Source organism: Xyrauchen texanus, chromosome 20 (genome assembly GCF_025860055.1).
Source record: "Xyrauchen texanus isolate HMW12.3.18 chromosome 20, RBS_HiC_50CHRs, whole genome shotgun sequence".
In the NCBI taxonomy this organism is placed as follows: domain Eukaryota; kingdom Metazoa; phylum Chordata; class Actinopteri; order Cypriniformes; family Catostomidae; genus Xyrauchen; species Xyrauchen texanus.
In genome coordinates this window covers 22014376-22086464 of record NC_068295.1, presented here as the reverse complement: position 1 = coordinate 22086464, position 72089 = coordinate 22014376, and the positions used below count along the sequence as shown (strand labels likewise).

General features: G+C 37.5%; 4 protein-coding genes across 10 annotated transcripts in view; 3 read left to right on the top strand and 1 right to left on the bottom strand.

Annotated features, from left to right (window-relative positions):
- LOC127660447 (collagen alpha-1(XVII) chain-like) overlaps positions 1-19627 on the top strand; it is a 28204-nt gene extending 8577 nt beyond the window's left edge. For 3 of the 4 annotated variants that reach the window (XM_052150674.1, XM_052150671.1, XM_052150672.1), the window contains 41 exons: positions 1-145; positions 2676-2930; positions 3252-3296; positions 3441-3467; positions 3585-3611; positions 3692-3754; positions 3965-4069; positions 4191-4244; positions 5408-5425; positions 5542-5595; positions 5829-5864; positions 5976-6011; positions 6129-6191; positions 6681-6716; positions 6836-6907; positions 7022-7048; positions 7151-7186; positions 7304-7339; positions 7455-7535; positions 8185-8220; positions 8345-8428; positions 8506-8583; positions 8824-8874; positions 10937-10999; positions 11678-11728; positions 11909-11935; positions 12073-12117; positions 12610-12687; positions 12786-12833; positions 13052-13177; positions 13262-13369; positions 14859-14966; positions 15069-15194; positions 15340-15435; positions 15973-16110; positions 16197-16328; positions 17771-17959; positions 18473-18634; positions 18739-18819; positions 19161-19241; positions 19479-19627. The exon at positions 1-145 is cut by the window's left edge and continues 8 nt beyond it. In XM_052150674.1, the coding sequence (XP_052006634.1) occupies positions 1-145; positions 2676-2930; positions 3252-3296; positions 3441-3467; positions 3585-3611; positions 3692-3754; positions 3965-4069; positions 4191-4244; positions 5408-5425; positions 5542-5595; positions 5829-5864; positions 5976-6011; positions 6129-6191; positions 6681-6716; positions 6836-6907; positions 7022-7048; positions 7151-7186; positions 7304-7339; positions 7455-7535; positions 8185-8220; positions 8345-8428; positions 8506-8583; positions 8824-8874; positions 10937-10999; positions 11678-11728; positions 11909-11935; positions 12073-12117; positions 12610-12687; positions 12786-12833; positions 13052-13177; positions 13262-13369; positions 14859-14966; positions 15069-15194; positions 15340-15435; positions 15973-16110; positions 16197-16328; positions 17771-17959; positions 18473-18634; positions 18739-18819; positions 19161-19241; positions 19479-19522 (3168 nt within the window). In that variant the 3' untranslated portion in view covers positions 19523-19627. The remainder of the gene's footprint in view (positions 146-2675; positions 2931-3251; positions 3297-3440; positions 3468-3584; positions 3612-3691; positions 3755-3964; positions 4070-4190; positions 4245-5407; positions 5426-5541; positions 5596-5828; positions 5865-5975; positions 6012-6128; positions 6192-6680; positions 6717-6835; positions 6908-7021; positions 7049-7150; positions 7187-7303; positions 7340-7454; positions 7536-8184; positions 8221-8344; positions 8429-8505; positions 8584-8823; positions 8875-10936; positions 11000-11677; positions 11729-11908; positions 11936-12072; positions 12118-12609; positions 12688-12785; positions 12834-13051; positions 13178-13261; positions 13370-14858; positions 14967-15068; positions 15195-15339; positions 15436-15972; positions 16111-16196; positions 16329-17770; positions 17960-18472; positions 18635-18738; positions 18820-19160; positions 19242-19478) is intronic. The other variant, XM_052150673.1, reaches the window with a different exon arrangement.
- A 3468-nt stretch (positions 19628-23095) lies between these two features.
- slka (STE20-like kinase a) lies at positions 23096-62819 on the bottom strand. 4 transcript variants are annotated; one of them, XM_052150678.1, is made up of 20 exons: positions 62139-62819; positions 61923-62039; positions 53852-54016; positions 49116-49164; positions 44038-44187; positions 41519-41591; positions 41198-41392; positions 40851-40932; positions 40582-40713; positions 39231-40406; positions 39021-39151; positions 38722-38845; positions 37833-38012; positions 34892-34984; positions 31771-31900; positions 31017-31141; positions 30523-30711; positions 30264-30389; positions 29963-30076; positions 23096-23245 (listed from the first exon to the last, which is right to left on the bottom strand). In XM_052150678.1, the coding sequence occupies exons 3-20, from the start codon at positions 53936-53938 to the stop codon at positions 23099-23101; spliced, it is 3303 nt and encodes a 1100-aa protein (XP_052006638.1). In that variant the 5' UTR covers positions 53939-54016; positions 61923-62039; positions 62139-62819; the 3' UTR covers positions 23096-23098. The 4 variants fall into 4 exon arrangements, with proteins under 4 accessions (XP_052006638.1, XP_052006635.1, XP_052006636.1 ...); XM_052150675.1 differs by having other exon boundaries at positions 61923-62819; XM_052150676.1 differs by lacking the exon at positions 34892-34984 and adding an exon at positions 33894-33965 and having other exon boundaries at positions 61923-62819.
- A 2371-nt stretch (positions 62820-65190) lies between these two features.
- On the top strand, positions 65191-65922 carry si:ch211-223p8.8 (dual specificity protein phosphatase 13A family protein). Its single transcript, XM_052151659.1, is given in 4 exon segments — positions 65191-65339; positions 65441-65485; positions 65487-65598; positions 65713-65922. Coding segments are annotated over 4 exon segments (516 nt in total).
- Positions 65923-69871: 3949 nt separating this feature from the next.
- Positions 69872-72089, top strand: part of LOC127661095 (dual specificity protein phosphatase 13-like) — a 5497-nt gene continuing 3279 nt past the window's right edge. The window contains exons 1-2 of the mRNA XM_052151658.1: positions 69872-70171; positions 70475-70692. Of these exons, the coding sequence (XP_052007618.1) occupies positions 70047-70171; positions 70475-70692 (343 nt within the window). The 5' untranslated portion in view covers positions 69872-70046. The remainder of the gene's footprint in view (positions 70172-70474; positions 70693-72089) is intronic.

The following is a 72089-nucleotide window of genomic DNA, read 5'->3' as shown; positions in this document are numbered from 1 at the left end:
AAAGTGGAGGATGATGATGACCGTAAGTGTGGAGGGTTTTTTGGGGGCTGTGGGCCTCGGTGCTGTTCCTGGTGGAAGTGGCTGCTGGGGTTTTTGCTCAGCCTCCTGTTGCTACTCGGCCTTCTCTTTGGACTCATTGCTCTATGTAAGTCTTGTCATTCCCATTAAAGACATAATAAACTCACTGACTTAAGCTATTGAAGCTAAAATAATTTGTTATAAGACATTTGATGCTTACATGGTTAACCAAGGTTCAGAGATATATTCTGGAAGTTAGCCCAGATAAATCTAAACATGTTCCAGCATTGCCTCCTTACAAGTACGGGTGTGCTCCCCATTTGGCCAATACAGACAAGCCCTTTAAAAAAAAAAAAAAAAAAAAAAGTATTTAATTCTTAGAATTTAGAATCATTATTCTCCACATAACATCATCATAATAATATGTATCTCTAAATAAAAACATTTCTGAGAGAAAAAATCTTTAAGAGATAATGTCTAAATATTGATGTCCAGTGTAAGTGTTTACATTAGGAATTACATTTTGAATCTCTCTTATTCTTCTGCTGTAAGTGCAACAAAGAGATTTATTGTCCACTGTACTGTAGTTTCTCACTAGTTTCTCATGCTTTTTCAATCATTCACTGTTTTTGAATGCTGCTATCTAGATGTTATCAACAGTCATTTATTCTGAAACAAATTTGACGTGGGCTAATTAACAATAAAACTTAAGTAAAATGCCTACAACTGATACTGGCCTTTGTTTATATTTATCTCACAATTTTAACCCATTTTCTAATAGCATGTAACATGTGATTTAAAAGGATAGTTCACCCAAAAATGAAAATTCTCTCATCATTTACTCAGCATCATGCCATCCCAGATGTGTGTGACTTCCTTTCTTCAGCAGAACAATCTTTTTTTCTCCCCAATTTGGAATGCCCAATTCCCAAGTCCTCGTGGTGGCACAGTGACTCAGTCCGGGTGGCGGAGGTCGAATACCAGTTGCCTCCGCGTCTGAAACAGTCAATCCGTGCATCTTATCACGTGACTTGTTGAGTACGTTACCACGGAGACATAGCGCGTGGAGCCTTTATGCTATTCTCCGTGGCATCCACACACAACTCACCACGTACCCCACCAAGAGCGAGAACCACATTATAGTGAACATAAGCAGGTTACCCCATGACTCTCCCCTCCATAGCAACCGGGCCAATTTGGTTGCTTAGGAGACCTGGCTGGAGTCACTCAACACACCCTGGTTCAAACTCGCCACTCCAGGGGTGATAGTCAGCGTCTTTACTCACTGAGCTACCCAGGCACCCAGTAGAACACGTTTAAAGAAAAACAGAAAAATATCTCTGCTCAGTAGGTGCTTATAATGGATGTGGATGGTAACACGATTTTTGATGTTCCAAAAATCCCAGACAATCAGCATTAACGTCATCCATACGACTCCAGTGGTTAAGCCCCTGGTCAGAGTACTCAGGTCCAAATAAATATGACATGCAAAAACTTGTATCTCCTCTTCTCCTCTTAAATGGAAATCTTTGTTTAAATTTTCTTCAATTTGTTTACATTGTTCGGTCTGAACAGAGTTTCTCCAACTCAGTTGTAAACAGCACTACTCTTCCAGGTGTGTCGCATATGCATCACTTCTCGCGTGAACATGCCAAAACCAATATGTCACACGAGAGACCATGTGACCTCAGCCCTCTCGTGTACGCACATACCGCTGTGTTACGGAAGCGTTTATTTATAGTTAAAAAGTACTTAAATATTGAACTTTTTCGCACCAAAAGCTATCATATCACTATATGAGACATTCATTTAACCACTGACGTCATATGGATAATGTTAAAGCTGATTGTCTCTGCTCATATCCATTATAAGGACCTACTGAGCTGAGATATTTTTCTGTTTTTCTTTAAACGTGTTCTACTGAAGAAAGGAAGTCATACACATCTGGGATGGCATGAGAGTGAGTAAATTATGAGATAATTTTCATTTTGGGGTGAACTATCCCTTTAAATGAATGAACTCAAAAAACTGCTACAGCAACAAATTAAACTAGTCCATTCTCACGAGTGAGAAGGATTGTTTTGATAAGGTTTAATTTGTTGAGTGTTTCATTTGTGTTCTTCAATTAAAATAGCTGCTTACCCTGCTGAAAAGACCAGCAATGCTGGTCACCAGTTTATGTTGTGTTTTGACTGTTGGTCCCCCAGCATGGGATTCTGGTGTGCTGGTGTTTAAACTAGCTTAACCAGCTTCCTCAGAAAGACCATGCTGGTTAACCAGCTTCCCCTGCTAGGTTTTGCTGGTGAAAAGCATGGCTATGGTGGTCCACATAGGAATTGCATACTGGTTAAGCTGGTCTTTTTAGCAGAGTCAAGAAATTGAAATTGAAATATCTTATTGCTGCAAATAAAAAGCACAAAATAAGCTCTAGGGCTGTTGAAGGAACATTCAGGGCTAAAGCTCAATGGCCAGGCCCTATTGACGCTCTTGCATTAATGTATGTTTTGTCAATAGAGGATCAATACAAGTGTACAATTAAACCCAGGATTAGGATTTAAATGTCTAGGTTATGAGCCCTATTACAAATAAATATATGTGATTATGTGGATAGTCTGACCAATAAGATACTAACACCAACTCATCTATTTTTCTTGAAGCTGAAGAGGTAAAGAAACTAAAGGCTCGTGTAAGCACTCTCGAGGGAATTTCCTCATCCATGTCGGCCCACACAAGTCGTCTGTATGCTTCTGTGGATGACATTCACAACTATAACAGTGGTGCAAGTAAACTGGCATATGAAAATTCACTGGGGAATGAAAATTTGGGGTCTGCAGTCATTTCAGATAATTCTGCACTACAGAGAAATATACAGCACATCCTGAGAGCAGAGCTGCAGTCTGAAGCCATGAAAGGTACAAATTCAGCAAATTCACAATACTTCTGGTAAAGTCTCACAATAATAAATTATATGTGATTTCATTGGATACAATATATCAAACCAATTGACAAAAGTGTCCAAGTATTTCTATTAAAAAACATCTTTTTGAGAAATGGTTTGCTTGACAATTGTATTTGTGCAATATTTATTTAAAATTAATTGCACTTGGTTTTATATTTAGTTTTCTAATGTAAAGACTATTTTTAACTTATATTTTTATGTTTGGATTAATTGTCTGTGTACTTTTTGTGGCCAATGTTAATATTTAACTAAAATTAAAAAATTGTGTATTTAGCCTTCCTTGCTTCTTCAGTCAAAAATGGATTGCCAGGAGCCAAAGGTAAAAGCAGACATTTAATACTTGTTGAATATGTACAGTAGAAAGCTTCATTTACACCTACAGAAAATAGACATTAACCTATCACTTACCTATAATTTACCATCACCACTGATAATATACGAGTTCTCTTTTCACCACTTTCAGGTGAAGCTGGATCTACAGGGCCCAAAGGTTTGTAAAATTAAAAAAATGTCTAGCTGTGAATTCAATGGACTACAGGAGCAGTTTATATTCCTATGCTTACAGTCATACACCTAGAAATGTAAATTATTTAAACCTGTTTTTCAGGAGACAGTGGTTTTCCTGGATTGCCAGGTAAGAATAAAACGTGATCGATTTGTAAGTAAAGTCTTAATAGTTACCCAAATGTCATTATTTTTTATGTGTAACTCTAGGCCCACCAGGAATGCCAGGACATCCAGGAAGAGAAGGATCAAAAGGGGAAAAAGGAAGTGCAGGTGCTTAAAACATTCATCCAGAATCCAATCATCCATTCTGTTTTTCCACATTACACATCTGTACATGCAACCTTTACACCTTGTTATTACTTGAAAAGTTTAGAAAGATACAGTTGTTGTTGATAATGCTGATTTAACATGATTTCCTAAACTGAACAGACAAATAAATACTTTTAAAGCACATCCAGTCTATATAACTCTATTTTACAGGTGAACATGGTGCAGAAGGACCACCAGGGTTTAGGGGGAGAGATGGACCACCTGGGCCCCGTGGAGACCCAGGATCCCCAGGAGCTGGAGAAAAGGGTGAAAGAGGTGAGATTCTGAATTAATTGAGAATTTGGCTTTTGATCTAATCTAAATGATAAAAGATCTAAATTAAACAACAAATTTTGATTTAACCAGCTATTTTGAAGATATCTTTTATCTTCTTCAGGTACCCCTGGTTTTTCTGGTTCTCCTGGTCCGGTTGGTCCACCTGGGGCTAAAGGTTAGTACAGAATACACTCACCTGAAATTATTCTTTTTGTCATGAAGGCTAACACATATTATATTTAGTGGCCTGTATGGAATGGGAGATATAGTAATCTTTGTGCAAACTATTGTAAATTATTTGTAGTTAAAATGAAAATATACACATAAAGCTAAATAAATAAATATGTCATATAAAATTACAGATCATTTTTTATAAAAAAAAAATGTCTTCTTCACATCCATTTGATATAGGCTTTATCCAATTCCCGGAGATATCACTAAACCTAAGCTTTTGAGTTTAATAAGTCGACCGATAGTGGATTTTGCCGATACCGATAACTAAGGTGGTGGAAGAGGCTGCTAACCGATTATTCAACTTATACAACAACAACAACAAAAAAAATAGTATTTTACCTACTGTGATGGTACTGACATAAGAGGCTACAAGAGTCCAAAATAAATAAAATCCTAGATAGAGTTTTTAAATCAACCAAAATCCCAATAATAATTATGAGATTTCACGCATAATGTGAGATTTTTATCAACAAACAAGCCCGAAACACACCAGGGACTCTTATTATGCAATGGCAGAGACTTGGCTCTGTTAAAATGCTCTATATGATGTACTTTCAAAATCAAGCCTTTATAGCATATACTGTATATTCACCAGATGAAGGATTTGTATATATATTTCATACAGATGAGGTATAATGGGGTATAAGGTTTAATATTATTGTCAATATATGAAGGTTGTATGTGCTGATGGGGCACGTTTCCATACAATCACATTTTTCTTTCTATACCTTGCTTTCAATTTAGAACACTTGTTTATCTAATCAAAATAACAATATATTGTCAATGATGAAAGATTTAGATACAGAAAATCACTACGTGATTGTTTTTATTTCACCTATTGAAGCTGCGATTATAACATAGAACCAAGCTTTTCTAAATGTAGAATCGTCCAGCGCCGGCTCCAGAGAGAGATAGACAAGAGAGAAAAAACTAAAATATCGGCACAGATTTTTCCAGATAACTGATAGTTCCAAAAACCTGTTGGCAAAGATTAATCGGTAAAACGATATATCGGTCTACCTATAATTTACATAAATAATCAGCAGTATAGAAATTGAAGCATGTGTTTAATCTTTGTTCTTGTTCTGTCTGTTTGTTCAACAGGTGCTAGTGGTTTACATGGTAATCAACCATTTTCCCAAAAAATATTTTTAGTGGCATCATATAATTATTTAGTGACATAAAATAATACGGTTAATAACTCTTGCAAACTCTTACCCATTTCCTCCTTTGTAAAGGTGAACAAGGCCCTCAAGGCTTCAGAGGTGAACCTGGCACTGTTGGACCTAAAGGTTTGTAGCTGTGGATCAGTGAATATGATTTTGATTCACCTGAATTCATGCAGATGTACAGTACTACCATTTAAATCCAACAGATTTTTTCATTCATGGTGTATTTTCTCCAACACATTTTTCAACACATCAGTTCAATCATTTTCTATATATACATATATATATATATATATATATATATATATATATATATATATATATATATATATATATATATATTTGTTTCTTGGCAGGTGATAGAGGACTTCCTGGTCAACCTGGAATTAAAGGTCTGTACCTAATTATTGTATATGTCAACCTGATATGCATTATGCAACTTAACCAGACACTACTGTGGTTTGTGTGAATTCATGTAAAATTCTCTATGTAATGTATCTCAGGTGATCATGGTGACAAAGGAAACAATGGGTTGTCAGGTGTGTATATTTAGACTTACCGTGACAAAGAACACAACTTTTTCTTACCGTGACAAATAAACTTTTTGGCTGTTCACAAATGTCTGATTCAGTTTAAACCACTGTGCCCAACTTCAGGTGTTCCTGGGGCTGCAGGTCAACAGGGGCCAGCTGGTGAGAAAGGAGCTAAAGGATCAACAGGTGATTGATTTATCTTATGATCAGAGCCGGATTTAAATCCTATGTACTGTAGACCTACAAGTGCCAACGGCAAGTATGTCAGAGCAAGTCCCCGACACACCAGGCCATGTCTCTGAGAAATATTCTTAAACTGTGAAGTTATATCACATGACAAGCTGGTCATCAACACCAGACTAAACTTCCAGAAACATTCTGATGTATGCACTGGACCCTGTGACAGAGCTTGCTTTTTTAGAAAGATAGCCTGGGGTCAGTGCAAGCCCCAGACTTTGGATCAAACCCATTTCAAAAGGATTTGAAGAAAAATGTGATTAAAGATTACATTAAATTGTTTGTGACGTTTGTTTAGGTAAAGTAATTTTTTCCTATATATTCCAAAGGCTGGTTTGCTTAATTAGCTGTGGGTGCCACAAACTGGACCTCTTTAATGCAAATCTTGGGTTGGTGTAAAAGATGTTCCCAGATAGTAATTTTGTAATTTCATACTAGGCCCTCAAGGAACTGATGGTGAAAAGGGCCAAAGAGGTGAGTGGCATTATCATAAATACATTTTTCACTGAAAATGTTTTCAACCATTTCTGTATTTTTCTGTATCTGCTACTACATTTGTTATCTGAAACAGTATTATTTTTGTTCATCCCCAGGTGAACCAGGGTCAATTGGCTTACCAGGAATCAGAGGACCACCTGGGCCACCCAGTGATGCTGGCCTACCAGGTATAAGGTCTAATGTTATGGACTGTAAAAAAACATGATCCTCATTTTAGGAAAACTTTAGATGCATTGTGTCTGTTTTTTTTTTTTTTTTTTTCTTCTGCTCCTTCTGATCAGGAATTCCAGGGATTCAGGGACCTCCAGGTAACATGTCACTTGAAGTATATTCTTTTTTGAGTTATTTAAATGTTTAAGTTATATATATGGAGCTACAATGGAGATCATACTTTGATTTCCTTTTTATAGGTATTCCTGGTAATCCTGGTCCACCTGGGTCTAAAGGTGTTGTGTTATATTTATTAGCTATATATTTTGTCCTGTTGTTGGATTTTTAAATCATATGTGTAATTACATGTATGTCTAACATGTTTAAATAAATTGTCCTGGAAATGTTCACAGGTGAGACTGGTGCACCTGGAAGAGTGATCAATGCAGGTAAATGAATCATTTACCAGTCCTCTGCAGTAAATCTGAAATTGTGATATCGTAAAAAGTGATATCATAGGTTGATAGTTTTAATATAAAGGAAAATATGTTTTGATTCTGCAAGCAGGCACAAGTTCAGTGGCAATACCTGGAGCACCCGGAAGCCCTGGTCCTCCTGGCCCACCTGGATCTCCTGGACTCTCCGGTATGTTCATGACCTTCATACATGACACTAAAATACCAACAAAAAAGTTAAAACTCCAGTAAAAGAAAAAAAAAAACCCATTAACAAATAAAACTTCTAGATTACTAGTGTAACCCCCATTCCCTGATGGAGGGAACGAGATGTTGTGTCGATTGTAGTGACACAAGGGGCTTCTTCGGGAGCCTCGGATACCTCTGAATATGAAAAGGACAAGTGCCAAATTGGCGAACAGAATTTGCATGTCCCGCCCCCGGACATACGGGTATAAAAGGCGGGACGGGACATGCAAATTCTGTTCGCCAATTTGGCATTGGCTTTTTTCATATTCAGAGGTATATGAGGCTCCCGAAAGAAGCCCCTTGTGTCACTACAATCGACACAACGTTGAGTGAGTGACAGAAGGGGAATCACAGTACCAGGAACATTTAACAAAATTTAAAGGAATATAACATATCTTTAATAAGTGAAAACTTTTTTTTATTTAACCTTTCACATTTAACATAAATTTTTGACAAATAACATATATTTTCAATTAAATTTGTTTAGATATTTTACAGTGCAATAAATTATAAACTCTTACTGGTAGATTTTTCAAACTCTTTATTTGTATATTCTTTTGATTCATGGAATTTCTGGTTTGTCACTCTAGGTCCTGTTGGCCCTGCTGGACATCCTGGTCAACCTGGTAAACATCTTGCATCTATTGCATCTGCTGTTGCTATTTTACTCATGCACAATAAGATTATACACAAAATGGCATTCCATCCATCAACCCATCCATCCATCCATTGACATTTATGTTTGTGCAGGTCCTAAAGGTGATAAAGGAAATCAAGGAGAACCGGGTATTGTAGTGAAAACTAGTGAGACCTTGAGTTCATCACAAGCAGAAAGTGAGTGTTTATTAAAAAGATATCCTCATGTAGTTTAGAGTAACATGTTAATACAAAATATACATTTGTATTTTTAGGACAGTATGGTTCTGCTAATGCTGCTGTTTCTGGAACACCCGGTCCTCCTGGTCCCCCAGGGCCTCCTGGACGTCCAGGTATAATAACATTAGCAATGACAAAGATTTAAAGATGATCATTTTGAGTGTGTCTGATTTTTGTCACATTTAAGTTGTCCTTATTCCTTTTCAATGGAATAGTGTCTAGCTTCTGAAATGCTGAGGTTATGGGTGTTTGTGACTATATACATGAGGAATTTAATTTTGAAATGACTTGTAGACTCAAACCAAATGAAATTCTAATGTATTCAATCTATTTTCCCTGCTGTCTCCCTGTAGGAGATTCTAGACCAGGTCCACCAGGACCACCTGGTGAACCAGGCCCCTCAGGTAGGTTGAACTAAAGGAGTACTCTATTCAAAGATTAAGCCTTTGATTTTATTTATTTCATTTCTCATTATTTTGTATTTGTTACATTGTCAATTAAAAGAACATACTGTATCAAACAATGCTCAGTCACTACATTCCCACCACATCCCACCCCACCACCTCTCCCTCCCAAAATTTGCTCATACCAAACTATAAATATATAAAGACAAAAAAGCTAAATCACAACTTTGAATAAAAGAAAGCATTCAAGATTCAGAAAACAAATAAATTAATAAATAAAAAAGGTTTTTTTTTTCAATTTCATTGTTTTTTGTCTGATTATTACTTATTACACCACTAACTCATACACAGATCACCTAGCTCTGTTATTAAATTAGTGTGAAATCCTCACTGATTGTTTGCAACATTGAGCAGGAATACTACAGGTGAAACTCGAAAAATTTGAATATCGTGCAAAAGTTCATTAATTTCAGTAATTCAACTTAAAAGGTGAAACTAATATATTATATAGACTCATTACAAGCAAAGTAAGATATTTCAAGCCTTTATTTGATATAATTTTGATGAATATGGCTTCCAGCTTATGAAAACCCCAAATTCAGAATCTTAGAAAATTAGAATATTGAGAAAAGGTTCAGTATTGTAGGCTCAAAGTGTCACACTCTAATCAGCTAAACACCTGCAAAGGGTTCCTGAGCCTTTAAATGGTCTCTCAGTCTGGTTCAGTTGAATTCACAATCATGGGGAAGACTGCTGACCTGACAGTTGTGCAGAAAACCATCATTGACACCCTCCACAAGGAGGGAAAGCCTCAAAAGGTAATTGCAAAAGAAGTTGGATGTTCTCAAAGTGCTGTATCAAAGCACATTAATAGAAAGTTAAGTGGAAGGGAAAAGTGTGGAAGAAAAAGGTGCACAAGCAGCAGGGATGACCGTAGCCTGGAGAGGATTGTCAGGAAAAGGCCATTCAAATGTGTGGGGAGCTTCACAAGGAGTGGACTGAGGCTGGAGTTACTGCATCAAGAGCCACTACACACAGACGGGTCCTGGACATGGGCTTCAAATGTCAAACGTCTTACCTGGGCTAAAGAAAAAAGAACTGGTCTGTTGCTCAGTGGTCCAAAGTCCTCTTTTCTGATGAGAGCAAATTTTGCATCTCATTTGGAAACCAAGGTCCCAGAGTCTGGAGGAAGAATGGAGAGGCACACAATCCAAAATGCTTGAAGTCCAGTGTGAAGTTTCCACAGTCTGTGTTGGTTTGGGGAGCCATGTCATCGGCTGGTGTTGGTCCACTGTGCTTTATTAAGTCCAGAGTCAACGCAGCCATCTACCGGGACATTTTAGAGCACTTCATGCTTCCTTCAGCAGACAAGCGATGCTGACTTCATTTTCCAGCAGGACTTGGCACCTGCCCACACTGCCAAAAGTACCAAAACCTGGTTCAATGACCATGGTATTACTGTGCTTGATTGGCCAGCAAACTCGCCTGACCTGAACCCCATAGAGAATCTATGGGGCATTGCCAAGAGAAAGATGAGAGACATGAGACCAAACAATGCAGAAGAGCTGAAGGCCGCTATTGAAGCATCTTGGTCTTCCATAACACCTCAGCAGTGCCACAGGCTGATAGCATCCATGCCACGCGCATTGAGGCAGTAATTAATGCAAAGGGGCCCAAACCAAGTACTGAGTACATATGCATGATTATACTTTTCAGAGGGCCGACATTTCTGTATTTAAAATCCTTTTTTTATTGATTTCATGTAATATTCTAATTTTCTGAGATTCTGAATTTGGGGTTTTCATAAGCTGTAAGCCATAATCATCAAAATTATATCAAATAAAGGCTTGAAATATCTTACTTTGCTTGTAATGAGTCTATATAATATATTAGTTTCACCTTTTAAGTTGAATTACTGAAATTAATGAACATTTGCACAATATTCTAATTTTTCGAGTTTCACCTGTATATAAAAAGAATTTAGAAAGATTTGGCGCAGCAGCATAGTCTTGCACACACACATTTACATACTGTTCCCAACTCTTTTGCGACTGTCTCATAGGATATGGCAGACCAGGTCCTAAAGGAGACAAGGGAGATTCAGGAAGTTTTGTGCCTAATTCAGGTTGGTATCAGCATTAGACAATATCCAGTTTTATAAAACTGACTCTAAATTGGATGAGCTGCATTGGAAATCATTGTAAAATGACTATAAAAGCACACTTGTGACAGCATATTCTATATAACACTAACGCAACAAGTTTCTATGTTACTGGGCAATCGCAAACAGCCTACAGTCAAACTCATTAGCGTAGATTTGGTTTGAACATTGGGGGGGTACAAGTGTGTTAGCCTTGGGATAGGGATTCATAGGGAAGCATGCCCCGGGACTACCCCAACCCCACAAAGAAAAACAACTTAGCGTTTCGATGGACTCCTTAATCATCTCCACTGACACCACATATGACTTGTGATATATTCCATATTTTGTGTTTGGAAAAGACTTGCAGATGGAAATTACACATTGCCAGACACTGACTGTCATTTGAGACAAAAAGTTCTTACAGGGAGCACTTGATTGCTCTGAAAACCAAATCCTCCATCCATCCACATTTAAATCTCAGAATGTTTTATATCTCATTTGGGATAATTTTATACTGGATTTTAATTTTTAATTAAAAGCTGATAATTGCAGTTGGCCTCTTGTAACATATGGCCTCTTTTGACATATTGCTTTACTATACTGTTATAATTGTGTAGTGGTTTCCTAAGTCTCACAGCTTTACAAATGCTGCCTACACAGGAACATTTTTTGCGGGTCCACCAGGACCTGCAGGGCCAAAAGGAGCGATAGGTGAGTCATCAGGTTTTCACCCATTAAAAACCCGAGTTTTGTTCTAAAAAATAATGAGTTATTCCCAAGACTTTGCTTCCAATTCATCACCAGTACTTACACTATGAAAATATTATATCATAAGCAGTTTACTTAACTGTTATCAGATATCTAATGATATTCTGAATATGTAAACTTCAGGTGCCCAGGGTCCAAGGGGATACCAAGGTGAGGCTTTGTTTTTTAACCATAACTTTAAATAGGCTATAAGAATTAATATGAAAAGTGAACACATCTTAAAATTGATAGATCACAACATGTCTTATAACAGTGCTTCATTTTTCATGTGTGATTTTACTCCTTAGGGGAACCAGGTCAGCCTGGTCTTCCAGGGAGTCCCAGTAGAGTTAGTAAGTCAAAAGCAATTTTCTTTTTCTGTTGATATTTTCATTAATATTGCTAAAAATAAATAAAAGACATGACAACTGGTTTGGTCAATAATGAGCCCATTACCATCACATTTTGATCTGTGTACTCTTTTAAAAACCAGCATTGGTGCATGGTCACCATTATGTGTTGTGTTTTGGATGCTGATCCCCAGAATGGGATGCTGATGTCTGCATTAGGCAAGATCAACCATGTTTTCCAGAAAGACCATGCTGGTTGACCACCATTTTGGCTGGTGAACAGCATTGCTGTAGTGGTCCAAAAGTTAGACAAGCACCAAACCAACATTAAACAGCATAAACCAGCATGGAAAGTATAGAAATTTGTGCTGCCTTAAGCTAGTCTTTTCAATAGGGTGTAGCTAGCTTTTGGCACTTAGCCCCAGAATACATAGCCTGCTATTAACTTAAAACCAATTGATACAGAATTATTAACAATTATTTAACTCTTTTTAGTCTCTGAATATGGTGTGGCTCAAGGATCGCCTGGCCCCCCGGGGCCACCTGGACCACCTGGACGAGAGGGCCGTAAAGGTAAAAACCTTGAATAATGAAGATGAAACATTGAATTCAGGTATACTAGGATCCAAGCTGCAAATTCAATTTCCTGTTTCAATGTAATAATTTCTCAGGGGATCCTGGCACACCAGGTTCACCAGGATTCCAAGGAGACTCAAGAGGTGAATCTTAATAAGAGCTGTAAAAAGTTTTTTTCTTTAACACAGTCTTACTTCACTTGTCTAGTAAAGAACTTTAAGTTTTTTTGTAACATTGGCCTCCAAGTGTGCCATATACATATTTAGATTCAGGGAGTGTTCTCTGAGCTGTAACTCTCATACTTCACTTCTCATTGCCCTCTCCATAATAATAAATATACTCCATCCTGCAACTGGATCAGTTGCAGTTGGGCCTCAAGGCCGACCTGGTCCTCCAGGCCCTCCTGGCATTCCCGGTACTCCAGGGCATTCCAGCGGATCACATTCTGCGGCAGATTATCGTCGTTACATCATGGAGTATATGCAGAGTGAGTATGATTGGATGAAAACTTAAATAAACACTCTTGCTCCTGAAGGTAATTTCTTATGAATGTGTGACTTTCTCTCCAAAGGTGATAGCATGAGACAGCAGTTGTCTTCTATGCAGGGGCCACCTGGTCCACCTGGGGCTTCAGTGTCTGTGGAGGATGTGGCATCTCGGGTCATTGCTTACATTCAGCGTAAGTGTTTAGGACTTAAGGATTTCACATCATAAAGAGTTGAATCATATTAAGGTGTCTTTGTAGAATTAAGGCTTCTCTGAGCCTGCTCAGAAAATTCTGTATATGGACGCAATGCTATATATATTATTTATTTGATAGGGACAAGTGGGAACAATCAACATGCACCACACTACAACATTTATAGCCAAGGCTAATTTGCAATGTCCGCCCCCGTATATAAAAGCTGTGCTAAATGTGCCAGCTCTGAGCCACCTCAGCTCTTAGTGTCAAATGTTGGGTCAATCACACTGTTGGCTGGAAATATAAAGCAATAAACATTTAACAGTTAAGAGTGACTTTATTGTCAAGTTCAACTAAGGTAGTTAAATTGATTAATAAAAACTGCGTACCATCCATTGACAATAATTCAGGAGGAACTTCAATAGCGCTTCTAATAAGAGGAAGTGCTATTTACTCTGATTAGAAGGCACACAGGCTGAGTTCAGAATTGCATACTTCCATACTACTCTTACTATGTCTGCCATAGACAGATATGACAGAAGTAGTACGAGTAGTATGGGTGGTATATCTCAAAATATCTGATCTGTGTGATGTGTAAATGTAGCGTAATAACCAAATTGATAATATTTCCTCAATATTTAACTTTTTGAATAAAGCGGTTTTCAATTGTATATTTATTCATTAATTTATTTTTCAATTGTGGTAGTGTCATGGGGGAAAAAAATGTCTAAAAGCTAGCTGTAGTCTAAAAAAGTTTGTGAAACACCAGTCTACTGCTTTTCCTGCAATGCCAGTATGTACAAGTTTGTATTTCCAACTGAATTTGAACCACTTAAATGTTAGAGGCGAATTTGCAAAGCAAAATATAATGGACTAAACATTAAATGTTGAATATTAAGGATAAAATAAAAATAAAAATATTTTGAAACTAATCTTTGGAAGGTGAAAATGTATTATTGAAAACACTTTGCACAATATTTCATAATTAAAAATTCAATTGAAATTTTCACAGCTAAAATAAACAACCATGGAGCTCCAAATTATGGAAGCATTGTTAATGTACTGTGTTTATTTTTTAATGAGTGCAATTCAATGTGCTTTTTTGTATCAAAGACATTTGTCATTAATGTACTTCCATATCTTCTATTTTTTATTTAAATATACAGTAGAGCATAAGTTCAATGTTTTATATGATACATCATTTATGTTCCTATTTTGATCATTTCTTTACCGTTTGGACATCATCAAATTAAAGTTTGTTCAAAATTAAAGTTTGTTCTATTGTGTATAAGAAGGCTATACATTAAGGTGTCATTGTATATTGAATGAAAGTGTTATTGTATTCATCATATACTGTACATGGAGGTAACAATCAAGAGCTATATTTCCATATTCCATTGCATGTAATCTATTGTGCCACCTACTGTATAACGTATGCTTGTGCCTTTTGCTGCATTTGTGGTAATATTCTAAATGTTTGTTGTAGGCTCTGGATTCAGTGGCGGCAGTATAAGTCAAGGGGCTCAAGGTCCACCAGGTCTTCCTGGCCCTCCTGGAAGTATAACTGTTGACTCCATCATTTCCCTTTTACAGAGTGAGTGAACTATGTCAGGCACACTTAGAAATAAATGGTCTCTCTTAAATCTTTGGACATTGTTGATTAAGAGCTTGAACACAATGTCTTTCTTGTGCTCAGGAGATGATGTGAGGCGTTATGTGGTTGGTCCTCCAGGACAACCTGGTACACCTGGCACACCTGGCAGTAGTGCTGGTAACTTCAACACACAGGAAGTGGCAAACTATGTCATCAGATTAATGAATGGTGTGTATATTTAAATGAATCTAATGTTAAGCAAACCTTAACTTTGTGACGTATTGCTACTATTTATATAGTTGACAGAGAACACTACTTATCAAAGTGTGTTCGATTCCTTCAGTCTAATGGCATTGGTGTATTTGTTTTTTAGACCAGGGGATGACAGGTAGAACTGGACCACCAGGCGCTCCCGGCCCTCCTGGCCAGCCAGGTTCCTCCTACAGTGACATATCCACTCTAATTCAGAGTATGTGATTTTATTTAATATGTCATTTTTTTTGTTTTCAATGTTAAAAAAAAGTGAAATCCAAGTTAAATACTTAATACTAGTCTACGGACAACAAAACAAATGAAAAAATGTTTATATTAAGTCATGTACAATGGATGCCTAATGGTAAGGCTTTGGACCAGAGAGATCAAAAGCAGAAATGTGAAGCATGTATTTTGGTTGAAGCACTTTGATGAAGATCAATTCTATTTTGAAATATTTTATTTTGATCTGTAAAATTGTTCTAAAACATTATTTTGAGGTGGGACTACTTTTCCTTATGATTATGCATTATCAGCATAATTCTCTGTGTCCTTGTTCGAATACCAAGCAAAAATAACTAGGTTTACTTTTTTAGCTGATCATGACAGGACTGGAAAATGTTAATGTAACTTGCACAGAGAGTTTACATGCTAATATACTGGATAAATGAATCATTTGTGTTTAGGATTGTTCAGTTTTATAACACAAGAGAAGGGGTTCCTTTCCTTACATTTCAATTGTATATGCTTAAAGGGTCAGGGCTTAGTGGAAGCATTGGACGTCCAGGGCCTCCTGGTCCTCCAGGGATACAGGGACCCCCTGGTCCCCCTGGAAGCAGTTCCTCTGTGGTGTCAGGTTACAGACTTGAGGACATCCAGCGCTACCTGCAGAGTGAGTCCTCAGATGAGACAAGACATTATTTTACTGTCTGTTCTACATGAAACAAAAAAATCATTTTGTGATTTTGCCATATTCAGAAAGTGATTTTAGGGGACCTCCTGGCCCACCAGGACCCCAGGGTCCTCCAGGAGACACTAGGGGTCTCGTATTAAATGCTGGATCTTCCCAACGAGAACTGATCCGGGCTGAGCTGCAGGAATACTTCAACAGTGAGTTGGTCACTAAATACATATTTTAAACTGACACCTGGCACTTAATTGGACAAATTCACTTAGAAATGTGGACATTTTAAAGATATAACTATGGATGTGCAAAACTAGATATTTTCAGTATCGACTAGTTGGTGACATGCCTTAAAGACTAGCCGACCTAAAGGATCACTGTATAATCAGGCAAGTTTCTGTAACATCCAACCCTAATCATGCACATTTCTTAGAAAGCATTTTCATAAGACACGTTCTTGTGCCATAAGTAGCTAGATGGAGCGCAACTGAATGGTACAGAATGTTGGGGCCTGGACATACGTTTAAAAGAATTTGACTATTTGGAACTTGCCTTAAAGAAATAGTTATAATAAAAAATATTTAATTTACTCATTCTCATGCCATCCCAAATGTGTATGACTTTCTTCCGCTGGACAAAGATTCTTTGAAGAATATTTCAGCTCTGTAGGTCCATACAATGCAAGTCAACAGGGTCCAAAACTTTGAAGCGCCACAAAACACATAAAGGCAGCATAAAGGTAATCCATAAGACTCCCGTGGTTCTATACATATCTTCAGAAGCAATACGATATGTGTGGATGAGAAACGATTAAGTCATTTTTTTTATATATAAATCTCCACTTTCAAACAGCGCTCTTAAGCTCTCTTCTCAGAGTTCTTCTTTTGTTTTTGGTGATTTGCATTATTCATACATATCACCACTTTCTGGGCTGGGAGGATAATTTGCAGTAAAAATGTATTTGTTTCTCACCTACACCTATCATATTTCTTTTGAAGATATGGATTTAACCACTGGAGTATTATGGATAACGTTTATGCTGCCTTTATGTGGTTTTTGGAGCTTCAAAGTTTTGGCCACCCTTCACTGGCATTGTATGGATCTACAGGGCTGAAATATTCTTCAAAAAAATCTTTTTTCATGTTCTGCACAAGAAAAAAAGTCATACGTATCTGAGAAGGCAGGGAAAGTGAAAGATGAGAGAATTTTCATTTTTGGGTGAACAATCCCTTTAAAAATGTAATGTTAATGCTGGGACAATGTGCGAAGTGATGCAATGGCAAATGACGTTCATCTGAATGGCTGTAGTGGCAATACATTAAAGGGGATGTAAAATTTTATTATGCATCTTTTCATAAATGATATTACAGTGCAAACTGTCTAACAGTAACAACAGCATAAACATATCACGACTAAAAATATATGTTTACAAAAACCTAGATAAACTACTGGTAGTTGCCCTCACTAATCAACTAGTTGACCATTATGACCCATTCATAGATATAACAAAATTCAGCCACACTTCACCCTGTATTATCAAAACTGAACACATTATTTATTCCATATTATTATTTAAGATTTTCCTGATTCATTTCTGTAACACATGATGGTTGATTGCAGCATGAATTAACAATCAACAATTTTTCAGGTGACGCTATGCGACGTTACGCCCATGGAGGTCCCCCTGGGCCTCCTGGACCCACTGGTCAGAAAGGTGAACGTGGTGAACCGGGACACAGTCTTCAGAGTATCAGAGGCAGATACCACTATGGCACTGAGATTACTGATCCAGTGGACTACTCCAGTGTTGCACTAAAAGTGACTGACTACATTAAGAGTGAGGACAGTTCACTTTTATTCATGCACTAGTTACGAATATTCATTGTAAAGTTGCTAAAACAATAAACTCAATATTTGCTTACTAAGCAACAAAAGTTTTAGGTAAGCTCAGGTTTTAGGCGTTTGCTCTGTGTAAATGCCGCATCAGCACCGCCTTGCTAAGTGTAAAGGAGCAATATAAAAAGAATGCACGAAAGACAAGACCAATCACAATTCAGTATGCAAATATCACAATGATGTATTCGCTGTTGGTTACATTTTAACTCTGCACATTGTCAATTTAATGAAGATTTTCAAACTTTAATCTTAATTATAAAAAAAAGTTTACAAAAGCCATAATTAGATAGTACACCAAAGACAGCTCAGGCTGAATTAAATGCAGAAGTTTAATACTTAAGGTTTGTGGTTTAGAACAGTCCCTAACCAGAATGTTTGAGGAATATCAATACAGTAAAAACTGGCAAGAGTACTACAAGAAACAAAATCATTTTACTCTTTTTTTTCCCCTTAGACCAGGGTCTACTTGAGGACCTGACAGAGGGGTACTGGAGAGGACAAGCAGGGAGAATCCAAGGACCTCCTGGGCCTCCTGGTCCTCAAGGCCCACCCGGGTACAGCCGTGTCATCGGTGCCTATGGGAATGTGACTGATGACCTCATGGACTTCTTTAGAAGTCAGTGTCCTCAGACATGCTTGTCATATTTATACTGATAAGATACTTGCCACATGCCATGCAGCACAGGTCATTATTCTAAAACATTATTTTATTCTTTTCAGCACATGGGACCATTCGAGGGCCACCTGGCAGGCCAGGACCCAAAGGAGACAAAGGATACCCAGGACCTAAAGGAGACAAAGGTACCAGTGACAAACTTTCTATTATAATAATAATACCAGTTATGGTTCATAGAGCTCTAGTGGATTAAATCAATTTGGAAATCAGCAGAAGTGATTGCACAATTGCTACCTAAACATTGGTTTGCTTGAGCTGCCCAATTTAGCAACATTGGCTCAACCAATGGCATGAGTTTCAAGTGAAGATCTGTTTGTCCAGCCAATGGAAGATGGGAGGAAAACCTGTTTTAATTTTTTTTTTTTTATTATTTCATTTGGTAATGCTAATGGTGCAGAAATTGCACATATCGCCTTTAAACATGAAAGGAAAGAGCTGTGAATTTAAAGCTGAATTGTTTGTTTAGGGGAAACAGGAAGTTCAGGAACACCCGGTCTGCTGGGACAGAGAGGACCCGAGGGACCAAGGGGAGAGAAGGGCGAAAAAGGTAAAGAACTTTAATATCTGTTGTAGTATACTTGGCTCCCCATCACATAACCTACGCTAAAAGGTTATGCCATAGTGTTTGGTTATTTTGAGGCTAAAATAATTATTATTTTCAAATGATAGAAAATCAAATGTTATCTAAAAACAGAGCAACTGATGATGCTGTATTACTATTCCAAAAAGGACCACTCAATCCAACAGTCACACTGATACTCTGTCTCTCCATATTGCACTTTAGGAGATATCCAGACTCATAGAGGGAGAAGGAACACTGGTGTGTAAGGGTTTAAACAGCCGCAGCAGCACACTTTTGTGGATATACTGACAATGGCATGCAGACAGTTTACACATCTTTAAGAGGATAAATACACAAACTTGCCTCTATGAAGTAATACAGGCCAGAGGCTTGGTCCATTTCCTATTATATCACATTATACAGTTTTTTAATCACACAAATGCATGCAATATTTAACGCAAACACCAAAAAATGACCAGTTCTTTACTAGTGTGGATTTAAGGCAACAGTCTTGCAGTCTTCATTTTGTATCTGACATCTGATATAATAGCACTTGAAATGTAACTTTTTTTCCCAGCAATGGGCTTTATAATTGCCTTAATTTTTTTATGATGGTTTGAGGGTTTTTGTATGAATTTGACTGTTATACAAATCTTGTCTATTGCGATATTTTGAATCACAAACACTGAAAAATTGGAATGTAACCCTGATGACACATCAGTCTCAACAAAGTAAAGTTTTAAAGGAATAGTTCACCCAAAAATGAAAATTTTTGGATAATTTACTCACCCTCGGGCCATCTAAGATCTAAGAGTTTCTTTCTTCATCAAAACAGAATTAAAGACTTTTAGGATTTCATTTCAGGCCTCCTCCTTTAAACAATGCAAGTGAATGTACTCCATATTTTGACGGTCCCAAATGCATATTTAGGGTGCATTAAAATAATCCACATGACTCCAATCAATAAATAAAGTTCTTCTGAACCCAAACGATTGATTATTTTTAGAAACAAAATATTACTTATATACTTTTTAACTTCAAATGTTCGCTTCTATACATCTCTGTGATGCGCTCTCATGAGAGCGCGATGCGTAAGCTCATTGGTAAAGTCACGCGTCACATGGAGGAGGAGGCAGGAAGCGCGTCATGGCCTAGGGCGAGTAAATTATCCACAAATTTTCATTTTTGGGTGAATTATTACTTTAAAATCGAACACCTGAGATTTTTTAGACCATGAGCTGCAACACTGCATGTATTTTTGCATTTTAATTGTTTATTTGCAGTGATGCTCTCCTGCCTTTTTCTTTTGGGCAATTAACATGTCCTCCATTGTGAACTGTTAAAACTCCATATGAAACCATTTTCAGCAGCATTTTGATAATTCTTTTACAATTATAATGCATGCAGCTTTTATGACCTCATGTTAGTTGAGATGTGTTACAGATCCACTGTTAACAAGTAATCAGTAAAAATCCCCTAAACGTATAACAAAGAAAACGTTCAAAGAAGAGCTGAGTAACAGTTATGGTCCGATAATCCACATTTATACATATATAAAAGTAATGGGATACAAACCCAAACTTCACAATTGAGTTTTTACATGCAAACCAATATGCTGATAACTACCAAAAATCAGCTTATATAAAAAAAAAATCAGACAACTGAGGTAAACCGTGTTTGCATGAGAGTATTCAGATTATTACACATTTTTGATGTCAAAACATTAACAGTTGTGTGCACAAAATATGCGCACATAAGACAAACCAGTATTCTTTGCACCTTGAAATCTGACTAATGGGCAAACATTTACATGTGCCAATCAGGTTTTGCTTAACCATTTATGACCTTGCCCAGATAAAGAAAAGCATGTGTATATTGTGTAATCTGTAAAAATGTGCATCAATGTTGAGATATCCAAGTAGAAAAAACCAGAGACAAATCAAATACAATGATAGTTTTATTTACAGCATTCTTACAGTTTAACAATCAACTGACACAAGCTTGTAGATACACAATCTAATTGACCTAAAAAAAAAATGCATCGGATATTCCATCAAAGTGCTGCAAGAGGTTAATGCATCACAGTTCAGCTGTATGACACTGATATCGGCCTTCTCTGTCTATCTTTGGAAAAGTATCCTGGTTTGTCATGCACCGTGTGTAAATGACAACTTTTTAAACAGAACCTTAGTAAAATGTGTGTTTTGTTCAAAATTGTCTCTGGTAAAATACAGCATTTGGGATTTTCCTCAGCATGCATAAGGTATATGAGCAGAGCATTTGTCTTGTATGGATACGATACAGAAACTATGTGCATTTCTTTGCGCAAAACATGTTATCAAAAATAGAGCTTGAATCAGATGGAAAAGTCTTCAGCAAAAGTGAGAAATGTCCATGTGTTCCACTGAAGTGCTTATGCACACTTTTGCAGCTTGCACATGTATATTCAAATCACTGCTCTACATCAGACTATCAAATTAAATATCCTTCAATAAAAATAACATTTTAGATAAACAATGTAACATGCAATTTTATATTACCCTTACATTTTGGATAAACAGGGGGAAAAAAAATAAAGAAAACAATAAAAACATTTAACTGCAGCCAAGTCCATAAATAGCTTTTTAATACCATATATGAAAACCTTCAAGGTGGCAAAGATTTATGCTCCTCAAAATACATGAAATAATTTCGCTCATAAAAAAATAAACTTGGGTACTCTGGACCACAAAGTGACTTGCCAAATGAAAAATGACATCATCGTATATAAATATTAGGGCTCCATTACCCATCTGACCTGCTTTTGCGGTAGCTGCCCCTAAACTGTGGAACAGTTTACCTATTTATATTAGATCGGTATCAACAAAACATGATTTTAAAACTAAGTTGAAAATTTTTTTTTTTTTCATCTTGGCTTTTAATCAATCATAGAGGTTGTGCTTTTTATTTTCTGTAATATTTGTGTGTTCTGGGTGTATTCTCTTGCTATTTTTACCCTTTTGTATTGTCCAGCACTTTGGTCAACATTTGTTGTTTTAATTTGTGCTTTATAAATAAAATTGAATTGAATTTAATCTAATGCACTAAAGAGATCACTACTGCATATGTAAAGTGTGCAATGTCATTTTACAGTTTACATTCCTTGAGTTTCCGGGGACTGCAAATGTCTTCAATCTAACCATGATGAACTAACAGCAAATATGACTGTACTAATGAGTTTGTTTTTAAAGTAAATTTGCATGGACGTTAAAAACACATCAACATTGCTAACAGAAGAACAAAAAAAATACAATAACAGCTGATAAAACATCATAACAGCATTGAAGCTAATTTAGCAAGCTGTTCAACTTGACAATTTAGAGAATAGAGTGTAATGGTGACTACAGTGTCCACGCGTTTTATTTTATATTTTTATGTAACCTCTCCCAACATTTCAATATTTACCGTGGCTGTGAAGTCATGCTTGTTTTGGGGCATCATGTGACCCTCATTAAGGCTATTTTTATTCCAAGACCAGATGATATTGCCTGAGTGTATCCATTGTTCATTTGTGTCAAAGTCTCAAGCACAAATGAACATCACCAGAAGACAACTGACAAAAAACTAAAATGTTAATCCATTGGATTCAATGTTGCAAAAAGAAGCAGGTCAAGGTAATGCATAAGGTTTGTCCTTTACTGCTAAAAGAAACTTCAAAAAGGTACTTTGATCCTTGCGTATTTCATACTACAGAATTTCATTTCAACCCCACGCATGTGCTCTGATTGCATACCTTTGAACAGCAAATGATCTCCTGACAAGAGCAGCCCTTCACTGCTTTAGTTAAAGCTCAGTGGTGAAGGTTAAGAGCCAGAGGAGTGAACACTGGGAATGGGATAGAATTTAGAGACTCTGCTCTGAGCAGTGGGATTGAGACATTCAGACTCTCCACTCATCTTGAAGAAGACTTCTTGTTCCTGCATTTTCCGTGTGAACTCCTCCTCCAGAGCCTGAGAGAGAGAAGGAGAGAATCATATATTGTGTCCAGTGATAAACATCAGTCCTACCCAAAATAAAATGACATATTCCAAAATATTATAAATTCACACAACTTGATTCTTTGAAAATGTTACTTCCTAAACTAATAACTTAAAACAGTTAAACAAGTTTTAAATCAAGTTTTTCTTGATTGTGAAGACATCAATACATTTTTTTTCTTTAACAATTCACCATTTTCTCAAAACTATAAAACACAACCTCAAAACTACACACCAATTTGTACAAACCAAAAACTTCCATGTAAAAAATTTAATATTTCATTGAAAAGCATTATCTTCTGTTAATTTTAAAGATTGAATTGATTTGGCACACAAACTCAGAAACACACAAACTATTACACTTCTCACAACACAAGAGTGTTCAATCAATTCAAAACACTGCTACAAAAACCTCTTTACTGTAAATCAGGGACAATTTTGCAGGTCAATCTATTGATGTTTGCGGTTATAGCACATGTTACTATACAAAATATGGAAGATTTCAAAATCTTATTTGAGGGTAACCCTACATTACAGTAAAGGGATGCTGGGTGAAAATCACTGTCAAAAACTCTACACAAATCAATTGTTTCAAAGTACAGAGAAATTAGCATACAGTAAATTAAGGAATATGATATACTGTAAGTATTAAAAAAAATCATACTACATTGTCAGATGCTCCTCAGTCCTGCAAAAAATACAGTACATTACAGTAGAACAAGTACTGTCGGATTACACAAAATAGACATCCATTTTCACAAATTATGCCTGAAAGTGTCATTAACGTGATGCAGTACATGCACTACATAGTAGAGTACATGACCTCTACACTGCAGTAATGTAGTACAGAAGCACTGTAGATTTTCCCACTTGTTTACAGTAAGTTTCAGTAACTGCAGTTACTGTAGCTACCTGTTTTCTTGTCTGAAGGTTTACGTAAATGATAGATGTAACCACAAAAACCTTGTTGACTTGTTGCCCAGCATTGTTATATAATGCACAAGAAGAGTCGACCAGAGTACTGTAGAGCCCCTTCATCTTCCTCTTCCCCTCTATCCCTGTCTGCTGTCTCTCTGACTTTCATCTCTTCAAACATCGTAAGAATCCATTTTCCAAAGCATATAATCACCTGTGGCCATTTTTATTCATCCTGAAATTCTGACTGGTGTGTGAACAACTTTGCTACTTAAGTGTTTACACATGGAGAAATGTGTTAACTGAGTTCATGATATGATGCCTTGAGTGAGATGCACAAATACTACTCAGTAATACTCGTAACGGGGTAATACTGAGGGGTTTTTCAGAGTACATTAATATAATGACGTGGTTGAAATGTGAATTTTGTTTTTGTTTAAACCATATAAATGTTGAACATCAGGTTTTATATTCTATACATCTTTACCTGATAAAAATGGTTTCTCTCACATACACATGCCTTCTCTCGCCCCCTCCCGTATGTGTGATGCAAGAGCTCGCATTCCCAAGTGCTTGCCAGTCATCCAGGATTTTTTTAACGGATAATTCCAAATGTAATTTTGACGGATAAAAGACAGCAAGAAAGTTAAGAAAGAAATACGTTGAAACTAATTAGAGTTCTCATTTCATCCACCTTCTCTCCCCGAACATTTGTGTTAATAGAAAAGAAAAACTCTATGATCAGATGCCAGAAATCTTCTATTATAGAGATGATAACCTTTGCAGTTCTATCATAGAAGAGAGTGTAACGACTTGTAATGGTCAACTAGAGTGTAACGATAGTTAGTCACAGTTTACAGATACCATAGAAATGAATGGGGAGAGCTGTAATCTGACACATGGATGTCGTAAGATCTCTTAATAAATCGCAATTTTATCATATGAAACTCGTAGTTTACACCAAACAGACTATATAGTGTAAATCATGTTTAAGATTAGTGGACAGGTGGTCAATTCTTTAAGTGATGAACTGTTTCCTCACAAAAAGCAGTTAATTCAACGTCATGAAGAGTATTTATAGACATCCATTCAAAAAGAACGGCCTCTTGTTTCCTCGCCAGTGTATGCCCATAGAATGTCTATGGGGCCGCCGTGTTACGCTATTCTATGCTAACCGTGAAGGCTCAACTTTCAGAAAGGCTCTGCTCGTGCCAGAATCCAAAATTTTTAAAAGTAGCTGGAAAAAGTTATGGAAGTTACTGTCTATCACTTTATTTCAGCACAATAACAACACAGTATAAAGCAATCGAACAGACGTCTAACTCAGTCAGGCTCAACACAACAAATAGAGAACAATAAATCAATACTAACGCGGAACTCTCCTCTCCGTGAATGTACTGAACAATATGGATAAAATAACAACGATAAAGAATAAATAACGTGTACATGTTAGCTGGGATACTTTTAAAGGTAAGCTACACCCTATTAAAACAGTCCAGAATTGTCATTTTTAATGACTGAAAATGCTAATATTGGCAATATTAAGATATTAAATACATATAGAATGGCATAAGTTTACAAAAACAAAACTACTCATATCTGTACTTGGTATCGGCCTAAACCCAAAACTAGGCACTTGGTACTTGTATCGGCCTTCAAAAATTGGTATTGGCGCACCTCTAATTTTGAGTACTTGCGCTTTCTGAATGAGAACATTGTTAAACCTATGCAAAATGAGTGCATTTTGTGTAGAGTTTTGCTGAACATATTAAACAAATTGGAGCATGTGTGAAAACAGATGAATTGTGTTAATAGTTTTGAGAAACGTGTCTTTGCTTTGAGAGTTTAAGTAATGATTATGGGAACTGGGCCAATAGAATCTGTTATAGTGTGTTAGCAATCAAGAAAAACAGTAATCATTCCTGCAAGTTTGGCTTTCATAATGTGGGAAATTCCTGACTTGAGTGTGCTATTCTTGAGTCTCCAGAGTAAGGGGCCATTCACAGTGAACATGATCCTTTATCGATCTGAATGGTTCTTTGCTTGTTTTGTTTTTATATTGTTTTGATATGTAAATATTAGGGGTGTAATGGTTCTCGGTAAAAAACAAACCGTATGGTTCACCAACCAAGTTTCAGTAAGCATTTGCTCCGCATTTCATCTCTACTTTAATAACACATCTGAATTATACAGTTTGGCAAATAAAATAAAGCTACAAATAGACATGCACAGTTGTAACCTCCGCTAATGAACCTGTATGGCTCTGTAGATGGACACACTCCACCGGTGTTTCACGTGGCTCAACTTTCTACAGAGAGAAACTGTCATATTTACTGTTAGTATGTTAAATCAGTTGATGACATCATAGTCCTGCACGCGTTAGTTGGCAAAATTGCAAGCGGACAAAACAAGCTGCAAGAGAGAAGCCCCGGCATCATTTAAGTCTCCTGTCTGGGAACTTTTTCTTTATGCAGTCAATTACAACACAGATGGACAAAAAAGGTTCACAAAACAGGCAGTTTACAGACATTGCTCGACGCGAGTGCCGTATACTGGTAATACATAGATATACGATTATTTATTTATGCTGACATCACCAGAGGATATATAGCGTGTGGTGTGCACAGAGCCACAGGAGAGCCCAAAACTACACAGACACACTCCCTTCTGTCTTTAAGCAGGCACTCAGTGCAAGTTCGGACAGACAGGAAACAAGAACTTATGAGCTTGGGGAGTTCATAGCCAAAGTTATGTTGCCCTTGCTCTGCTGATGAAGATGTGGGATTTCCACGCATGATTAAGATACTCCAATCGCATTAAGATACTCCGGTCACGTTACGACATCCATTCTCATATTAACTTTAATAGCAAGTTCTATAGTCTATACTTCTATAGTGATGTAGAGATCCTAAATGTTGAATATTCATTAAGTTGAGTTTGAAATGCACTTTGTGTTGATGCATGTAGCGTAATAATTCAGGTACACAGGATTGGGGAGTAACGGGATTACGTATTTAAAATACAAAATGTAAGTAACTGTATTCCACTACAGATACAATTTAAATCAATGGAATTTAGAATACAGTTACATTCAAAAAGTATTTTGATTTCTGAAGAGATTACTTTGCATTTCATTGTCAATTGTTTAATTTAATATTTAGACCTTTCAGATGGAAACCATTTATACATATAAATTATGCGATCCAAAATGCATTTGAACAGCGGTGAAACACTTTCTTATGATGTGTTACACTCATACGAGTAGACAGAGAGGTTTGGAGCAGAAGAAACAGAAATAAACCATGTGTAAATTGTCAGCTTTAAGCTAAAATGCTATTTCTAGTCATTTTACATGCACCTTACCAGGCACTATAATTTTTTTTATCAAGAAAATTCACATCGGTGGGCTGGGTAGCTCAGCGAGTGTTGACGCTGACTGCCACCCTTGTAGTTGTGAGCTTGAATCGAAGGGTGTGCTGAGTGACTCCAGCCAGGTCTCCTAAGCAACTAAATTGGCCCAGTTGCTGGGGAGGGTAGAGCCACATGTCGTAAGCTCCTCATGGCCGCGATTAGGAATTCTCGCTCTCAGTGGGGCGCGTGGTAAGTAGCATGAGCCTCCACATGCGGAGTCTCGGCGGTGTCATGCACAATGAGCCACAAGATAAAATTTGCAGATTGACTGTCTCAGAAGCGGAGGCAACTGAGACTTGTCCACCACCACCCAGATTGAGGTGAGTAACCGCACCACCACGAGGTAGTGGGAATTGGGCATTCCAAGTTGGGAGAAAAGGGGACATAAAAAAAAAAAAAGAATTAACCATGGTTTTACTATAGTAATATTGTAGTAGCCATGACTGAAGTAACAATGACTACTGTCACCATTGTTTTCTTCATAGATTTGATACAATTAATGATCATTTTACAACAGTAATACTGCAGTTTCCATATAGTAATCTTGATTTTACTATAGTATTGTAACCATGACAGTAACCATGTTAATTTTGTGGTTACTATGATTTTACTACAAATACAATGTTTAAACTATGGTTACTGTAGTAAAATCATGGTGATGTGTAGTTAGGGCAAATCTCTTGAAGTGTCTGTTACCAAATAGAATATTTTTAGTTTGGATTTGGCAGTAATATTTTTCCCCCTGAACATAACATATACCAAACTGTACCAAAACTGTGATACAAACCCAACTGAGAGAAATGTGAACTGTTACACCCCTAGTAAATATGCATTTGATATATGTCTTTGACAGATGTGACACGTTGTGCTGTTTTATTTTTTCAGCATTTATGCAGGAAATCCCATGTTTTAAAAGAAAAAAATACATGTCTCATGACACCTGTATTCTGTTCCATTAGATGAGTCTAGATGGCTTCAAAAATTATATCTCTAATTTTTTAGTCTATTGACAAAATTCAATATAGATTATTATATATTTGTTCTGAAATGGTATAAAAGCTTTATTTATTTATTTATTTTTAAATCAGAGGAACAATCATTTCAACACAGGGGTGGATTTAGTGATTTGGGGACCACGGCAAAGTGCAGGAATAGGGCCCTCACCAATTGTACACATTTAGCTAGATTTTCTCTGAGCTTCCCTTCTCTGCGGTGTCGCTTTGGTTCAACACTTATCAAACACAATCCGGCTACCATATACAATACATACCAATGCGATACCTTTTTCTGTCTCACACTTCTTTCTTTATTGCACTTTTCCTCCATCAATTTGAACTTCAATGAACAATTTACACAGTATCTAAACAGACAAAACTCGACTCTGCGTGCCTTGGCATTAGCAAATCTTATCATCAAACACTCCATGTCTCCACAAGTGGTGTTATTGACATTAACTTCAACATTATGGTAACTATTTTCAGGAGTGTAATCAACAGTCACATCATCATCATCAACACTGTATTTGTGACTGGTGAATGACTGCTCACGTTAACGGCTGTGCTTGTGAAAGCAGTGCTGTTCAGAAATAGGATGTTTTTCCCTTCAGGCGTGTGGAGATTAATTTAGATACCTCCCTTTATCTCTGCCACACTAGAATTTTTCCGTTTCATTTTTTTACCTCCACAAATTAAAACCAAACCGAACAGTGTATATAGGTATAGTGCATATGATGAAATTGTCCGAACAGTGAGGCTCGCTTTCAACTGTTTACACCACGAAATTGCGTCGTTGCGGAAAACCATGGAATATTTCATTACAGCCTGATCTGAGGGAGCAGAGGGGTTGCCTGCGTTGACAGTGCTGAAAATAACAGCGATATTAATCATATTGGTGTTATAACAGGTTTTCTTTTTAAGCATACGTTATTTAGCATTAATAATAATAATAAAAAAAATAGAATTTGTATTTTTAAGAGGCCTTCAGCTTTTGGGGGCCTTAGGCCTACATTTGCCTACTGCTAGGTCCACCCCTGTTTCAACAAAACAGATTAAAAATGTTTAAAGAGAGAGCTGAAAACAGGGCATGATCATGAGCTCTATGCATTCACACAGAACAGTACATCAATCGTTCACCTTGAAACACACCAAAAACATATATTAATTTATTTAAATCACAGACTTCTGCAGTTTAATAAATCGCATGACAATCCTGACATTTGTATGTTATATTGATCAATTGTGCAGCCCTTAAGGATTATGACATGAGTCTAATGACACCCTCTTTAGGCAACATAATAGTCAAATAAAAAGCACATTAAAATCATCACCAGCAAAATCTCAGCACAACATTGTTGTTATACATTACCTTCTTTCTTGGCCGAAGCTTCTCCCTCCAGTCTTTGAGCTCCTGACTGTGTTCCTCATCCAGCTCCTTCAGCTTCTGAGTCTCATGCTCAATCAGCAGGTGGCACTTCTCATTCTGATGGTAAAAAGACAGCAACCCGGATGTTACAACAAAAGACAAGAGGAAAGCAGAGTTATGCAATCAAAAAATGCAAGCATGAAGGAATGAGGAAGAAAATAAGAGATAATACAAGTGTTCATATGAACACATAAAATGGCTAGTATATGAGAACAATGTGTGTTAGTGGGAATGTGTTATGGACCTGCATCTGCTGAAGTTCTCTGATGTTGGAGTCACACTGTAACTGAAGGTCTCTCATCTGGTTCTCATGCTTCTGGTGCTGATGAAGTCTTTCATTCTTCTGTCTCTTCTCCTCTTGAGCCGCAAACTGCTCAAAAACAATAAAGAAAATGCCCCAAAAGTTTAGAGAAAATGAACCACAAACCTGATTCCTTTGGTGTTGTCCCCTGAATGGACAGTGGAATTATTGAACTTCTTCTGACACTGATATAGAGCCTGACCTGTTTGATCTTCTCTCTGTCCTGCTCTGGTGTTCCTGTTCCAGTGATCCGCAGGCTCTTTTTAAACATCGCCATGCGGGTCTTTGCTTCGCCGCGCTGGATCTTCGGCAGCCGAGCTCTTTCTTGTGCCTGCCTGTTCTTCATCTCCTCTATTAGCCGCTGGTTATAACCCTGCATCTGCTCCATCTCCTGATGGCCAGCCATGTGGGAACACAAAAACACATTAGGGGTATGCGCAACAAACAAATGTCATAATGGAGTAGTCGCCTATTCTGTCTTAAGGAAGTCCTATATAGTTAATCAATTTCATTTTCACCTGACCCTGATTAGAAGTGTTTCTTAGGGGGCCAATTACATTAGACAAATTCTTGCATTCAAAAACAGCTAAGAGCGCAAAAGAACAGATCTTAAAAGTTTAACAGTTTTTAACTCAACGTGAAAAACACAAATAGCTCTAACAAACAAAGATTATAAGGATGACAGGAAGGGCTCACCTTGTCATGCCTCTTGAGGAGCTGATGTCTCTGCATAAAGTACTGGTCCTTTAGCTGCTGCTTCAGCAACTGGTGTTTTTCCTGCAGGTGGCGCTCCTCTAGCTCCCACATAGCTGCCTCTCGAGCTGTGTTTTTGTGAGCCAAAGAAATGAGGAAAGAAATATTACATCTTTTAGAAACATTGACACACTGGGCAGAGGCTTTGAAAGGAGACCTGATGGTTTAACTCTGTGCATGTTTAGCCATGTTTGCAGGTATGATGTCGCACAGATCATTACAAATCATCATAGACGGTTAATTTCAGTCTGTCTGGGATCATAATCTCATCCACATCTCATCAAATGAGATCTAGGCCACACCTCAAGAGGCGTGCTTCTGGCATTTATAGGACTTTAAGAGCTTAATTGGACCGCTGTCTGAAAATAGCATTGTATTTCAGTGACTGAGGTACAGAGATCTTGAATGTATACTGAAGCAGGTATCTTGTTTGGTTTGTTTCGTTTCCTATGTGGCTTGAGTTGAAACGTGACCGATATTAATACACTTCAACACTCAGTGGCTTTATTTAAGGTTATGAAAGTAACCACAATTCAACAAGTGCCTACACAAACTTTCCTACTAAAATCTGCCAGTGAAGTTTTAGATGCAGCAATTTGAGTAATCATTATACTGTAGCTCTACCTTTGGTACTAAACTGAATAGTCGAACACACTGGTTTAAGATGAAAATATCCTCTCTGTAAATGGTGTCTGACCTCTCATGAGCTGCTGCTTGTGGTTGAGACAGTCTCTCTCTATAGTGGCGATCTCTAGCTTGTGCTGCTGAATGATCTTCTTCAGAGCTCCATCCAGCTCCTGCTGCTGCCTCTGGAGAAACTCTTGCTCCTGAGAGAGAAAGAGAGTAAGCAGAAGAGAAAGAAAAAGGGATACAGGGGTAGAGGAACAGCAGGGGTGTTAAAAATTAGTATTTGTGCATGATGCACAAGAGAGGACCATTAAAAGTGGCATTTCACATGAGCAATCCCACAGCACTGATACTACAACATTAAGAGGAGAAAGTCACACACAATCCATTTAACAAATATAAAACATTGATATTCATGATGAATGGATAAAGATACATAAAGATCGGAAGAAACAACAGAAAAGATTACCAATACTTTCAAAGTCATATGACATATAATTGAACCTAAAGATATTGCATACAGTAACACTGAAATCTGATGCAACTAGAACAATAAAGGTAACAGCATTGTATACAGTGGGGTTCTGAGACCACTAGTAAAGGATTTTATTTTTTTTTCAGTTTAAAAGATTTTGTCTCATATTATCACTTATTAGCATAACCTGAATGACAAGTTGAATTGAAAAATGTACTCGAGTTTCAGAATACCTTAGTATTTAGTGGTATGTAAAGTCCCTTTTGCTTTAATGACAGCATTGTGTAAAACTTTATGTTCCATGTTACTTTCTACAAAAGAGCTAACATGGACAGTGTTTGCTTCCATTTGATTAGTGACCTAGAACAATGCAGACACTTAAATATTTCATTTTATTTTGTCATAAATTATCATTTTTTAATTTTTCCAAATTATAAAACTTTTACAGGTTTAATTAAAAATCAAAAATTTGATGTGGACCCAGACTTTTGGACCCCACTGTATATGCTAATAAAGAGATAAACCATTATTATTATTATTAATATTATTATTAATAATAATAATGATGATAATAGAAAAAACAATAAATGGACTCAAAAATCATTCTAAACACCTGAGAGATCTTAGCTTCAACTCCTGTTTTGAGCTTGGCCTTCAGTGGCAGACAATAAAAAGCAGCACGGGTGATGCACAGAAACTTGACTAGATTCATTAACAGTATGAGAGAGAGAGCAAGCGGATAGAAAATATACTGAGACACTGCAGCAACACAGCGACAGCACTCCAAAACAACAGAGCACCTTCCTGCCCGCATGTGCCGTCCACATCACAATAAAACACTGTGCTGTAACAAAAGTGATGTGCTTGAGCAAAATGATTGTATTAAATCTAATCAAAACAGCTCTGCTAGTGTCATTTTTGTTATCAAGTTTGAAATCATGATCGCGCCTTGAGACTGCAATAGCAAGATGTACAGTGAAAAGGGAGTTATATTTTGATCTGTTCTCACCCAAAACCAACTAGATTGCTTCAGAAGACAATGATTTAACCACTGGAGTCTTATTTAGGAGCTTTTGGAGTTCTAAATCACCAATCACTTACATTGTATGTACTTAAAGAGCTGAGAACTTTTTCTAAAAATCTTCAGCAGAAGAAAAAGTTATACACATCTGGGATGTGGTATGAAGAGGAGTACTTCAAGTAAAATTTTTGGGTGAACTATACATGTATTAGGAACCAATCTACATTCCTTTTATTACAGATAAAAAGCTATTTGCAATTTGTCATCTGACAGCGAATGATTGGGATACTTGGCATTAAAAAGTAAAAGCGGAGACTGTGGCTCAGGTGGTAGAGCGGGTTGGCCACTAATCACAGGGGTGGCGGTTTGATTCCTGGCCCACATCACTCCACATGCCGAAGTGTCCTTGGGCAAGACACTGAACCCCAAGTTGCTTCCAATGGCAGGCTAGCGCCTTGCATGGCAGCTCTGCCGTCATTGGTGTGTGTGAATCACAGAGTAAAGCGCTTTGAAAAAAGGTTAAAAAAAGAGCTATATAAGTGCAGACCATTTACAAAAAAATATATATATTTTGTATCATTAAACAAAAATCTTTATTGACTCATTGGTGTGCATTTGTGTGTGCATCTGCTCTGTAATATGCGTGATGGACGGACACATGTGAGAGGGTTGAGTCACGAGGAGAGAGGAAACTTACATCCTGCATCTGAGCGTTGAACAGAGCACATGAGGACAACTGAAAAGACTGTATCATAACCTGGGCCACCCCCTGTGGAGCAAAACACAGCCAACTCCACCATGTCAGGAACAGGGGACACACACACACCAGCACTCATCCGTATCCCATGCAAACCACACACACACCTCACACACTTCTTCCTTCCTACAATCTATTCTTCTTCTTGCGGTCATCTGTTAGCTTCCAGGGTCTCGGACACCTTTGGCCAGGCTGAGACCTGCATGCAGATAATTCTGTTCCTCAAGACCAGTGGTTCTCAAACTTTTTAAACTACGGCACAACTTTATAGTATTTTTTCCCCCCACAGCACCCAAAAAATAAATGAATTAACATATATGCTATTTAAATATTAACAAATTCAATAAAACCAATGTAGTGTTTCTTAATTAAACATTCTTTCAATGTTTTAAAGTAATGTTTTAAGAGACTAATAAAATAGAGTAAATAGTACTTTATATTTTTAAATTAAATAAATATACATAATTTAATATATATAAAAATATTAAAAAGTAATCTAATGCTAAATATTCACCACTAGCAACAAGCGCTCTATAGAGCACGTGCAGACTTACAACACGCAGGTACCCTGTACCGCCAGTACTTTTAACATTGGTAGGTATTCAAATATTGGTGGTTCGACTTTGAAAACCACTGCTCTTGACTGATGGACAACATGTGAGAGAGCTGGTTTAGTAGCAGGCGAGTCTGAGGGTCAGTGGGGGCCCATCTGGACCATCATCCATTAGTGCAGCTGTCATCCTTGACATGCGTGTCTTCATTAGTCTGTTATAGCTCTCTCTTTGCAGAGGAATTGTTCACGATTACGGAGTTTCTTTTCCATAAGAATTCCAAGGAAGAACCCTGATTTTTTGCATTACTTCTACACTTCAAGGCCAGAGGGGCAGAAAAAAAGAAGAGGTTCAGGTTGTGTGTGTGCTGTCTGGTGACTAAATTACCTCTTCGTGTTGAACAACTGCTAGATCTTCCTTTACACGTTTCATGAGCTCTTTTCTTATGTGTTTGGGGGACAGTCCAACCTCTTGTTCGACCTAAAGTGTGAGCATGCAGACTGTTGGGAATGAAGGCTTTACTCTCGCAAGGAATTAATTTGGCAGCCAAATAATTAGTCTGAGAATGTCATGCAAATCCTGACATGAAGGATTAATTCACTACGATGATGATTGGTTTTAGTATTTGAGAGATAATCATACCCAAACCACCAGTGATTAGTTTAGACTGAGTTAGCAGTAAATATAAAGATGAATCCAATACCCATGATCAGAGATTTTGTCAAGAGTTGATGAGAAGCTAAAGAACAGTAAAAGCCATCTAACATCTAATATAGATCCCTTCTTAACCTTCACAACCATCAGAATATGACAGATGCCCTCAAATTAATCTCCCAAAAGATGCACACTTCTGTATATCTACAGCTGACATTTTCTTTTGCAAAGGGAGCTGAACTGTGGTATCAAACGGGCACTGTTTTCAGCAAAACATCAGCATGGGATGTCGTGTCACTCTGTCAAAATGTCAGTTTGATGAAGAAAACGACTAACTGAAAGAGACTTTGCTTGAGGAGGCAAGTCTATCGCATTGACCTCTGTATGGTATCGGTCTCAGAAATGTCAGTCACTAATCAAATTGTTGTGAAAATATTCTTTTATCTTTCAGTGAAAGACCAATATATAAGCCAAACTGATACATTGAATCTATTTGTCTAAATTTAAGATAAAAATGCACAATGACAAAATGAGCATTCAGATTTTGGATGTGTGGCAAGCACTGACGATGACTTAAATGTCTGTTCAGACTGATCACATTCTTGGACTAAGATTATGCGCAGTGTAACAGGGAAAAATAAAACCGCGAGACACGGTGCAATATTCAAAGACGTCCATCTAGCGCATGCTTGCATAGAAAGACAGACGCGTTCAGAGTAAATGGCCCACAAATATGGAGGTCTTTGGTGGTTGTGTCTTGACTATGCATTGGCTTGCTCTTCAATGAGCACCGTACTGCATAAGCAACAACCGTTTTAATAAAAAAAAAAAAATACTTGGTATAGCCAGAATTATGAAGCTTGAGTCCATGGTAGTACTATGGCACTGATAGGCTACTGTGCAACACTAAGTTTACATAGAACCGTCTATTGAAGCAATCTTTTCTCGTTTTACTTTTTTTACATAAGATTTGAGAATATGAACTGCTTAATCTTTTGACTATAATTTGACATACTTTTATTAACAGTAAGATATATGATCTTTGCAATAAACAATATCAATCACACGGTGCTGACTGCAGAAGACTACGTCGATTTCAAAATCAGATGTCTTGTAGTCCTGTTTTTACCCCTACCTAAAATAACGTCTTTAAAATACACTAGACCAGTGGTTCCCAACTCTGTTCCTGGAGGCCCCCAACACTACACATTTTGTATAATCAAATATCTCTCCAATCAAACACACCCATTTCAACTCATCAGACATTAGTGGAGACTCCAAGACCTGAATTGGGTGTGTCAGAAAAGGTATACAAAAAGTGCAGTGTTGGAAGGGTCTCTAGGATTAGAGCTGGGAACCACTGCACTAGACAACATTTGGCCATTTTTAAACTATCATGTGCTTGATTGGCTGATTAACAGAAGTTGTCATTCTGCCTAGTGATAACCTTTAGATATCACATGGGTCAACCACTGCTAACTTTATCTGCTGTTCAGCAATACAGGTATACCAGTAGGTGTGCATCTTTTAATAGAGATCACTTAAACAGTAATTTCAAGTCTATTAATGTAGTATGAATTACAATATGTAATACAGTCCTGACAAAAGCAGATCACTGAGAAGAGGCCCTCCACCAAACACTGATCTCCATTCATTACATCACACTCACACATGCATCACCATTAATGACATTTACAAAATCATATCAAAACATATCAGTATCCATATCTGTTTAAAAAAAATATATATAAATATTATAAATTAATACAAATGTTACTACATATAGAACATAATACTTTATGGGTAGAATTAATAAATGGTAATCAAAATACATTTGAACAGTATATCATGAGGAGAAAGAGGAAGAGCAGATCACTGACTCCATTAAGGCATGTCCATGCAGACGACAGAGTTGATGATGACTTAAGCATTAGAAAGGAACAAGCTGTCAAGTATGACCACAAAAGTACCTAATAAGACTAGAGAGCCAAACAGGTGCTAAGACACAGATTGGTGCGAGATACAATCATATCTCAGAGCACGAATCATGCTGGCTGATCATGCGATGACAAACCAAACAGGTTTCTTACTATGAAAGCCAATGCACCATGCATTAGTATGTAAAAGTAACTACGACAGGTCATATGAAAGATCCACACTAAGCCCCATTTCCATTACGCCATGCATGAAAGATTGCACTGAAATCCTTCTATCCATAAGCAACACTTGAAAACTCCAGAATGAGGAACCCATGAGAGAAAGAAAAGAGCATTTAGTTGGTTGCTTAGCACTCAATTCATCTTTAAAGCTGGCTTTGAAGCCACTCTGTGGTTGGAGGTAAGCCAGAGTTTGGTTCAGCAAGAACAATGTGATAAGAAAAAAACTGCTTTGCATTTGCTGAGATGTGTCAAAACAGACAAGCAAAGAAATCGATTCAACTTGCAGCTGTATTGTGATTCGGAAGCAAAGCTGCTAATGCACATTCGCTAGTGAAATGCCTGAGTGTTGGTTTGGCTTTTAACAAGTTGCACCCCAAAAAAACAAGAATGAAAGAAATATAAAATAGAAGCAGCCCATCTAAAAGCATACCAATATGGCAACAGGTCATGGCCCCCTAAACAAATGCATGCATAAACACCATGCATCTGACTCTGCACATCTCTTTCTCAGTTACCTCTTTTTTGCAGTTCTTCAGCATGTTCTGGAACTTGGAGAGCTCCTTGTCCTGCTCCGCTTTGATCCTTTTGGCCTCATCTCTCAACCGGTTGGTGTGGTCCTGCTCAAGACGTTCTATGGTCTGTTTCTGCTGTTTCTCAAGGTTCTCCACCTCTTGGTCATACTGACGCTTCTTTCCCTGTGAAGAAGTTAGAGAGAAAAAGAAAAAGGGAAAGAGGAATACAGAGTTATTGTAACTGACCACTAATGCCCTCTGAGCAACATGAGCTGTGTGTCTCTGTCCCTGTGAGACCGCATCAGGCTGTTGAACCTGAGCTCAGAGTGAGCAGCTAAACCAAAGCACCAATATAACTACCATTGTGTTCTAACCAGATGCAAAGCAATATGTTTCCAGTGTCAAGAAATTTTCCTGGACTCACTGAAAGCAAAATACTGCACAAAGCAGGAAAAATCACAGACAATACTGCATATTTGATGTTTAATATAATGCTATGAGGAGCAGGATTTAAGACCAATGAGATCTCAACTGTGGGCGGAGAAGAAGGAAAAAAAAAATGAGCAATGGCAAAACATCTTTTCGTGTGTTGCTTGCTTTGGTAGAGGCTGGTTAGGATAAAATCTCAGCTCAAAATGGAATAGGTAGAACGGATCGCTTGTCGCTTTTATTACATAGTACCTGGTTAGGACATGGTGTAATACACCCGTTATATCAATCAATCTTTTTTTGTTTCGATACGTTTAAGTTGTGCATAATGGTACATCTGAATAAAGAAAATGTCTTGAAGTGTTTACAGACATAACAAAAGAGTCTACCATAAACAATAGATGGCCTTTTGTTCAAATACTGCATTTTGTTGAAAGTAAATAAATCTAATGAGGGTGCTTACCATCATCTCCTGTTCAAAGCGTCTGAAGAGCTGTTCTTTCTGCTGTTGGAGTTTGTTGCTGAGCTGCTGTTGAGCTCTTTGCTCCTCTTTTTGCAGCAGCCTCAGTTCTCTGAGCTCCTGACGCCTGGAGCAAAACAAACACCCTTTATACACACCAAGTTACATGTGTAATCACAATTAGACTACAAAAGGAAAATTAAGGGTTTTCCTTAGATTTTAAGACATTATTTGTGCATCATTTACAACACAGACATGAATCCAGACAAAACCATAGCAAATTCCCAAAAAGAGACAGATACCTCAGAAATCTCAGTTCCTCGCTTTTGGTGTCATTGTCGGTGACAATCTTGGATGTGGTGACGCTCACTTCCACCCCGTCAACCATAAACTTGCGGGTCTTCTTCAGCGTTTTCTTGTGCCGCTTGGTGTCCTGTGGGAATAAATTACATTTATTGAAGATATTTACCCCAAGAAGCTTAATTTCAAGCACATCTGATCAAACCTGGTACCTGTATAGAAACAGATCCCTCCTTGCTTTTGGATAGGAAGCTAGAGATTGACAGATTGATGTCAATGCTGTTAGTATCTGCAGCAGAACTGTCAGAATCTTTCTCCTTTTCAACATCAGGCTTCACCACCTCATCTGCCTTCGGGTCATTCTCAGCCACTGTAGGTGCTTCCTGTGCATCTGGTCTGTCTTCTAAGGCTTCCTGAGTTTCCTCTTTTGCGCTGACCTTCTCTTCTTTTAGACCATTGATGACCGTGACAGGCAATTCATTCACAGAGGTCTCCTCTACTACATCTACCGACTTATCTGTCACAGATGGCATATTCTCTGGCACAACAGGCTTGGCCTCTATGGGTTCTGATTTCTTAGCCTTGTCTTCAGCTTTAGCTTGGTCCTGTGTTGGTTGTTGAGGGAGTTCTAACTTTACCTCTTCTGTAAGAACATCTGTAGAGATTACTGTTCGCACCTCCTCCACATCTTCTATATAGACATCTGGAGAGGTCACTGATTTCTCTTCTTCCTCCAGTTCTTTCTTATCTGTCTCCTCACACTCAATTTTGTCTTCAGCCTTTTCTGAAACATCTGCTCTACTTTCAGGTGTTTCAGTGATGGCTTCTTCAATAGCACTGGCAAGTTTGTTTTCTGGTTCAGCTACTGGTGAAATCAGAGTAGATTCCTTTGTTTTGTCTGTTGTGATTTGTGTTTTGGTTTCCTTCAACCTCTCATGCTCCATTTCTTCATGATCTTCTTTCTTCTGTGGTGGCTCCTCCAACTTCACTTCTTTCTTCTCTTCCTCTCCAGTCTCCTCACTGACCGTAACAATCTCTTGGAGGACAGTATCAATGTTGTTTGGCTGATCAGAAATCTCTACTTCGGTGATCATTTGTTTAGGCAAATCTTCTTTTGGTATGGCCTCTTCACCAGAACGTGAGTCTTCAGTGCTTGCATCTGACACACTAGCCCCGTTCATCATCTCATACTCCGTATGACAGGGCTCACTGGTGTCCACCACCATGTCTGATGTCTTGTCACTAGCCTGGTCCTCTGAACTGTGTTTTCGCTCAGGTTCAGCCCTCTCTGTGACCGACTCAAGAGTTGGTGTGCTCTGGTACTGTCTTTCATCCTCTGAGCTGCCGACGCTGGTGTCCGACAATGCACGTTTGTGACCAGGCACTGCCTATATAAATACATAAAAAAAAGAGATAAGGTGATTGCAAGTAACCAGAAACTGTGTATGCAGATAATCAAATAACTGCACGGAAAACAACACAACTGTATTTTCAACAACATTTTTTAACCTTGATTCCAGTTGCTACCATCTTGAAATTGGTTAAAAATATTAATGTTCATACCAGCTGAGCCTCAGGTTCTTCTTCCTCCTCTTCTTCTTTTCCATCGTCAAACTCCTCAACCACTTCTGCTTTGGCTTCAGCAATCAGCTCTCGCAATGGTTTGTTATCAACTACGTTCAAAATAAATGGATGCTAAAAGGAGAGAGAGCCAGGATAAAAAGAGGGAGACTATCAACCATGGCTGCCCACTATCTCCTGCATTTTAATTTGAGCATTTCAATTAAATGAATAAAAGTATTTTATCATATAATACAAGAAAATGGGCCTACTTGTAGGAGCTGTACAGAGTTCCACCTGTTGTCCACATTCTTATCCAGCGCCTTCCTTAGAAAATCACGGAACTCTGGGGACCTGTTTAACAAATATAAACCCTTTGCTGGTGAAAGGGCTATTTCAGGCTATTACAGTCAAATAAATTGAGCAGCACGCTGTGCAGTTCCAAGCTGCTCATGTGTTGGGGCTCTGGGTGAGTGATTACTCAACATGCAGGTGAGTAAATGATGACAGAATTCAAATTTTTGGTAAACTCACCAACTAGCAAATAAAAAATTCTGTTCTGGATACCGGATCAATAATGCATTAGGGATGAAAATACATTGTGATTCAGAGTTCTCACCATCGTGATGGAGCTGCAAGAGTGGGGGGCTCAGACTTTGCTATTTTTAGCAGGACTCTCATTGGGTTCATCTCGTGGTTGGGCGGCTCAATCTGTGCCAGCTCGATCAGAGTGATCCCAAGGGACCAGATGTCCGCTTTGTAGTCATACGGCCTGTCCTTCGATGTCTCGCACATCACCACCTCGGGTGCCATCCTTCCATTTAAGAGAGAGGAAAGGAGGGGATTTCAGCAAAATTATGCAATATTTTCACATCTAGGTTCCTCACATTGTGATCCTCCTCTTGATTCGGAGTAAGACTTAATAAATTAAGTGACTAACCAGTATGGAGTTCCAATGAAAGAGTCCCTTCTCTGTAGGGTCTTTGTATTCTTTGCAGACACTCCAAAGTCAGCTGAGAAGAGACATTGCTACAATTTAGAGACATATGGCTGACAGCAATATGGAACAAATGAGAACTGTTCTTAAATTGGCCATAAAAAAACTTCAAAGCTAAGATTAACATATATTTGAGATTTTGCCTTTTCTCCCCCTATAACATGGGATAGTTAATCGAAAAATGTAAATGTCATTCATTCAACAATGTGAATGGTGATTTATGCTGCCAAAAACATAAGTATGATAAAAGTACTCAATACTACTGTACATATGTACCACATTCAAATTCTTCTCAAGCCTTACAATAGCTTTGTGTGAGAAAAAGACCAAAATGTAAGCCTATAGTTACTGATACTCTCCCCCTCCCTGGGAGCTCACGAATAGCATGTATTGTATGGCTTCAGTAGACATATGGACTACTTTTATGTGCGGTTTTATTTTGTCCTTTTTTTGGAAATTGGCAGTAGGGCTGAAAAGATTAATTGACGGTATAGACAATAAAAAATTGTCGACAAAAATTTTCATTCTTGAATAGATGTTTGATCTCATTTAACATAACATGAGATCATATTAAACTCAATGTCGTGCAAGAGCAGCACTGCAGCTCGCGCCTGACTGAGGAGACAAAGAATTACACAGCTCACAGTCCAGATGCACTCTAAACTTTCCAAAAAGCTTCAGCTTATGTAATCACAAAGTACATGGGAATTATACAAAAATACCAAATAAGTAAATACAGAAGCACTCTCATTGTGGAATAAGCGGAGCCAGAGCTCTTTAAAGGAAACACCCCAGTGTAACATCTTAAATGCAGTTTTAATGCGTTATAACTTTATTAAGGTTCAAATAATACAGAAGCAGGTCATGTAATTAACTACAAACTCCAAAACTGGCATTTCTCTGTGCGGTGAGCACCTCTTCTATGAGTTGTATGAATGTACCGGTCTAAGAGAGAGAGATCGAAACTGCATCCAGCTGATGAACATGGCTGATGAACAGTCGCGGGGATGCTCATCTCATGCTCATGCAGCTAGATTATGTGATGCTCACGATTTATTGAATCATAATATATGTCACTGTGCATTACTTATCGTGCAGAAAATTGGCAATACACAGCTTTATTAATACGAGAGAGATAAGGTGAGAGAGGTAGTCTTTGCCCCATTATACATTGCAACAAAATACGTTTATGATTTGTTTTGGCTTTTTTTCCAATAAAAATATCTAAAACTAATTTAAAACAGTGTACATTTACTTTAGGAACTATACTGCAGAAGAAAAATTGTTATCTGAGAATGTTGAATATAATATTAAAAATACAAATATTTTAAAATATCTAAAAATCTTTTAGAGAATAGATCTTGAATATATGTACAATTTGTCTTTACTGCACTCACAGAAGTATAACCAAGTGAAAAAAATACAAGTATATACAAAATACACTTATATTTAAGATTCTCTTAAAGCAAGTCTAAATATCTTATATAGTGCTTCTGAAGAAAATGTATCTTGTTTTAAGGATTTTTAGACAATTTTAAATGGAAAACAAGACAAAAACAGTTGATAACAATAGGATTTTTGCAGTGAATTTCTTTACTGAATTAAACTTAAAGGGTTAGTTCACCCAAAAATGAAATGAAATGAAAATTATCCCATAATTTACTCACCCTCAAGCCATCCTAGGTGTTTATGACTTTCTTCTTTCAGCCAAACACAATCAGAGTTATTAAAAAAAAAATATTCTGGCTCTTCCAAGCTTTATAATGGGAGTGAATGGTACCTTAGATTTTGAAGCCCAAAATAGGACATCCATCCATCAAAAAAGTAATCCATACGGTTCCAGTGGGTTAATAAAGGTCTTCAGAAGCGAAGCGTTTTTGTAAGAAAAACATCCATATTTATAACTTCATGAACTATAATCACTGGCTTCCAGTAACGTCCGTCCTCACGTTCATGAGTGTTGAGTATATGTGTATGACGTAGGCGTAGCGTAAGCTCCAGTAAGAAGTGACAAACTAAACCTTTAATAAAAACGATTTTTTTCCTTTAATTCAGTAATGTAATTTAGAGGTATTTTTAATAGATGATTTTGTCCTCTTTATTGTTGTAAGCACGTTTAATACATAGTCGAATAATCGTTCCTTTAATCGTTAGATTAATCGATTATCAAAATAACCGTTAGTTGCAGCCCTATTTGGCATTATAAATCACCACTTTCCTTGCATGGAAAAGAGCAGTTCAGTGTTATGCCTAAAATCTTATACTCCATTCCACAGAAAAAAGAAAGCCAAACAGGTTTAAAACAATACGAGAGTGAGTAAATGATGACAAAGTTTTAATTTTGTGTTAACTATTCCTTTATTTTCCAAAGATCTATTTGGCATTACCCATTTTCAATACTGCCATTTGCCACAGAGTTGCCTGAGAGCCAATATTTAAGCACATTTCATGAAAGGCATTACCCAATTTGATGTCCCCATCTGCAGTAAAAAGAATATTTCCAGCCTTCAGGTCCCTGTGAATAATCTTATTCTCATGGAGGTAAGTCAGTGCCTCCAGCATCTGTTTACACACAACCTGGATCTGAGGCTCTGTTAGTGGCCGCTCCAGCTCTGCAGACAAACAACACAAACACAGTCGCAAACATATATCTTCAGATCTTTACATTTGCTGTGATATTTATTCAAGTTGAACTAGACACATAAACTACAATGTTACAGTGACAAAGGACTCTGGCTCATATTAATAGACTTGTTCTGTGTTGTTATCCTTGGATAGGTAGAGCACACTACTCTCTTGAGTAAGAAGCAATGTGAAGAGGCCTTTGTTGGTGCAGAGCTACCCGGATAGAACCTCACAGGACAGAATAGACAGAAGGCAACAGAGGGAGTCATAACAGCACAAACAATGAGTCAACAAAAGCATGAGAACTCCTCACACATAACACCTCCCACCAACACCTCGTTACAGGCTAAATGTAGAAGCCAGATTTTACTCACTGTAGACTAAACAGCCATCAGAAAAAGAGATTTTATAATCTTAAAAAACTCTCTTAGGAGACACTATTTACAATTGCACAATGTTTTTCCATTAACTTCAGTAGCATGCTTTGTGATTTGAGACAGCTTTAGCACTGTAAAAAAATACTCTTTTGACAACAAGCTCAATCGGACGTGTTTATATATATATATATATATATATATATATATATACATACACACACACACACACACACACACACACACACACACACACACACACACACACACCGATCAGCCACAACATTAAAACCACCTAACTTTCTTTTGGCACCATTCTGAGTAAATTCTAGAGACTGTTGTGTGTGAAAATTCCAGGATATCAGCAGTTACAGAAATACTAAAACCAGCCCATCTGGCATCATTAATCATACCGTGGTCAAAAATAACTTGGATCACATTTTTTCCCCATTCTGATGGTTGATTTGAAAATTAACTGAAGCTCCTGACCCGTATCTGCGTGATTTTATGCACTGCTGCCACACGATTGGCTGATTAGATAGTCGCATGGATGATTGTTGGTGCCAGACATAGAAATACACACACACACACACGTATGTATGTATGTATGTATGTATGTATGTATGTATATATATATATATATATATACACATACATACATACACACACACACACATGTATGTATATATATGTATGTATGTATATATATGTATGTATGTATGTATGTATGTATGTATGTATGTATGTATATATATATATATATATATATATATATATATATATATACACACGTATATACATACATATATATATACACTCACCTAAAGGATTATTAGGAACACCATACTAAAACTGTGTTTGACACTTTCGCCTTCAGAACTGCCTTAATTCTACGTGGCATTGATTCAACAAGGTGCTGAAAGCATTCTTTAGAAATGTTGGCCCATATTGATAGGATAGCATCTTGCAGTTGATGGAGATTTGTGGGATGCACATCCAGGCCACGAAGCTCCCGTTCCACCACATCCCAAAGATGCTCTGTTGGGTTGAGATCTGGTGACTGTGGGGGCCATTTTAGTACAGTGAACTCATTGTCATGTTCAAGAAACCAATTTGAAATGATTCGAGCTTTGTGACATGGTGCATTATCCTGCTGGAAGTAGCCTTCAGAGGATGGGTACATGGTGGCCATAAAGGGATGGACATGGTCAGAAACAACGCTCAGGTAGGCCGTGGCATTTAAATGATGCCCAATTGGCACTAAGGGGCCTAAAGTGTGCCAAGAAAACATCCCCCACACCATTACACCACCACCACCAGCCTGCACAGTGGTAACAAGGCATGATGGATCCATGTTCTCATTCTGTTTATGCCAAATTCTGACTCTACCATCTGAATGTCTCAACAGAAATCGAGACTCATCAGACCAGGCAACATCTGTCCAGTCTTCAACGGTCCAATTTTGGTGAGCCCTTGCAAATTGTAGCCTCTTTTTCCTATTTGTAGTGGAGATGAGTGGTACCCGGTGGGGTCTTCTGCTGTTGTAGCCCATCCGCCTCAAGGTTGTGCGTGTTGTGGCTTCACAAATGCTTTGCTGCATACCTCGGTTGTAACGAGTGGTTATTTCAGGCAAAGTTGCTCTTCTATCAGCTTGAATCAGTCGGCCCAACTTACAGTTGAAGTCAGAAGATTACATACACCTTTGCCAGGTGTTCCTGACATTTAATCGTAGAAAACATTGCTTGTCTTAGGTCAGTTAGGATCACTACTTTATTAAGAATGTGAAATGTCAGAATAATATCAGAGAATTATTTATTTCAGCTTTAATTCTTTCATCACATTCCCATTGAGTCAGAAGTTTACATACACTTTGTTTGTATTTGCCAGCATTGCCTTTATATTGCCTTCCACAAGCTTCTCACAATAAGTTGCTGGAATTTTGGCCCATTCCTCCAGACAGAACTGGTGTAACAGAGTCAGATTTGAAGCACTCTTTGCTCGCACATGCTTTTTCATTTCTGCCCACAAATTTTCTATCGGACTGAGGTCAGGGATTTGTGATGACCACTGAAATACCTTGACTTTGTTGTCCTTAAAGTCTGCATGTAATCAAATTTGACCCCATTTGCTTTGTTAGTGCACATTACTAGTCTTGTGGTGAACAATTCATCCATGCAAGTTAATCCACAGCAAAACAAATTTGTCTTCGTAATCTTCAATAAAAATCTGAAAATTAGATTCGCCTCTGGAATGACATTCTCAGATGACGTCAGTTTAACGGTTTGGGCAGAACATCCTTTAACCACTCCTCTCCAACCGCCAGTCAACTTTGAGCATTGACAGAGAGTAAAAAAGACGCATAACAAACAGATGGCGAGGAGGTGCGTTTTAGGTTGTGGCTCTCACAAAACCCTTTTCCCAAACCCCCAAATACCCTGGGGTTGTGGGCCTGATTGCTTCATTTTTTGCATTTCAAAGGAGGGATATCAGAGGGGTCGCGGTTGTGTTCGAGGCATTTCACCCGCGAATGCTTCAAAAATTGGAGAGAACGTGAAATGGGGTTTGTGAAATATCTGCCCTTAACAGATTCAGAAGCACCTGAATGAGAGGCATAGCTAGTAATGTTAAGACAGACTGACATATGATAATTTAAAGTTGCGTAACCTGCCAGCTATACATTTAGACATAGTTTTAGGCTACTGTTCTAAGAAATGTACCCCATTTAAAACCTTACCAAAACACATTACCATTGGGAGACATAGAATACTCAAGGATGAACTTCCTCCTGAGCCTTCATGTCCAGGTCACCGTTAGTACTCTCAGAAGGTAATGGCACAAACATATAAGGCTTGATTCCTGCGACAGAATGATCCTCTGTGTGCTCGTGCTCCTCGTCCTCCTTTGCCTGCTGCAAACAAACTTCTTCCCCATCGAAAGCGATTGCTGGTGATTTGTCAGGCGGCGAGTAGTCCTCCACAACTGACTGTAATCTTGCATCAGATCTGCCTCCATTTCTGTATGGAACGCCTACATTTCTAGATCCAATCATTTACCAGTGGATAAAATCAAGCTATTTTTTCTAATTCAATATTCCGTTTCACTCGGAAATACGTCACGATACTTAAAATTTGGTCGCACCTTCCGTTACATGCAGACTTTAAGACATTTTGCCACAACTTCACCCTTTTTCCTCCAAACAGAACAATGATCATTATGGCCAAACAGGTAAATTTTTGTTTCATCAGAGCAGAGGACATTTCTCCAGAAAGTAAGGTATATGACCCCATGTGCAATTGCAAACAGTAGTATGGCTTTTTATGGCGGTTTTGGAGCAGTGGCTCCTTCCTTGCTGAGCAGCCTTTCAGGTTATGTCGATATAGGACTTGTTTTACAGTGGATATGGATACTTGTCAACCAGTTTCCTACAGCATCTTCACAAGGTCCTTTGCTGTAGTTCTGGGAGTGATTTGCACTTTTCGCACCAAACTATGTTCATCTCAAGGAGATAGAACCTGTCTCATTCCTGAACGGTCAGATGGCTGCATGGTCACATATTGTTAATACTTGCATACTATTGTTTGTACAGAGGAATGTGGTACCTTCAGGCATTTGGAAATTGCTCCCAAGGATGAACCAGACTTGTGGAGATCCACAAATTTCTTTCTTGGCTGATTTCTTTTGATTTTCCCATGATGTCAAGCAAAGAGGCACTGAGATTGAAGGTAGAGCTTAAAATACATCCACAGGTACACCTCCAATTGACTCAAATTAGCCTATCAGAAGCTAATTGCCTAAAGGCTTGACATAATTTTCTGGAATTTTCCAAGCTGATAAAAGGCACAGTTAACTTGGTGTATGTAAACTTCTGACCCACTGGAATTGTGGTATAGTCAATTAAAAATGATTCCTGTCATGCACAAAGTAGATGTCCAAAACGACTTGCCAAAACTATAGTTTGCTAAAATGAAATCTGTGGAGTGGTTAAAAAATTTGTTTTAATGGCTTCAACCTAAGTGTATGTACACTTCTGACTTCAACTGTTTATGCACGAGATCACTGCATTCAATAATATTTTGTTGCGCTCAGTCCAACTGTTCCTGAATGCAAGAGCATTTCTTGCGCAAATAAAAATGTGTTCCCTGTGAAGTGACCCCTAATGTGCAAGAAAGTACAACATAAGAAATGTGTTTAGCTTGTAGTCTATTTAGATACCTACATCAAAAATCTGAAAGTCTACTTATCAATTGACTGGCATTGCATGTCACTGTTTCACACAGAAGCTCTATTTATCTGGGGACTTAGAATGCTTCCAACTAACACTAAAGGCTAAGAAGCTTCAAAAAGAGCCTAACCACTTCTTGAAATCTGACTTTGTTAATTATATGCTTGGGCCAGTCCAGTGGCAAAAATGAGCACAGCGTGCTGGTGTGCCAGCGAGGTCCAAAATAATGGAAAATAATTTCACTGAGTGCACAGCAGAAATGACTCAAAACAACCACAATGAATGTTTTCTCCTATTAAACAAAGAAAATAAAACTCACCCAACATAACAGCATCCACTGCCCCTCCGGCACAAAACTCAATGAGAATCTAAAGAAAGAAGGAAAAAGAAAAAAGTCTAGAAGATGAATTAATTAAAAGAATTTTGACACTGATGCCACAATTTTACCAGTTTATTGCATTGTAGTGTTTTACCTTCATATTATAATCTCAAAACATGATATGGGTTTCTTATGGCATCTATAAAAGCACTAATAAACTTCCCTTACAATCCTGTTCAGTGGTCTTTGTAAATGCCCCTCTCAGATATCATTAGAATGAAGATACACAACATTTTGTGAAATGGCTAACGTGATTACCAATTTTATTAGCTTACTCAAACATTCACTTATTTGTCAGTCTATTGGATAATGGCAACCGACAGCAATGCAGGCCTATATGAAACTTAAAACTGTAAGTGACATGATAAAAGCTTTGTGTAAGTGAACACCATCATATTACAGTGGCCAGAGCAGCTGGTCATTATTATACTGCCTAAGGTTACAGGTGCTGCAGCAAAATCAATAAAAATTATATATTGTGCCCCATGAAAAGTGAACTGCATCTGAATAAACGAACTCTGACAGAAGACTAGAGAGTTAAAATTAAGTGACAAACAACTGATTGAAGTGCAATTTGTTTCTATTCAAATTTTACTTAGCTCTAACATAGACTGTAGAAAGCATCCCTCCAAGAATTAAGAAACATGGTGATGTTAGTATGAGCAGTGCATTAATATTTCTTGATTAGCAGCCAGGCAAAGCAGACTGGACTTGCATCTAACTAATTCATGAGCACTTTCTCTGGTCATCTGAAATGAGCCATTATCCTTCTATACATGCCAACCGCAGAGAGGGCGTCATATGAAACCATCCTGCCATAATAATCTAGTGAGCTCTACAAAAGAAAAACATCATTCACTGATAGACTCAAGAACTGTGAGAGACATTGTGGACTAAGAGTCAAGCCTCGTCATTCCTCAGAATCAAATGATGAAAAATTAGACAAGCAGGTTCACAAATTGCTATAGAAATAATTTGAAATTATGTATAGCAGGACTTGATTTTATCTATCAGGATTTGATTGGATTGAAACATTTTAGGCCAGGGTGGGGATGCACCGATCCAATACCTGGATCAGTATCGGCCTCGATACTGACGTTTTAAACAAATCGGGTATCAGTCCGACGAGCCCGATCCAAATCCGATACTGTGTGTTATTCATGTTTGTTACGGTCAAGCTCAAAAAATGACTTAAGAACCATAAAAACACAATTGAAGAACTTCATAGGACTCGTGAATTTTTATCAAAAGACATTTGAATTCGTGCAATAGCTCTGTGAATCAAAAAAGGCTGTGTTTATAAGTAAATATATAAAATACACATGAAGCTCCAACGCATCAGTGAATGGCGCTGCTCTGTTGACACACACGCATGCCTATTTTTAGCCTTCACGTGGTACGTAATATTTGAGCGCTACTCACGAACAACATCTCAGATGTAGATGCTTAATAGCTCAGTTCACTTATAATATGCATTTAGAATGACACTGGAGGTGCTTTTGTTTTTACCAGAATTTGAATAAGAAGTGAATTAAACTACTGTGAACTTGCCTACAAAGACACACTTACAGGACTTCCTGGAGAGTTCAGAATGTCAAAATAAAAGCATGAGGATTTAAAAGTTTAAGGTGCACTATTGAGATATATTACTATTAGGGCTGCACAATTAATCGAAATAAAATCGAAACCGCGATATGACCTTGTGCGATTATTAAATTGTTTAGCGCTTACGTGCGCTAAACGCTTTATTCACACTAAACTGGCTCATCCTGCATGAAGTGTTTTTTATTATTATCTGCGGTAGCAGCATCTCAGTCTCCGCAAGGCACAGGTATCATAAGAATAATGCTGAAGACAAGATGGGGTATAATTCAAACATCTTTATTAAAAGATTGCTGAGCAAACAGCATTAAAATGAACACCTGTATAGTCCAGAACCATCTCTTCTACTGTCATTTGTTGACCTCACGAGAGAGCGTGTCACCCTTATTACACTCCCCGTGGAAACAAGTGAAAGCGGAACTAATATTACCAACATCCAACAAAATGAAAAGGAAGGAACATACATACAATAAATCTATATAAAAGATTTAGTTACTATAATATAATGCATTTCAAAATTAAATATAATAAAATGATGAATCAAAATAATTAAATTAAATGGTGACAAACTAACCAAAGTTTTCACTTTACAGGGCTCTAGAGTGCGACCAAAATTTGTAAGGGTGCGACTAATTTTTTTCCTTGGTCGCACCGGTGCACCTAACGTCCTCGCACGCATCCGCTGCTTCTCGGCGAACTTTTTTTTTTTTCCCGCGAACTAAGTTCTCCTAGACAGAACTCACTCATGGTTGGATCATATTGTGGTCTAAACCAATCAGAGACAGAGATGGGGCAGGTCTTTGCCTCTGATTGGCTGTGGTCCAGATATTCATGTAGGCTCTGTGCTGTGTGATTGAAATTGCGACCGGAGCAAAAGAGAATCAGTTACGGCAATCAGCATCAGCAAAAAAAAAAAAAAAACGCAGAAGTCGAATAATGAAAAGAAATAGACCCATAGAGAGTTTTTTCTGTAAGAAAAGTAGGCCTGTTCCTCCCTACACTCTACCCGGTCAATGCTCCGACAACAGCCCAGACACGGAGCTACTTCAGCCAGTCTCCCCAGTCCCTGGTAAGATGCCAAGTCCTGGTCCTTCGTCGGAGATGGCATCCGACTCAGAGACTGAGGTAGAGCCTAACGTTACCGGGCCCGAGATAGAGACTCAAAATAAAAAGGGAAAAACATATATATTTCGTAAAGACTGGTTAGACCAGTTTCCCTGGTTAAGGTTTAATAAGAAAGAGAACATAATGCGCTGCATTTATTGTAAAGAATGTGGCCAGAGCATGGCAGGGAACAGTGCATTTGTAAGTGGATCAACAACGTTTCGAATCGAAACGCTGAAAAATAATATATGAATGTATATGGAGCGTGATAAAAAGGTGACCTTGAAATTGTGCCGTTAAAGGCGACGCAAACCAAGGAAAAATTTGGGTGCACCTAAATTTTGTGCTGGCGCACCTAAATAAAAAAGTTAGGCGCACCAGTGCAACCAAGGCAAAAAGTTAATCTGGAGCCCTGCTTTATATTGAATTACACCAATGAGTTATCAGTTCAACTTAAGTTTGACATAAGCCTCATTCTTTAGGACTATCTTATATACATTCAATAATAGTTTGTATAAGCCTAGAATAAAGAGTAACATTTATATTTTGTATATAATGAATTATTCAATCAATCAACGTTATTTTTGTCAGCAAAAACTAGGCAACCAGTATGGTATTACTGACAGAGAAATGTAGTTAACAGTGACATTGAGCAGAAAGCTTACATATAATCAGTTTTGACTGCTGATAAAAAGTTAAATGATCAGCATCGATTGATCAGATGAAAAGAAAATTGGAGATCGGTATCCCTAATATTCAAGTTGACTGTGTTTCATAAACTAAATTAGTGGGCTGAGACCCTATCACAAAATTGACAAAAACAGGTACACTGTGGATGTAACATTTGGATATGAAGAAGACTTTGTTTCACAGATTATATTTTTATTTGTTTGTGGTTGAACTGAAAAAAGTCTCAGTTTGGTTCTTTTTAAGAGGGCTCAAGTGTGAAATCCCCAGCAGCCTTTTTGCAGTTGAACATGTGGAAAACATTACCATCATAATCGCAGCTCAAATCGCAATCACAATATTTTTCAAAATAATCGCAATATGACTTTCTGTCCAAATCGTGCAGCCCTAATTACTATTATAATATATTATACAAATTATAATAATATTTAAGTTGAATGGGTTCCAAAAAATAACTGTGAATTAAAAGTGAGCTGAAATCTTACAACTAAATTGAATAAAAATGAGATCTGAATCCTTAAAAGTCCAGATACAGGTTGAAATAATTTTGCACAAATAAAAAAATAAAATAAAATAAACGTATTTGTTTTTCTATTGATGACTTATACTGGAATTACTGTAAATTTTGCTACTACATTATACAGTATACTAGTTTACAATAAAGTTATACACATTATACAAAATCATTCAGTGAGGAATTGAAAAGAATTGTGAAGAAAACATTTTTTTTCCTTTTTATTGAATATTAATAATAAGTTAATATTAATAGTTTGTAATAATATTGTACCTGTCCAGGTTATCATCATTGCCAGGAGTGACAAACTAGGATACAATTGGACATTTGTCACCCCAAAAATATAGTTTCAGCTGTAAAACATGAATTTGCACGTATGCACAAGTGCAGAATATCCCATGTGTATAAAAGAAAGGTTCTAATCCTTTAAGAGTTTAGAATATTATGAATAGATCATGCGGCCCATATAATAAATGGATGTATATTACTTTACATTTTTTCCCCTCAAATTATGGCCATTCTTCTTCTCCATCCACACCACTTTGGTGTATATGAATCATATATTACAAGACATGGGGCATTTATTCAGAAGGGACGGGTACGTTTTGATTTCATGAGAGAAAAACACAGCAAGACACAATATAGTTTGTGTATAAACACTTCTTCAAAGTGCTACTCTTTGATGAGCAAGGTTCAGTGTGTTTATGTGTGCATGTCTGGCAGCACTACAACCAATGTAACCAAAGCCTTCCTGAGAAGAGTCACTCACCCATAATTTGTTCTCATAATAGAAGGCATCCAGCAGTTTGACAATGTACTGATGGTCACAGGAGGCGAGGATCTCAATCTCCACCATGTAGTCCTCTAGCTCCTCTTCTGTTTTGGTATCGATCACTTTAGCTGCAGCCAGGATCCCGGTCTGCTTGTTCTGAGCCTGAGTTAAAGTCAACCAGTGGCATTAAACAGCTTGCAAAGACACACATGGCTTATATGATGCTGTATTTCCCTGGCATACCAAATGCAACTCACAAACCTTAAAATGAATAAATGAATACAATTCTGTCATCAGTTACTCACCCTCATGTTGTTTTGAAACCCATATGACTTTCTTCTGTGGAACACAAAAGGAGATGTTAGGTAGAATGACAACCTCAGTCACCATTCACTTCCATTGTATGGGGGGGGATGCAATGAAAGTGAATGGTGACTGAGATTAACATACTACCTAGCATCTCCTTTTATGTTCCACAGAAGAAAGTTAAACAGGTCTGAAACAACATGAGAGTTGAGTAAATTTTGAATTTTCATTTTTAGGTAAACTATTTTACTGAAGAAATCACTTTTTCTCCAGACCTTTTCTTTAAAAAGTTTTTATCTGAGGCGTATCATTTGAAATGACAAATTTCAGTATCATTGGACAACACGTCACTATGATGTGCCCCTACTCTGGTCTCAGACCAACCAATCAGAAATAATATCAAGCTAAATTACATTAACAGACAGGAGAGAAAATGGAGCAACGGATGAGAATAAAATATTTAGAGAGAGGGGAATTTGAGTTTTATTTAGTCTCAAATAGTATGGGAAAGTGTGTATGTCTGCTTTGTGGCCTGACAATTTCTGAAAATTAAGTTGCTAACATTAGTTTTTTCAAATGGGTTAAAGAAATATTATGGGTTCAATACAAGTTGAGCTCAATCGACAGCATTTGTGGCATAATATTGGTTACCACAAAAATGTATATTGACTTGCCCCTCCTTTCCTTTAAAAAAAGGCTAAAATCAGGTTTACAGTGAGGCACTTACAATGAAAGTGAATGGGGCCAAACTGTAAACATTAAAATACTCACTGTATCTAAAGCAAAGCCACAACACAAACAATGTGCGTGAACACAATTTCAATGTGATAAATTCACTTACCACCCTTTTTTGTGTAACTTTATAGACAATTTTACAACTTAGAATGACTATAACAATTACAATTTACGAAATTCACAGCTCAAATTATACAAGTTTTCACAGAACAAATAATGTAAGTGCTTTTATAAAATTATCAGTTTCACATTTCCACCTTTAAACCCTAAAAAAATTGGCCCCATTTACTTCCATTATAAGCGCCCCACTGTAACCTCTTTTTTTTAAAGAAAAAAAGACGATTTTTTTGCCTAAAGCTGCGTTCACACTGCCAGCGACTTTGTCGCTGCAGGTCGCCAGTGGCTGGCAGTTAGGTCGCTAGTGGGCGTTCCCACTACTGGTTGCCTAGTAACGTTTATAAATTACATTCACGGATGCCATTCCAATGCTGTTGACAGTGAATCAGTTTTCTTGCCAATAAAAACAAACATTTTGGAGGGAAAAGACTAAATATAAATGGAATCAGTACATAAAATGCTTTATATCAAAGATGAACGAGAAACGAGCTTTGCCATAGCGGCTGTTTATCTGCGGCGAAAACGCAAACGCCGGTCTGTCTGAGTCCACAAAACCATTCAATCTCGGAGTCAGCATGGTGAGTACCACCGGCTGGTGCAGGAGCTGCGGCTGGTTGAAGTCCTGTTCCAGCAGTACTTCAGGCTTGACAGGACCCAGTTTGATGAGCTGCTGCAGAGGGTGGGTCCCCAGATCTTTCCATTACTGCAGGAGCTGAGAGAGAGAGAAGGATTACGTGAGCTCCACAGTCTTCTCTCGTATTGGCTGATGCTCCCTTAAGTCACTCTTCATTTGAATAAAGTTAAACTTGTCTCAACTTTGTCGCGTCGCTGGACACGACCACATCTGGTCACCAACGGTCGTGAAAGCTCATGTCGCTGGAAGTCGCCAGCTCTCACTGAAAATGAATGGGATGGTGTCGCTGTCTTGCGCAATGTCGCTAGCAGTGTGTACGCAGCTTTAGACAGCGCTACAGGGAGACAGGAAGGACAGCTGATCATCCACACAGTGGCAGACGTCATGTAACAACACCTGCACAGGAATGCACAATCCCTCCATCAGTGCTCAGACTGTCCGCAATAGGCTGAGAGAGACTAGATTGAGGGCTTGTAGGGCTGTTGTAAGGCAGGTCTTTACCAGGCATCACCGGCAACAACTTCGCCTATGGGCACAAACCCACCTTCTCTGGACCAGACAGGGCTGACAAAAAATGCTCTTCATTGAGTAGCGGTTTTGTCTCACCAGGGGTGATGGTCGGACTCTGGAGTGGGATCGATTTGGAGGTGGAGGGTTCATCATGGTCTGGGGCGGTGTGTCACAGCATCATCGGACTGAGCTTGTTGTCACTGCATGCAATCTCAACACTGTGCGTTACAGGGAAGACATCCTCCTCTCTAATGTGGTATCCTTCCTGCAGGCTCATCCTGACAAGACCCTCCAGCATAACAATGCCATCAGCCATACTGCTAATTCTATGCATGATTTCCTGCAAGACAGGAATGTCAGTATTCTGCCATGGCCAGCGAAGAGCCCTGATCTCAATCCCATTGAGCACATCTGGGACCTGTTGAATCGGAGAGTGAGGGCTAGGGCCATTCCCCCCAGAAATGTCTAGGAACTTGCAAGTGCCTTGGTGGAAGAATGGGGTAACATCTCACAGCAAGAACTGGCAAATCTGGTGCAGTCCATGAAGAGGAGAAGCACTGCAGTACTTCATGCAACTGGTGGCCACACCAGATACTGACTGTTACTTTTGATTTTGATCCCCCCCCCCAGGAGCACACGAGATGTGTGAGAAAGAAGGAAATTCGCATGCGGGCGGACAGATTCATGCTCGTGCAAACGGTATATGGATGTGCTCTCGCATGCACTCGTTCGTTCACAACATTTAATAGAATTATAATGCCAGAGCTATGGTCTATTATGCTATGAATTTTGAGTTATCGTGACAATATGTTTTTATTGTGTTTATGTATTTTTTTACTTTATTAATCTCTGTGCCTCCCCTGACATGCTCTGGTGCCTGCCAGTTGGAAAACCGTGGATATACATGATATAAAAAAATTATTTATGTAACACAAATTATTACAAAGGTAATCAAATGTAAAAAAATAAAAATGGCTATGAGAAACAGTTTAAATTCAATTCCTGAATCTGGTGCGATTAGTTTACTGCCTTTGACCTACTTCTTTACAAATGCCTTATTCCCAGCTTTACTCCAACAGGAGAGACATTCATAATTAAACTTCTAACAATCAAAGCTTTCTGGCCTTGCTAACTGACTCATATTAAACACTCTGGTATTGAGTAATAGGCCCACACATGTCAGGTTTGTAACAGTATTACGACACTCTGGATTAATGGAAATCACAGACTTTTTCATTATCTACAATAATGTTTTTTTAAAAGTAACAAAACAAAATTATCTTTCATAAGAAAATCCCCTCCCAGTAATCTGCTACACCATTTATGCTTTAGAACATGGTTCCCACATCAAATGAGTGTTAAGAAACAAATATCTTTATGCGTCTGTCAGGTCTATCCTATGTGCTAAAAAAAAAAAAAAAAAATCGAATAATCAAGTTGAGCTAAATGTTCCAGTATATTCTATTTAAAGCAGAAGTGACTAATTTGAGGTGTAACACATTATGCCTTTCTACACTTTCTATCTATGACATGACAAAACAGAGGAGCAGAAAGAGAAAGCGTGTGAGTGAGTTTATTTGAACAGCAAGTATTCTCTCTACATTTCACTTTGAACAACCCCACGCCTGTCCACCCTTTGACAGACAGGAAATTAACACAGCATGTGCACATCTGAAACAACCATGCTAACTCTGCGAGTACACTGTAAAAAAAATCCTGCTGTTTTTCCAAAAAAATAATCTGGCAGCTGTGGTTGCCAGAATAATTATGTAAAAAATGCAGTTAAAATGTAAACCACTTTACAGAACAACCTGTACATTTTACAGTTTAAAATGGTTATAATTCACACTGGCACTGTAAAAAAAAAAAAAAAAAAAGTCTGTTAAATTTACAGTAACAAAAATTTATAAACGTGCCTTCTGAAATTGTAAAAATCTGTTGTTTACTTTATAAGGTATTTGTTAATCACCGTAGTAACTACAGAAGGGCACTTGATGACATAAAGTTCATCAATAGTGGCTCTTCCAGGAGCATTTACCAATGAACATGTAGAGACAGTGCTCAGTGTCACTCACACAAACACCATCATGGTAACACATATGAGATTTAAATAATGCAGTAAACATTAACTAAATGACATCAAATATAACACAGAACACCCCAGTGTAAGTAACTGATATTAAAAATATGTTGAAACATAACTATTCCCATACAATATAATGAAATGTAATGGGTCACGCAGGGAATTGTGGGAATGCCCGATTACTGTTTTTTTACTGTAATTTTAACAATAATTTACTGTAAAAAAAAGTACATGAACTCTCTTGTTCTTTTTTACCATTAATTATACAGGAAAATCTTTTTACATTAAAATAATTAATTTTTTACATAATGTTATTGTAAAAACTACTGAAAAAAATGGATTTTCATTTCATTCCACCACCCCAGTGAGTCTGGGCAGGTCACACTTCTTGCAATTTGTCAGCTTGCGGAAGAGCAAATAGTTGCCATAAGACTGTATTGTACTAATATTAATAACAATACACAATGACAGAACAATGACAAACCTGCCTCACTGTTCAAACAAATGACAACAGCCTGGTCAATAAAACAGAAAAACAAATCCAGCAAAGTTAGACACAAATATGCTCTCATCAGAGAAATAACAATGTTACCAACCAGTAAATTCAGTTTACTTCTGTTTTGCTTTGAATAGCCTGGTATACTAAAATTTCATAGCTCAGGGGCTACTTTTAGAAAATGTAGGGTGACTAAGGGCAGAGATTATTTAGTAGAGAAGGGCCACTTATATTAAAATGAATGGGAGTAATTGGAACGCCCAACGGCAGCCAACGGTCAACAGATGTAGAAAGGAAGTCCCGCCTTTACAGGTAAAAGAGCCAATCACCTTTTAGATACAGACATCGCCTGTCAATTAACTCTTCAAAGTGCATGCGCATTAGATATACAAGCTGGGATAATTTCGTTTTTCAGCGTAATCTGAGGTAAAGAAGCACAATTTATGATTCCAGTGTTGTCAGATTTTACTTCTGATTTGAAATATGTTCTTTGATCAAAATCTTGCCCAACCTTTTAGGAGATTTTGGTCTTTCCCCATTCAAGTAGATAGGAGCTACACAGGCATGAATGGAAATTGCCTACCGAGAGCGTTCCAAAGATGGCCAACAATGGACTGACTTAAGCCGAGCTAAAAAGCTATATTGAGTCATTTCAAAACTGGTAAAAGTGTATCTGGTTGTGTTTCTTATGTAAGGGGGTCTTTCATCACATTTTTATTTAAATAATATTTACAATGGAAACGTTAATTTCTTTACTTGTATATTTAAAAAAAAAAAAAAAACATTTTAATAAATCCTGAGTCACACAATGCAGTGAATGAAAGAAAAAAAAATGGCAATAGTTTATGGCAGATATAAGTTTTTTTTAAACTGTGGTACACAGTGAAACTGTTGAATCTCTATTCTGCACTCAAACTTTCTCCTTCACATGATAAATATGCCATCACTATGACACACAACCTGCACGGTATCAGTTCTGCATTTGTTCACACAGACACGTCCAGGGATTGACCCCGGCATTGTTACTAGGGTCTGATCCCGAGATAAAATTTCCAAGGCATTGATCCTGCCAATATCCAGGGATCAGAGCCCAGTGTGAATAAGGTATTTCTAGAAAGACTTTGCTAGGGGACAATGAATAAAATGATCTGATGATACTTCTTCACTTGGTTTTAAATGTAAAATATCAACTTCATATGCAAGAACATTTTGGTGGTGAGCAACTGATTAGCTTCCAATGGGTCAGATTTGTACCACCAACTGAATTCTTAGCATCTGGTTTGAAGTAATAATTTCAGAGGCAAGAGAATGGTATCAAATGAGAAACTGATAAAACTAAAAACAAAAGTGAATATCTGGTAAACCACAGGAGTAACAAATATGTATCACTCTCCCACACCCCCAGCATTACAAGCTCCTCAATTGCTGAAAGAGTTATCATGGCTGCCAAACTCTACGGCAGGAAGGCCCTGCTGAATCATTCTCTCTCCATTTCAATTTGACCACACCTCTGCATGAGAAAATTCATTCACACAGGGTGTTACTTCCTCATTGGACAACATTTTATTATGTAGATCACATAGGCCCATTTCAGCACAAGTGCTGAAAATCAGAAGGCTGTCCATAAACAGAAGCTATGTTTATGTTATTCATTACATTTTGCATCTGGTTTTGCTTGAAATGCCCCATTGACAGTGCAGACCCTTCCTAATGGCAAAAAACCAATCTGCCTACATCACAATAATGTCACTAAAAGATACCTCAAGATGTGTTAGTAAAATTCAATTTAGCATGTCAGTTTGAACACACCCAATATTGATGTGAAAAACACAATGCATTCCATAAATGGGAGCAGTATGGAAACATTCTCCATCTGATTAAAGTGGACCTGAAACAGGCAGAGCATGACAGGAATGGTGTCAAGTGTGTGATGTTTAACCACCAACTCCAACTTGTTCTTCAACATGAGCTAAACGAAATATTTGAGAAGATGAGGAGAGGACATAAACACAAATAATATAATTTTGTTTCAAGAGTTCAAGTCTCTTGTTGTCAAACTCCTTCATATTCAATTAAAGGAATATTCTGGGTTCAATACAAGTTAAGCTCAATCAACAGCATTTGTGGCATAACGTTGACTACCACAAAACATTATATACACCCTCCTTTTCTTTAAAAAAAAAGCACAAATCGAAGTTACAAGAGACACTTACAATGGAAGTGAAGGGGGCAATTTTGGGAGAGTTTAAAGGAATACATTTGATGTTTATAATTGTATAAAATCACTTACATTAATTCTTCAGTTAAAAATTGTGTATTATTTGAGCTGTAAAGTTGTACAAATAATCATTTGTATGGTTGTTATGGTGTTAAACCATCATGGCAATGAAGTAGGCAATGAAGAACACAGTAAAATCAAGTTAACACACATATTGTCTTGTGGCTATACTTTTTAAACAGTGAGTATTCGCCCCATTCAATTCCAATGTAAGTGCCTCACTGGAACCCAGATTTTTAAGAAAAGGAGGGGCATGTCAAAATGTATTTTTGTGGTAATCAATATTATGCCACAAATGCTGTCAACTGAGCTCAACTTCTATTGAACCAGAATATTCATTTAAGAAGGTAAATTTAATAAACATTTTTGGAAGGTCATTTGATTCTACTGTCTACATTTTGTGATGTTGCTGGCAAATAAAAATCACATTGTTTACCTCTCTACAGCCCTTACAAAAGTTAACCAAGGTAACCATAGTTTCTACAGTTATTGTTCATACTGTGAACACATCATTTATAGTAAATCAATAAATAAGGGATCACCATCCAACACTGTCACAAGCTTTATCATTTGTTCTATTATTTTGTTGGTGACATTGGCAATTTCGGCGGAAACGGAGGTTACCATGGTAAATTCTTCTATAGGCTATTACTCATAACTGTACCTTTGAACTCAAAAGACCTTTCAGGTCTCATTTTGCCAGTCTACAAGACCACATACACCCAAGATGTGAAATAACCCGCAGTTAGTTGACTAATGAAATAGTCAGCATGTATTGAAGTGAGTGCTACACAGTCACGATAACATGTGGTAGTGAACCATTCGAGTACAGCTGGAGATATGTTCAGTTAAAATTACTCAAACAAACATTCAATCAGGTGACATAATCACCTCCTGGATGATATTTACCTTGTAGACTTTCCCAAAGGCTCCATCCCCAAGTTCTCCCACGATCTCCCACTCCTCTTCAGGATTGACGTCTCTGTGAACGTGCTCATACTGTTTCTTCTTCTTCTCCGTACCTATCTTAAAAATTTTCCGAAAATTGAAAAAGGACATCGTCTAAAACGCAATAAAAGTGTTTGCAGTTGAAAATAATTAACTGAAGACACATAAACTAACAACCTAATCACTTGGTGGAGTTGGCTAATGGGCTAGCTGTGGATGGTCAAACCCCCAGCTAACTCTTTTAACTGTTCAGTTACAGACACCTCGAATTGATTCTGAGGATGACAGCGAAGCTATAAATCTCTCGGAAAGTGCCAGACATCAGCCCTTATGTGACATTTAGCATTTCCATAACTGTACGTCTACAAATGAATCATTCAATGCGACTCCGTCCACCATACAAGGATGGAAAAGTAACAGTCCACTTCCTCGGCTAGCTTCTCAGCGGCTACATGTGTTTTGTCCTTTATATTTCGCAAGTCCCTCTGATAAAAGACAATACCGCGGTCAAACAAGGCTCGATTATTAAAATGGGTCGTTTTAAAATAATCTAATTTAAAATAAAATCCATAAAGGTGGAGGCGGATAAGTAGCTAGCACACGGTAAAAAGGCGAAGCGGATGCTGATGACCAAACTCCTGCTCGAGATCTGTCTACTCCTCACAGGAGGGGTGTGTGTTACAGCTCAAGGAAGCACAACCGTTTTGATAAAACCCGATAACACGCAGGACAAAAGCAGACTAGTTTACACCGAAGGCGGTGTTGAGGTGAATGTTTCTCGCGTCGATCAACGCTCGCTCGAGTCTCTCGTGACTCCAACTTCTCGAAGAGGATGTTGCGGGAGGACTCAAGGCGCGTGCGTTAGGGACAGGGAAAGCGCGTGCCCGGAACGAGAAGTACTCGCGCAGGCGCAGTTGGTGTTGGCATGGAAATGGAGCCGTGTCCAAGGCCGAGTGCACAATGGCGTACTACCATCCTACTCTTACTATTTATGCCAAAGACAGACATGGCAGAAGTAGTAAGAGTAGTATGGGTAGTATGCCATTCCGAACTCAACTTTCAAGTATAGGTCTCTGCAGAACAATTATGGGTGTTTTCAAATCTGTGGGCATTTCAAACTGGTAGGCTATGGGCGTTTCTAAACTATCCAATGAAAGCAAGGAATATTAGTTACAGCTAATCAGTGGGCGTTTTTAACAACTGCAGTCCCTTTTAAAGGTGTTGTAAGTGATTTTAGCCATTCTGGAACTTCCATGAGAATAAGACACATCCCCTATTTCCAAAATACCGCCCTCCAAAGATACCTTTGTGACCAAGTACATCTTCTCACATTTGTCAAACACAACAGTTGTTCAATTCTATAGCACACTCAGAAATCTGAATATGGCATTAAACCTGAATGTTCTGCTTTAACGAGAAGGCTATAGCTGTAGCTCAGACAAAGCTCCAAAAAGGGGCAGGAGCTCCAAACTGCCATTAAAGATATCGGGAGCCCCTAGTCTCAGCCTCAGATGGCATGCCCACCTGTGTTCTAACCGTTTGATGCTTATAGCACACAAAATTGGAAATGCTTTCTCAGTCCAGTCAGACCAAATCTGATTGGCTGACTTCTACAGGATTTCGGAGAGCTTAGTTTGTGCTGGTCCTGGTGGAAGCATGAGTCTGGTTCGCAAGGTTATATGTTGATACAGTGAGCGCTTTTGATGATTAAATGTTCACAGAATTTTCCCAAGTTTGACAGCTTCGTCATATCAACTCTTTTAAAGATATTTAGCATTTGGTTTGAGGCACATAGCAGAAAGTAAAGGGGATATCCATGAGCAGAGCAGTACATTCTGCTTTGTTACTTAGTTATGTCTGTGAAATACTCTGTAATGAGGTTCTGTGCTGTTCTTACACTAACATTTTCAAATTTTTTCCCATGTGTTTTCTGTGCAATCGCTCAAGGAGACTCGCACGACATTATATAAATTATTTATTTTCCCATGCCGGTCTTTTATTATGGTATGAGCCCTCTCGGATAACCCTGCCCCTAAACATCACATAATGACAAACCAGGCTGTAACTGGTTGCTTTGCATGTTAGCTAGATGGCTTTTCCTGTCTAAGTGGGCAGTTCTTTGCCAGTGTTAGTTGCTATGGACCACAGACCTTTGCTTTTTAAGTTAAAGCTAGGGAGCCCCTAACCTAACCCTTTCCCTAACCATAACCGTGTGGAAGTAACGCCCCATTTTGGAGTTGGCACAACCCATTTTGGAGATTCCACCCACATTTGGAGATCTCCGGCCTGCAACTACAACTACTTGGCTTTAACTACTACACTAGAGTGGGCAAAATAATTGACAGGCAGAAAGCACATCGAAGTCTTCTTATTTTCTGATCAAAGAATGTGTCTGCGGCCCGCGGTCACATTTTGTTTGCTGTTTATACAGTTTAGTGCTGACACAGAGACCAGTGAGATATCGCAGGACACTTATTTCAGTAATATCTTTTAGGGAGAATTAACATTTTCTGCCAAACCATTTCATGATACAATTGTTTACAGCGCCTTTAAATTGACATGGCATCTAAAAACACTGTTCACCAGCTCAAAAAGCAGGAAATAAACAGCGCAACGGCCATAACGGCCATCTTGCCCATGATCACGTAGGAAAACAATAAATAAAAAACAGCACAAACGGATGCTGTGAAAAACATGATGTGAATGGCTCCTAAGACAACTCATCAATGCTGCAGACTGGAGATCTCTGTTACTCCAGAAAGGGCGGGGTTACTACAAAAGGGGGTTGCTCCAACTCCAAAAGGGGTCATTATTTCCACACACGGTTAGGTCAGGTAACCTACATTTGGTTAGGGGCTCCCTATTTCTTTGCTAGTGGTTTGGAGTTCCACCCATTTTTGGAGCTCTGCTTGCAGGTATATCTCTCTCCATTAATGACCAACACAGAGGGTTCAGATTTTTGGTGTAGACAATTTTACAGAACATTTAGAGAACAGCACATATGTGTTCAATTCTCACATTCTGCTTTAAAAAAAAACTGCAACATTTGTATTTATTCATTCAAATAATTCCCAAGCAAAAACAGATACTTGGGTTGATAACTGACCATTCACTGACATCTACTGGGGTTAGGAAGTTAATGCAGAAGTTTCACACCTGGCCTTGTCTCTCACATACATTGTAAATACAAGACTGCTGCAGTCCAAACTGCTCATTCGTTATCCCCGAAATGGAGAGAGGTGATTATGATCAAAAATTGACCAGCAACATTTTGTGTGAAACTACCTCAGTTGAACAGTTGGAGGATATATTGCATGGAGGTCAGCTGTCCTGTAACAATTTTGATGAAGTGTGGCCTAACTTGTTTCTGGGGGACATGTAACAGCATTTATTTGTGGCTTGAATACTGTGCATTGTTAAAAAAACAAACAAAAAAAAAAAACATGACCCCTTACTATGTGTTATTACTTTAAAAACAGGTACATGTCTCATGGCAGGTATGGCCTATGGAAACTGGGTATCACTCGTGTTAAATGCTGCACATGGTAAAATGTGTTGCAAAGGAAGTGATGAATTTTATGGGAAACTGTTCTACGCTTCAGAACACTACATTCATGAAGCGCTCTGTACAACGGAGGTATGCATTAATACATTGATGATGTCAGGTTCTGTACATTTGCACAGTTAATTAATTCACCCATAGCTTGTATGTAGTTTTAGATAAATCCATTGTTATTTTCATTGCTTTGAGTATCTCTTTTCGTCAGGTAAAGTGTTTGTGCTTTGTGCTGTGGGAGTGAGCCATTCATTTGCTCTGGTCTTAGCTTATTTAATTATATATTGCAATTACTCTTTGGTGGATGCCATTCTAAAAGTGAAAGAGAGAAGATGGATTTTTCCAAACTGAGGATTTCTGAAGCAGTTGATTACACTCAACAGTGAACTACAAGTCAAAGGCTAAATAACTTGCATAGTAGGTCTTCATCTCATGATGGAGGCATTAAATAAATCCTTAAATAAACAGAAAAAATATATTCTTCAAACAATTATGCAATTCAGAAATCTATATAAACAAATAATACCATTCAATCATCTTAAACTACTCTTCCCAAGGATCAACTACAACAATCAAAATCAGCATAACAAATAAAAGTTATCCATACAATAATAGATTCTGTCTCATGTTAAATGTATTTGGAAAAAACAAAGATTAATTTTGTATTACATTGTCAATAAAGACATCTTGAACTGAAATAATAAGTTTCTATCTAAAGTATGTAAATGAAAGATGAATAGCAAACATCGTTACTCTGTTTCCTCTCATACAAAGAGGCATAATGTTCACTCAACACAATTGTCATTATTGTACCATTCTCTCGTCATCAGATGAATCACCACCCAAGTGTCACATGTGGCACAGGCCACGGTGTCCTACTATAGAAATAAAAATAAGCAGATAGAATGGCAGAATGGCTCAAAAACAAACCCAACAATCAGGGCAATAGCTAATGGGGTGAAAGGTAGTAACTATTCTAGGGGCCTGCAGGTCCAATAGGGGCCACAACAAATTTTTAACTTTATTTTGTAAAATTAAAGGGGCCCAGACCAATATACAATCAGAGGGCCCAGAATTTCTTGCTATGGCCCTGCCAAAAATAGGGGGCATTAGTGGCCTTCAGGGACAATGATTGTAAATAATAACTCTCCAGTTTTATAGGTGCACTCAGTAAATTTGTCCTCATTAAAAAAGTTTAACTCCTAAAGACATGAATTGTAATTTTGCATTATACAGTATGTAGGAAATCATGAGCACTCACATTAAAATGAAGACTCCAGTCATATCAGTAATCTTATAAAAGCTGATTTATTCTACATGGAGAGGGTCTGCAGATGGGGGCTGCCATGATAGAATCACATGACTCACTTAATCTCAGTAACTGTCCTGTTATTTGACACTTTCGCTCATTGATTAAATCATGGCTAACTGTGAATACCAAATTTCTATAATGGCATCTGAAACTGAAAACTATTGATTTTAAATGATGCTGCATCCAAGCCACTAGGTGTAAGTGTAAGTCCAAGATGACACAAAGAAAAAAAGAGTTCACCTTTAACTCATAACAATGTATTTTCAATTATGTGGCCAATAAAGTTTTCAGTGTCATTATTCATGATTAATCGCCCAGACCGCTGCTGCTTTACTACCAAGTTTAGTACACAGGCAGACACTTCCTTTCACCAAGGATGCATTAAATTGATCAGAAATACTGTCAGAATCATTAATTGTCAATATTTTCACGGTTTGAAATAACTGTTTTATGTGATATTTATCATATTTTTTTTAACCTGTGATGGCAAACATATACTGTGTCACCTGTTCCTTACAAAAGCATTCTAAAGTGCTAATTTGGTACTCAAGAAAATGTTCTTATTTTTAGAGAAAATTAAAATGGCTGTCCTACCATGTGGAAATCCCAATACAGTGGGGTTTTCCCCAATTTGCTGAGGTATTGAGTTCTTACAAGTTGCTTTACACTTGCAAGTCAAAATTTGGTTTTAAAAATAGGCAAAAAGAAACACATTTCTCCTGAAATTCTATTTTCTCCTAAAGTCTCTTGTTTTAGAGAGATATATATAAATATATTTATATATTTCTAACCAGGATAGAGAGGGAAGTGGACAGCCAGATGCACAACAAACAGACAAGTAAAGCACAGTCTCTGGTTTAAGAAACAGACTCCTCACACTTCCTAAACTCGCAGCTTCTAAATGCCAAAGACCTGCATTGCTGCAAGAGGATTCTTGGACAAACAGAACATTTGAATGTGCACAACGTGCATTGTGACTGATACAATTAATCCTTTTTCAGGTTGGTTCTCATTCATGTATGCCCAAGTATTATGGAAGTTAACATTCTGTACAAAACTAATATAATGCAATATCATAGAGGAAATATATCCATATGGCAGCAATTATCCAGATATGGAATGAGATTATTAAGCAAACTGTTATCAACCCTTACATGCCAACTGAATAAAATAAGGCAAAAATAAACATTTCACACAGTGTTTAGTGAGAAATATGATTTATTCAAACACTAAAAGTGGTTGTTCTGTATTTATTGTATTACAGTTGTAATAACACATTCTTAAATAACATTATGGTTATTTAAAATTGTATTATTAAAATTGTTACATAACATATATTATCATTAAGTAAATTGTAGCATTTGGTTACATTATGTTTTGTGATTTCTCATACCTTGTTGATATAACATCCATCCCTTGCACACTTTTCACCTCTAGTGGGTTAAGCTTTTCAGACAGCACAGGTCATGGAAGTACAGTACAGCACCATGAGCGAGAGTGTTACCCACTGGAAAAGTTTATTTTGAAAAAGAGGGGCGAACTGTTACGGAATTTAACGCGGGAGCTCAATACCGAACTGATGCGGATTGATTGAAAGGGGAAAAAATGTAATATGCAGAAAATCTCAGTATTAAAGTTCTTGTATAGTGACAGGCAGGGTTGGGAAATAACGGAATAAATGTAACGGGATTAAGTATTTAAAATACAAAACATAAGTAACTGTATTCCACTACAATTACAATTTAAATAATTGGTAATTAGAATACAGTTACATTCAAAAAATATTTTGATCACGGAAGAGATTACTTTGCATTTTATCATCATTTGTTTAATTTAATATTTAGTCCTTTCAGATGGAAAACATTTATACATATAAATAATGTGATCCAAAGTGCATTTGAACAGCGGTGAAACACTTTCTTATGATGTGTTAAATTCATACGAGCAGACAGAGAAGTAAGTTTGAAGTTTGGAGCAGAAGAAATAGAAATAAACCTTGTGTAAATTGTCAGCTTTACGCTAAGCTAAAATGCTATTTCTAGCCATTTTACATACACATGTTACCAGGCATGATCATATTTTTTATCAAGAAAATTCAGTTGGATCATAATTTTTTCTAGTAAGACTTTTGATATTAAAGCTAAAATTATATTCCAGATAATAATTTTTGTATTGTTTTCCTGTAAAAATCCTTAAAACAAGATCAGTTAGATTGATCTTGTTTTAGAAACAACACTGCATAAGATATTTATGTTTTTTTGAGTATTTTGAATACGTTACTGACCTTGAGTAATCTAACAAAATGCATTATACATTTTACAGCATGTATTCTGTAATCTGTAGTGGAATACATTTCAAAAGTAACCCTCCCAAACCTGCGTGACAGGGCAGAAAGTCTTGGAGAAGCTAAAGAAGAGAGGACACCGTCGGCAGTTTATGCAAGCTGCTGTGCTCATCATGCAGTGCCCTACAGGCTTCCGTCATGCCGCGCACAGTGCGTTTCATCATGCGTTTAGTTAATAAACAGATTTAGAGCTTATAACTATCTTCTTCCAAAAAAAATATGAAATATTATGTGTTTTCTTTTCTTTTTTTTTCTTTTTACTTTGTAATTGTGGCGAAGTTTAATACTTTTTAATCAACTCAAGTAAAAGTAAATGTACTATTATTTATTAATAGCCTATTTAAAAAATTAAAAATAGGGAAAAATTACTCAAGTAGGCCTACTGTAACGAGTGTAGTTGTAATTCCTTACTGTCTTACCTCTGTGGAAAAGGCATTATATTTCAATAGTTTAAATAGATTTCTATGTGAGATACCACTCCTTGTAATAAACGTATTTTAACCATCATTTGTTTTAGCAGCAAATATCTCCAATAAGACAAAAAACGCGCCGACATTCTGAATGGCTCAATGAAGGATTCTGCTGTCTGAGCCATCATGCGCCCCCTGGCGGAAGAAAATAGTGTCCCATAGGAAATAGTTATTCGCAGTAACATCCAAGTGCCTTTCCGTTATTACGTGTAGACGTCTACCAACAGCGGTGTGCCAATATGGTCAGCGGTATCGGGTGACCGAACACTGTCATAAAGAGCACCAGTTAATGTGGATCGCGACGTGCCAAACTGGTTATGTATGCTGAGCCCCCTAGAAAGACAGCAGGAAAACATATTTTCGTGCATAATCTCTGTTTGATCTGGGCCAATTCAGATAAAGAATGACAGATCAGAAAAATAAACACGGACTAATGGCTATTAAAGAGTTAGAGAACATTCTGGACACATGTAAACTTGACCTAACTCCAGTGGACGAGGTCTGGCCGAACCTGTACATCGGAAACGTGTGAGTCCTGCATAACTTATCATCATATTATTATGGTAATATAGCCTATATTACGCAAATAACTTTTATTTTAAGATTTACTATTGTGTGTGTTGTGTGTATACTGCACAAATGATTTAAATTCATTCTTATTATATTATGCTTTGAGAAGCTATTCATATCACATTCTTTTTGTTGAGTTTTGTTGATCTCAAAGTTTTATATTGTGCATCTCTGTTAGCATCAGTTCTGCAGATAAATCACTTTTAATAGCTGTCATAATGGTTGTTCTCTTACATAACACATATTTCAATTCTTCTACAGGGCCATCGCTCAAAATAGAAATGCTTTAAAGAAAATGGGCATCACTCATGTCTTAAATGCTGCCCACTCGAAGCAAGGCAGTATTGGGGATCAGAGCTATTACGACAATGCAATTGTATATTATGGTATCCCAGCAGACGACTCTTCATCATTTGACCTCAGTGTGCACTTTAAAATGGCTTCTGATTTCATACACAAAGCCCTGAGGAAGAAGAATGGTAAGTGACCACAGTCAATGATATTGAAATCATTGCCAAACAAGGATTTTGACAATTTTTCAATTAAACACTGATTAATTGAAATAGTTATGATAATTAATACATAAGCCTCTGTATTTATGCAATCGTTAAATTAAAGATGTATTGAAATCTGGGTTCAATACAAGTTAAGCTAAATTGACACCCTTTGTGGCATTATTTTGAATACCATAAAAAAAATAGAAATAATCTCATCCCTCCTTTTCTTTAAAAAATAAAAACAGTGAGGCACTTACAATAGAAGTGAATGGGGCGATCTGTAAACGTTGAAATAGGCTACTCATGATTTTAACGTGATAAAATCACTAAAACGGCCGTAAAAATGATAATTTGAACAACTTTACATCTCAAATAAAACATAATTGTAACAAGAATTAATGTAAGTGCTTTTATAAAATTATAAGCTTCACATTTCTGCCCTTAAACCATCCAGAAATTTGTCCCATTCACTTCCATTTAAATTGTTTTACTATAACCTTGATTTTAGTTTTTTGATTTTTAAGAAAAGGATGGATGTGTCTAAATATTATTTTTTTTATCAACTTTATGCCACGCTGGATGCATTGCGCAAGTTTCGTCATCAGCAAAGCGCTCAAGCACTTTTCTCCTGCAGCCCAATTGTTCTATCCGCGTGTCTTTAAACATGCAGAATGCGCATGTGCCTGAAAGTATTTGAACTAATTAATGGGTCCACAAGATAGAAAAACTCACATTTAAGCCATTGCTGTCACTAAGAAGTGCTAGAAGAATATGTAATCACTGCAAAAAAAAAAAAAAAAAAAAACATGAGACAAATGTGTAAATAGAATAGTGCATGTGCAAGTCAAGAATGCGTGTGTGAGGAGGTCAGGAGAACATACCAAGTCTGAAGGAATATAAAGACATCTTTATGTGTCTAAACCCTTGCGAAGAAATAGTCCACTACCTCTGTATGCGCGCACGGCAAAATGAAGTATACTTTGAAAGGCTCACATTCTACTGTATACACAAACGCCAAGCGTTCACGTCAAAACCAAAGCATAGGCTACTTGGGGTTTAACATGTATTGAACCCAGAATATTATTTTAAACCGTTTTTCCCCATCCCAAAGAACCCATATGACATCAAAGTATATCTTACATTCTAAAACCATCCATTGCTTTAACATTAGTGACTTACATTATCCTTTGGTTAGATTAGTCAAAAATGTTTTTTTTACACATTATGTGCTAAAATTATTTTATATTGCAGCAAAAAATGGCTGTTATTCATAATTTTGAGGACAGAATACATTATGCCTGCACTGCTTGTTTAATTTACTTAATTAAAATGAACTAAAGCAACACAGTTCTAACTTAATTTTGTTGCTTTCTATCCAT

Excerpts from the sequence above, each read along its gene's own strand:
- slka (XM_052150675.1), bottom strand. The coding sequence starts at position 62,072 with ATGTCCTTTTTCAATTTTCGGAAAATTTTTAAGATAGGTACGGAGAAG. Across the intron at positions 49,165-53,851 it reads ATTATGAGAACAAATTATGG|ATTCTCATTGAGTTTTGTGC; the intron begins GTGAGTGACTCT and ends TTCTTTCTTTAG. Across the intron at positions 31,142-31,770 it reads CAAGCAGCAGCTCATGAGAG|CTCGAGAGGCAGCTATGTGG; the intron begins GTCAGACACCAT and ends ACAAAAACACAG.